Raw genomic sequence first — 72089 nt, 5'->3', positions numbered from 1 at the left:
GCTGCGCCGAGCGCACTCGTATTTATCTGGCCAAAGTGAGCGGATTTGATAAGGGAGGCTTGTCTCCAGATGAAAAATAGTCTCATCATGTTATTTTGGAGGAAACTTAATGCTTTTCTTATATGAGGTCGTATACTTCGTGATGGACACATACTCTTCCCATTATGGTAAAAACTGATTCTTAACATTCATTCATTCATCTTCTAACCGCTTCATCCTCTTGAGGGTCGCGGGGGGGCTGGAGCCTATCCCAGCTGACATCGGGCGAGAGGCAGGGTACACCCTGGACAGGTCGCCAGACTATCGCAGGGCTGACACATAGAGACAAACGACCATTCACGCTTACATTCACACCTACGGACAATTTAGAGTTATCAATTAACCTAGTCCCCAATCTGCATGTCTTTGGACTGTGGGAGGAAGCCGGAGTGCCCGGAGAGAACCCACGCTGACACAGGGAGAACATGCAAACTCCACACAGAAGGGCTCCCACGCCCGGGATCGAACCGGCAACCCTCTTGCTGTGAGGCGAGAGTGCTAACCACCACACCACTGTGCCGCCCCGAGTCTTAACATCTAATTAAAAATACAGATTAACATTAAATCAAAATACATTTATTATGCCGTGGTATCAACTAGGCTACTTCAAATACACACACTCTAGACTAACTCATAGTAGCAATATATAATGAAAAACAAAATGAAGAAGCACATATTCATGCAAACAAGTTGATTAATAATCCCCAATTATATCTTCATTCAAACTATAAAGTTGACTTCCTTATGGGAACTATTCTTAACTCAGCCACAAGATGGCAGTATGGCTCCATGTTAGACGAGAGGTTAACAGTTGAAATTGAAATTGAATTCTGCAACTTATCAATCTTTTGTTTTACAGGGTTGGTTACGACCAACAAAGAGGAACAAAATGAATAATCTCTCTTCCAACATACATTTCAATTTTATCACCCAGGAACATTTGGTAAGAGAGAGGATGGCGTGGTAAACGTAAAAGTAATCTATGTGAGCGAAAACTTCAGACTGTTCTCAACATAGTGAGCCAGATTTCTTTTTATGGTTAACAGCTCCAGGTATGCTATTGTTTACATTAGCTACATACTAACATCAACAAAACTTGTAATCTTGGTTGCTAATGTTGTAAACTTCCCCCCGATTTCATATTATATTCCTTCTGCAACATGTGTGGTTGTGTTTAAAAGCTGTTATTGGTGATTTTTTCGTGATTAAAAAGTGCTGTTTTTCTCCATTACCATTATTCCCTGGCTGTATCGATGATGCAGATGCAGAGATGCAGAAGACCCAGAAATACTGACCAATCAGAGCAGACTGGGCTTTTTCAGGAGGGGGGGCAAAAGACACAGATGCTAAAACTGAATGTTTCAGACAGAGGGTGAATATAGGTGTTCCACCACAGACAGTATGAGGAAAATACAATGTTTCTTCACCGTTAAAGGATGTAAACATGGTCTAGTAGTATAGTGTAGATGACCTGACCTGACTTCAGCCAGGACATGACTCTGACCAAATTTAGTTTTGGAGAAGCAAACTCATTTTGGTTAGGGGCCACATACAGCCCACTTTTAATCTCAAGTGGGCCGGACCAATGGAAGCTTTGCTTAATAACCTATAAATAATAACATCTTCAAATGTTTTGCCTTTCTTTTAGTGTAAAGATGAACAAGTACAATATGATTATAAGTGCAGTTCCACTCCAGTACATTAATGCTGCCATCACACAACAAACCAAAGTGGAAGGTACTGGGGAAGCAGGTTATCTCCTGCCTTATAAACCATTTACAAATCTAAAGTTTTGGCAGTTTTTACCTTAACAATAGTGTTCCACCAACATTGTTTTAAATGGATAGTGCACCCAAAAATGAAAATTCAGCCATTATCTACTCACCCATATGCCGAGGGAGGCTCAGATGAAGTTTTAGTCCTCACATCCCTTTGCGGAGATCCAAGGGGAGAGGGGGTAGCAACACAACTCCACCTAATGCAGGCTGGACGCCCCAGATTAAAACGTCCAAAAAAACACATAATTGAAACCACAACATATCTCCGTATGCCTCATTGTAGCCTGTAGCTCTAACTGCCTCTCTGTGGACCACGCTCATGTGTGTGCTTGCGCGAGACCCTGAGACATGGGCACCGCCATCATGTGTGTTCACGTGCTTGCTGTAATATTGGAGTATAATAGAACAAAAAAAGAGAGACAGAGAAAAAGTGGAATTATATGAGAGAGAGAGAGAGAGAGAGAGATGGCACAGGTCAGAGCAGCTCCATGAACTGCAAATACATTAGTTTATATTAGTTGTCAGCCGTGTCAACTTTTGAATTGCCAGGAGGGATGAAGTGTGTGTATGTGCACTTTCTATTTCATAATAGCCTTGTCGGCTGCAGGGGCCCAGCTATAATAACATACATCAAACCTGACATGGAATACATGCAAACAAATCACCGCCATGTGCAGCGGGGGATAACCACTGTCTGTTTACACACATACACACACAGGGCATGGGGACAGCCCTATCACATTTGGTGCAGTGGGCCCAATAGATCTCTGGGGTAGGCGGTGAAGGGGGCATGGCACTAACTCTGGTAACCTCCATCTTTATTATCAACTGCATCATGGGAGCAGCAGAGGGGAAGGAAATACTGATAGAAGAAACACACACACTGGTACACACAGCCTAGCTAACACTGAACAGATTCAACTTGGATATACTATATGAATGCCAAACACACACACACACACACACACACACACACACACACACACACACACACACACACACAACAATCGAGCTGATATTTAATCATTTGAAGGCTGTTCCTATAGCCTAGTGTCCAGGCGGCGCTCTGCTATTACAGCAAACAGGACAGATGCTCCAGTCATAAATCAATAGCCAAATATCAGCTTAGTGGGAGGAAGGGCAGACACACACCTACACACACACTCACACTCATGGATCTTCTTCACCTTGCACTGCCTACTGTATCTTTTATTAGGAGCAGATTATGTTATCTCTCAGCTGCATTTGCTCAGTGTCACAGTGTAAATAATACAACACTGTGGGTCTGTAGGAGTTTATGCATTAGGGGAAAAAAAGCCTGAATACTCACACATCTTTTATTGGCATGTCCACAAAATGGTGTTGTAAAAGAGGTCAAACCATCACTGTCAGGTCAAAACCTTGTATCTCCTTGTATCTCCATGCTCTCAAACTAGTCTCTATATACAGACTCTACATTCAGTGAATGTAAAGTCTGTAGGCAAACCCCGGAGATCTTGCCTTCGGAAGAAGAGCGGAAGAGCCCTGGTTTCCGGTTGTAGGCTGTTTGTAGTCCGCGTGATATTGATCAATTACGTTTGAGCCGGCTGCAGTTGCCAGGTTAAACGGTCCGTGCGGTGAACTAATGAGGTGGAACATAATTGGCGTCACTGCAAACTCTGAATCCATCGCAATGGTTCAGCATATTTACTTATATATAAACGGAAGTCGAAAACGGAAATTTGCCTCCTCGTCCAAATCAAACCGGAATGCCAAAAATATTCAGGGGTCTGCCTCCAGGGGCTGTATTGCCATCTGCCGGAAGTCAGACGCCGAATACAGCTCATGGGTTCTGAGAATGCTCTCAAACTAACTTGAAGGATTACATGTTCCTCAAGGAGTTAAGAGTATTTTCCATTCTGCGAGGCTTCTCATGAGACCCTTTTCAAATTTACTGGATAATATCATAAATGCACTGTCCTACAGCTAAAACAAGGTTTTGGAGATATGAGGTTTTCACCTGACAGCAGTGAAATGCTTGCCTGAAGAAGTCAGTGTACCTCTGTGTGGCTTCATAAAGTTTGAGCTCAGTTTTTCTCTTCAGTATTTCAAAGGTGATGTGGAAAATCTTTTGCGCTTTCTGATTTGGACTCGGCATCAAGATCAGAGCGTTCTGAGACGCGCTGTTGCCTCAGTCCATTTCAGCCTGTCTCTCTATGTTTTCCCTCTTCATCTCTCGTTGAAGAATATCCACGGTACGGAAGATGTACGCTTCAGTTTTGCATGGTGTGTGATGTAGGAGGCTGATAGCCTGCAGGAGGGCTGCTCAGGACACACATTCCAAACTTCTGTCAGTGTCTAAATGGGGAAGAAATTCAGATGCGGGCGCGGTGGGTTTTTAGAAGAGAAGGAGAAGTGATGACACAGGGAAATACTTCATATCACTAAATACAGACTATTTCTCTTTTTCTTTATCCATCTTCACAGTCTCCCAGGAAAACTGTCTGGTAGGGTAAAAATGCTAAAAGACCATTTTTAAATGCATACATGGAATGGAATGAAAAATATTCATACAATCCAATTCTTTTAAATCGAGTAGATCTCTACCTGTCTGTTCAACCTACATCTATAATAATTCTGTTTTATTACCACCTGGGTCTTATTTTCAGAGTTTTGGCCATCATTCCTATTGGTAAGAATAACACTGTATTCAGCAAGTTTTTTCTGAGATCTTTATGTTTTAAAACATCAGTTATTCTAACACTAAAAAGCCAGTTTACCCTTAGGGAGAGATTTGTCAAAGATTGTGAACATCCCAGCCATCACAGTTTGCATATCAACCTCCTGCTTTGACCCAACTTTGACTGGCAGTACTTTATGTAGTTGTCCACCAACATTTTTGTGTGATGTCTCTGGAATAAATACCGAGAATAGGGGTGTAACAGTACACAAAAATCTCGGTTCGGTACGTACCTCGGTACACAAGTCACGGTTCGTTTTTTTTCGGTACAGTAATGAAAAAAATAGACTATTAACTATTAAATATCTTTTACTTATTGGTAGCCTTATTAAAACATACCACCACAGCAGTTAACTCTTTTTACACAATTTTTTAATGAAAAAACAGTATATATAAAATCCTGCTTTTTCACATTGTTTGAATGAAAATAGAAATATAAAAGGGAAAAATAAAATCCTGCTGTTTTTTAACACATTTTTTGAATTAAAAATATAAATATAAATTTCTGCTTAAACAGTTTTACTCAATTAAAATAAAAAGTATAGTGCAGCTGGTCAGCTTTCAAGCCTGCTCAGATTCAGTTTTACTAGGAACTAGTAAACAAGTAAACAAAACATGCTTATATCTAAATTCAGATTCAGATTCAGAATACTTTATTAATCCCCGGGGGGAAATTGTTTTTGTTCCAATGCCCCGTGCAAAGTAGAAATAGAAATACAGCATGAGTGGAAACAAGAGATAAAGATGAAGATATAAATAAAATACTAAAATAGACAATGAAATAAATAAAGTAAAATATTAAAGTAGACATTAAAATAAAATAAAATAAAATATTAAAGTAGACATTAAAATAAAATAAAATAAGATAAAATATTAAAGTAGACAAAAAATAAAAATAAATAATAAAATAGTAAAGTAGACAATCTGAAATATATATAATATACAATGAAATGGTTGTAGCGTTATAAATGAAATGAGAATGAGAGAATGAAATAGCCAAATGAGTCCGATCATCAAAGGGAGGAGTTGTACAGTTTAATGGCCACAGGTAAGAATGACTTCCTGTGGCGCTCAGTGGTGCATTTAGGAGCAATCAGTCTCTGGCTGAAGGTGCTCCTCTGTTCAACCAGAGCGTTGTGGAGAGGGTGAGAGCCATGCTCAGGTATCGCCCGCACCTTCGACAGCATCCTCCTGTCCGACACTGCTGTCAAAGACTCCAGCTCCACCCCCACAACATCACCGGCCTTTCTGATCAGCTTGTTGAGTCTGTTGGCATCGGCTACTCTCAGTCTGCTGCCCCAGCACACCACCAATGACAGCAGAGTCATCAGAAAACTTCTGAAGATGGCAAGACTCTGTCTGGTAGCTGAAGTCCGTGGTGTAAAGGGTGAAGAGGAAAGGAGAGAGTACAGTCCCTTGTGAGGCCCCGGTGTTGCTGACCACTGTATCTGACACACAGTGCCGCAAACACACGTACTGTGGTCGGCCAGTGAGGTAATCCACAATCCAGGACACAAGGGGGGGATCCACCAGCATTGCCTTCAGCTTGTCACCCAGTAGAGCAGGCCTGATGGTATTGAAAGCACTGGAGAAGTCAAAGAACGTGACCCTCACAGCGCTCCCCAGCTTGTCCAGGTGGGCGTAGACGCGGTTCAGCAGGTAAATGAGGGCATCCTCAACTCCAATCCGGGGCTGGTAGGCGCACTGGAGGGGATCCAGGTGCGGCCTGACCATAGGCCTGAGCCGCTCCAGGACGAGTCTCTCCAGAGTCTTTATGATATGTGACGTCAGTGCCACCGGTCGGTAGTCCGAGAGACCGCTGGGTTGCGGCATCTTTGGCACTGGAACGAGGCATCTTCCATATCACAGGGACCCTCTGGAGGCTCAGGCTCATTTTGAAAGTGCAGCTTAAACAATTTTACTCAACCCCAATGGCGTTGGTTATTTCTTTAGCGCAATGGTCAGGGAAACGCTCTTTCTTTTTAAACGACGACGATATCGTAGTTTGCACCAGACTGCTTTTTCTAGTCGTGCCGGTTAACGTTCAAACTGGGGTGGTGTCACTTTTAGATGCGTTAGCATGTTAGACGTGTTTCCAAGTACATACCTGACTGCTGTTCTGCAGTGTCAGCACACTGCTTTTGTCTTGTCCACTTGTTTATTTCCATCTTCGTATTTTACCCTGAAATCAAAGTGTTCCCAAACGGAGGACTTAAGGTTTGCGGGTGGGTCTTCAGGTTCGTCAGGCTCACTTGCCATGTTGTCAAAATGCGAGAATGTGCTGCACAAAGTGAAAGCGGAGATTTATGGTCAGACTCGGTCCGTCACTCAATTATGTCCGTTGGGGAACTAGATATTTTAAATGGTTCGGCTCGCAAAAACGGAATTAAAACAAAACAAAATAAAATAAAATAATATCCTGCGCCCACTAATCTGGTACAGGGTTGTGCCGAACCGAAAGTCGCGTACCGTACCGCATTCGACACAAATACATGTATGTTACGGCCCTACCGAGAATGTATAAAATAATGGACATAGTCCCAGTGACGTCAATCATTGGTTTGTGGACTTTCGTTTTGAAGTCTCAGGCATTTTGGCCTTCACCATCTTGGATTTTTATCAGTTGACCATATCTGGACAAGAGGGTGGATGCTAGCTGCTAGCTTAGATAGCACGGCGTGTCTGCAACTTTGTTTAACTGTGACAATGCTAATGCAAATTTTTGCTAGTAAAAACAGATTTTGCTTGCCAGAAAAACTGAATATACAACTCCTTAGAGGATCCTTCAGTAACTCCAAATGCTTAACAAGACTTTTTTAGGTGACCATATTGTTACAATTAAATTTAATGAAGTAAAAACACACTGAAATACAGACAGCTACAGCTGTGCCTATACTCTGCAAATCTGGGGTTGCACCGTGGTTGCGTTACCTAACCATTGTTGTTGCCATGGTCAAGACTTGTCAAGGCGGCAGCTCTAGAGAAGTAAGCATTGGATCTGACTGAGAATCAGAGGGCACTATCTGCAGACAGCCTGTCACTCAATGTGGTACTTCACTTATATCACTTATTACTCAATCACTTATACATAACTTAATGACTTAACTTAATAACATTTCAACAGGTGTTACATAATAATTCAATCCCTACACAGTTGTCCTGTAAGGGGAAATTCGATAAAGAAAGCAAGACTGTTTTTTTGGACCAGGCTGTAAACATGTTTATTTCTGCTGTAAGATTGAGCCAGCCTCAAGTGGCCATTCTAAGAGCTGCAGGTTTCAGCACTTCTGTGTTGGCTATTTTTTTTTTTTTTTTTGCCTGGAGGTTGTGCTTTGATAAATAGCATACTACAACCACCTAAAAGCACATCACAGAGAGCAACCATAGTCAAAATAAAGGTAAGTTTACTATGGGGTTCTGGAGAGGACACCAGAGAAAAGGATGGCTGGTAAGACAGATGTTGAGAAAAAGTCAACAGCCCCTACTCCGCACACAGAGAAGGACATTGATACAGGAGGTGAGGGCATTGACAGTATCCAAGTCAGCAGGAAGGTCCTGAGCTGCCAGCTTGCCTTAACGATATTAGAAAGTCCATTTAGAATACATCAAAAAGAGAAGAAGCATTTCAGTTACTTTCTACCACTATGGTGCAAAACTTAAAGGAGTAGTCTACCGCCATCCTTACTCCTTGAGTCAGGTTAAATAGGCATAGAGCTGTCTCTCTACTGGCAGTTGAATGATTGAACACCTCCTGGAGCTCAGCAGAAAACAACTTCAACAAAGAGCAGATGAGAGATTGTTTCACCCACTCAGCGGTTCCACAGTCCTTGGCTCTGCCCCTGAGTAATCAGATGATGTGTGCCACCTGGGATCTTTCCATGGGGAAGGACAAGGGCTGGAGCTTGTAGAAGGACAATAAATGAACCTTGTAAAGAATTACACCAAGGAAAGTCCAAACAGTAAGTCTTGAGCTACTTTTTAAAGGCATCCACAGTTTCACAGATCTGAAGTCCAAAGGGAAGGAGCTCCAATGGTTATGAGCAACAACCTAAAAGACAAGTCCACTTTAGTTTCAAGTTTGGGGCAAGGGACAACCATAGAGCCAAAGTATCCAGATATGGTTGCTGCCATCTAGCACTGGTAACATCATTTGGCGCCAGAGTCTGTGTAGCACCGGTCTCTGCATTGTTCTCACCCATACACCCTTCCGACCAATCCCAAGCAGCGCCATTCATAGCAGTTCGCTCACATAGCTGTCAATCTGTCTTCCGTCCCCCATTTTTAAACATCAAATTACAAGGTATAACCAACTCTATCCGAAAAACAAACACTTAACATCAGTGTGATAAGGACTACCTGGACAAAGGCATGGATGCTTTCAGCTGCCTCTCTTTCAGCTTTGCTAATTTTGTACTAAATTTAGGCTCTCTGAAAGTCTTGGTGGTGCTTTTTGTGGTTGGTGTTGGATGGTGGTGGTGTGTTGCTGCAAGTCACTAATCAGGATAAGGAAATCAACCCACCAGTCTGCAAACTCTGCTTTTGCCAAATTCTAATTATTATTAATAATAATATATTAATCACCTTGTAAACCTAATTGTAATTGTTCAGAATGTAGAATATATACACACAGACATAAACATACACAGGACAACCAACAAAACCTTGTCCCCTTGTCCCCTTATCCCCGAACAAAACTTTATTCCTTTATTTCCTGGCCTGTATTTGTGGCACTGAGTGTTCATCAGAGACATTAAAAGTATTTAGACATAGACATGAAAAAGGATTAAAACATCTTGCCCCCCATTTAAAATTAACTTATTAGAAACAGCTAAGGACTTTAGCATATGTTAAAATGACTGTTTTGATGTAGTCTGTGTGATCTTTATTATTTTCTAGCAGGTGTGGTTGTGTCTTAAATGGTTGGAGCACCTGGTCAGCAGAGGGCGCTGTGTGTGTAAGGTATCAATGACTGACGCCTGCCACTAGTAGAGTGAGACGTCAAATCGTTGTTGTAGTGCAGAGAAACACAGATGCCAAAGGGCTGATATTGTGCTGTTTACTGTTCTGACAGGTAAGATGATCAGAAATCATAAACAGAAACACACATTAAAGTGATATGACAAGTGTTAAAGCCTTAGACTGTGACTGTGATGTGTAATAAGTTGTAACCTAACTTGAATGGAGATGAGCGTACAGAGTAATGGCTGTGTAAGTACCGAATGTGTCTGGGCTGCCAGATTTGTCCGGGGTCCCGCGCTAACTGATGACGTCACACTTTATGATTGGCTTTATGGCAGTCACAAATCCTGATTGGTTGTAGCCATGGTTGTGGCTGGAAGTTTGAGGAAATGGTTGTAATGTTAGAGAGTTTGAGGAGAGAAACAAAAATAATAAATCGAATGTTTTCTCTTCAGCTGTATGCTGAATGAAGTATTAAAACATTAACCTGACAAGCGGCAAACATTAACGAGATCGGCTCAGTTCAGATTAGCCTTCTTACGAGATCGGCTTGGTTCGGATTAGTTTTCTTTTAAGTTAGCATTAAGCTAACGGCTAGCGGCTAATAATAAAACGGCTTAAAAGAAGCTGTCTTTAAAAAGGGGAAATGTACAACAGTGAATTAAATACGATTAGTGAGGCTGGTTTGAAGTTAGCCCTTGCTAATGTGTGGTGTAAAACCCTTAACTGTGTATGGACGAGTGGAGGCTAATAATAAATACTAATGATTTAAAGACAGTAGCAGGCCTGGAATTAAGTCATTTTTAGGGCAAGGCCACTTTGACCTTTGATAAATACAAATTTATTGGGGCATCACGGCCAAAATGTGGGGCACCAAGGCCAAAACCAATGGCACAATAACAATGTGTGCTAATTACATTGAATGAAGACAAAACAATATATGTGATGAAAAACAGTACTGAGTTTAGTAAAACTGTAAACTGAACATTTGACTTTTCCAAAAAAAATGCTGTGCGATAAATGTTATTCAAATTAAATTAAAATGTGAACAATTCATAATATTCATTGTTATTGTTATGATAAAATAAAGTCTAAATGAACTAAAGAAGATCAAAATTAAAAGTTTCAGCACCATGCATTTGACAGGAGTATTCACCTAACATAGCCTACATATCTTGAATTATATAAGTATTTATATGTCTATGTATATTTTTACATAAATCCCCAATATTTAATTTGCCTTTAAAAAAATCCTCTTCCTTCATTTAATTTGACAATGTTTATTGTATTGTATTATATGTATTAATTCTCTACAGGATCTTGTATATTCTTTAATGTGTGTTCAATTTATTAAAAGAAAAAACAAAAACAAACAAACAAAAAAAAAACATTTCAGTGAACCCTGCAGCAAAGTGAACCCTCTTCCTCAGAGAGGATCTTTGCCTCCCAGTTTGTTCCTGGCGGCAGAGCAGAGTGAACGTCTTTCTATCAGAGGATCTTTGTCCCTTGAGAGCAGCCTTGCTGTTTGTTATGTTATTGTTATCGTCGGCAGCCCTGAGTACCTTGTAAAGCTTTAGCATAGTTAGTTAAAGGGCCAGTGTGTAATGTTTGGCATGGTTTATTGTCAATCTGAATCTGAATCTGAATATTCTACCCATTAATATGTTTATACAAGTGTATGATCGCTATAAAATAAAATTTGTTTGGTTTTCGTAGCCTTATAATTATGCTTTTATATATATGTAGCAAGGGCCTTGCTTTAGAGAGATCGCCATCTTGCGCCGCCATGTATGTACGGCAGACCGAGTGGACAATCCAGCCAGCCAGAGAATGCGTTTTGCGTGTATAAATAAACCAACGAAGACAGCGGAAGGAAGGAAGAAGGAGGAGGAAACAGCAGAGTGTTAGTAGTTCGTTGATAGAGAGTAGTGAAAAGTTTTTTTAGTTATAAAGTTTGCGAATGGACCACACTTACCACGCAACAGGAGAGAATGAACCCGAACCGTCATCTGCGAGGAAAAGAAGACGCAACTTCACTCCTTGTGATGCACTCTCTGCGGCGCTTTTCCTCCTGATGATATATCTCCCCAACAATGGCAGCAGTAGCACCGAATCCCATTCTGTGCATTCAGCCTCTCTTCTCACCTGCTCGGCATCAAACACATGGAGTTCCTCATCTGTATGCTCCGGCTCAAACAGGTATGGCTCTGGATCTGTGTCCGCTACAAGAAACTCTTCAAAATCGCGTTCAAAGTCGTCCATTGCAGCTACTATAGTCCGGAGATATTGCTAGGCTAAATAAACAGCTGAGCTCTGTTTACCGGCTACGCTGTCACTCAGTGTATGGGCTGGAGATTGGTGGAGCAGAGAGGGGAGGGGGGTCCCCACTCAGTATGGTAAACGAGTATGTGTGTAAAGTTATGAAGTGTGTCTGTTACGCTAGAAGAGTCAGAGTTTGGGACGGAGTGGAGTGTTACTGGAGTTTCTGGAGTGCTCAAATAAACGGGCCTTTTTCCCGAACGCTCCTCTGGTCTCCTGCTCGTGAGGGATTCATTACAATATCGTAACATGGTTTAGATTTCTAAATAAACATTCACCTCGTCGCTAGATAAACCTACTCCTGAAAAAGTCATGCGCAAGGCTTTTTGTCCCTACGAGGCCGCCGTCATTTACCCGATGGGAGGGGTGAGCGAGTGAGCCCTGCAATCTAGAATTTGACCACTGATGTCACTGTTTTCAACCCATTTTACACACTGGCCCTTTAACACATTTGTTATCAGCCCATGTGTTTAAATTAATAAATATTTGGTTTATTTGCACAACTTTGCCTCTCTGCCGTCTTTTATCACGCTTGCTAACACTTAGTTAACTTTACCAGCAGATCTGTATGAGGCACAAACTGAGGCTACAGTTAGCAGTGTGCTGATGCTTAGTGATATTTCTTAATCTTTTCTGTGAAACTAATGTGCATTTAATGAGAAAACTTTATTTTAAGGGCACAACGGCCAGTTCAAAACAGTGCATGCTACACTGGCCGTATGGGTAGGAGGGGCATTATGGCCACACTCTGGGGTATCCACGGCACTGGCCCTTTTACCGTGGTATAATTCCTGCCCTGCAGTAATACGTTAAAGGGTTAAAAAGTGAGACAGTTCATGTGGTAATAAACAGAGATTAAAATAAGTTCATGGAATATAAATACTTGTGGTTAAAAAGGTATTGATGACATGATTACCTAACTTTCATTTGAATGTTTTTGATGTGTTTGGATTTGTCCATAATATGTGTTTGAAAGACGCCTGCCACTAGTAGAGTGAGACGTCAGATCGTTGTTGTAGTGCAGAGAAACACAGACACCAAAGGACTGATATTGTGCTGTTTATTGTTCCTACAAGAATAAAAAAAAGTTAATATGCTAAACAAGGAATCGGCCACCGTGTCATTCTTATAAGTGTAACATATTCACTTTTGTATACACTGTTCTTGTTTAAGTGTTATGTGTTGTCTTGCAATTAAAGCACAAACAACACAAAAAAACCCTGGGGAATTCTTTCAAATTTCACACAACTTCCACCAGGGATGAACTGATGGGAATTTGTTGGTCAAGATCACTGTGACCTTGCATCCATCTCATTTTGTGAACACTGTATCTCAAGAAGGACTTGAGGGAATTTCCTCAAATTTGGCACACATGTCCACTTGGACTGATTAGAGTTTGGTGGTTGAAGGTCAAAGGTCAAGGTCACTGTGACCTCACAAAATATGTTTTTGGCTATAACTTAAGAATGAATATGCTAATTATGACAAAATTTCACACAAACATCTTACAGGATAAATTGATACAGTGATAATATTTTATATCCAAAAGGTCAAAGGTCAACTCCACTGTGACATCATTATGTTCTACAAAACAGCCATGATTTAGCTCTTAGTTACATTATTGAATTGCTGCTTCCATATTAGCCAGAGTGCAGTCTCAGATCTTCAAGCAAGGCTCTGCTCACTGTTCATAATTCATGGCTTAAAAATAAAACTGGTTTTGCAATCAGGGCTCCACAGCTCTGGAACTCCCTGCCTGAAGATCTGAGGCTGCAGCATTATTTCCAGCATGTCTTATCTTTGTAATGGTATTATTGTCTATCTGTCATATTAACTTTTGGTATTTTGGGGTGCCCTGATAGCTCACCAGTAGGGCATGTACCATTAAGGATGAATTGTAATTGTACCGGTAATTGTCTCATTTTATTACTAATTTATTTACTGCAGTCCTGAAATGTTTTTTGTTCCTGTTTTAACCACATACAACACTTTGTAACGTTCTTCTGAAAGGTGCTTTATAAATATGGTTTATTATCATTATTATTATCCTCTCAGGACTTGCAAGCTTTTACCCACAATGGTCTATGAGACATTTTTATTTTCAGTACAGGAGAACTCCCACATCCATTCTGCACCTCTGACACAAATAATCCTTCTTCAGTTGTACTGTTAGTAAAGTATGATGATATCTGGGTAAATATTCTGTATCATCTAAAGATCCCCCCTGCTCCCTTAGCATATTTGTTGGGCACCACTACAAATATGGAGTGGTAAAAATATGGACAAACATTCCACAAATCCTCAGCAAAGACACAATATCACTGGAGAAAAAAGACACATGTAGTATCAAATAAAATTGTCTCTCTGCCAGAGTGAATTTAAAGATACTATTCAAAATACTTGAGTGATTAAACACCTCAGGCAGTCTAGTCTTTGCTCTTTGAACTGGAGCACAGCCGGATATCCTCCCAGCTACACCTGTGCTCCGCTTATTGAGGGTAAAGACCATAAAATATATTAAAATCTATTCATTTTTCAACATTTACTTGTCAAGGAAACCATGACTGAGCTTCACTTTTTGAGTTTTCTAGCAGCACTTCACATTAACACACTTTTACACATTCACAAGTGTGACCTGTTCAGTAAAACCACAGACTTTCCTGCTGAGCACTGGGAGTTTACCTGTGCATCCACAGTCCAAAATTGGCAGCCAGAGAGCGGCTCTGCTGTAGCAGTTAAACGCGGGTTTGGACTGAAAATGTGTATTTAAACAATGCATGGTGCTGGGTTGGAGGGGTCGTGTTGTACTGGCCTTAAACATAAAAAACAGAGGCAGGGGCACTGTCAGGGATTTTGGGGCCCATGAAAAGATATCACAATGGGCCTGTGGCGGCCCCTCTGCTAGATTCCTCTGTTTGTGCTGTTTGCTTTGTCATTCCAGGGCAGCAGACTTGATGAGTGCAATCAATGTCATGGGACACACCTGGGCTTGGTGTGTTCCATGAACATAAGACAAACAATACCAATCAGATCTTGGCCGGCAGACCTCCTTACCATGCCTTTGCTTTGTGTTGTTTCCGTCTTCTTTATTTTTACAGCACGACAGCATATTTCCTATCCTACACTACTGACTCTACAGATTTCTCCTACCCATTTGGTGCAACTTGTTTGATTTATTGTCATTACTTTTAGTTAAGGAATCACTTTATTTGTTAATTTTACCTGTATGTCTCCCTCTTTTTGTCCACCCTAAGAGCCAGGCTGTGACAGACCCCACCACCACGGGCCATGCAAATCCTGCACAAATACTGCGACCACAACTCCAGAATCTAATCAACCCATTAAAAGCTTTAAATAACTCTACCTCTGCGACATTATACTTTTTACTTCAACTTTTTTATTTATTATTATCCCAAAGGAAATTCGATCTGCAGCAGCCATCACGACACAAGAAATACATAAAGGACAACATCAGAAGAAAATATAAAAAATAAGAACACAAAAATTCCCGATCTCAAGTGAAAACAGATATTTCTACCACACTAAACCAGAAACTGAAATGGCTTGAAAAGTGCACAGTAAATGCACCATCAAGTCATGCAAAGTAAAGAGTCATTCAGTGGCGATAGATAAAATACGTAGTAATAAATAATCAAGGTAAGATATAATCTTCAACTAATCAATTAGTCGTGGGGGGAAAAAAATCTGCACGTTATTTTTACTTCTGCGGTGGTGTGTCTGTGTCACTCTGCAGTTACACCTCCAAAACACTAGTCGGTAGTGGAGGACTGCTAACTGCTGTAAAGTTTAGTTCAAATCAAACTTTATTTATATACCTCTTCCTGAGGTTTCTACCGTTTTTTTTCCCATTAAAGGATTTTGCGAGCGTCCTAAGGACAGAGGGATGTCATATGCTGTAAAGCCCTGTGAGGCAAATTGTGATTTGTGATACTGGGCTTTATAAATAAAATTGACTGACTGATTGATTGATTGATTGATTGATTGAGTTGATTCAAAACACACATTAAATATGGCTTAATAGAGACAATTTCAAACACAAGTACGCAAATCAGCTTCACTATAAACTGCAGAACTGACAAACATTTGTCTTTATCCAGACACATTTCCCCCAACAATACAACATGCTAACGTTATTAGCACAAGTCTATGGTATTTTACATCGTATAAATTAGCCTAGCGTCTAGCAATCTTTTCCTCTTCTCATATAAAACCAGGGACAACAGCAACATCTAACAAAGGTAACGGTACATAATTTGGCTTTATTACAACTCATAACATTCACCGACAAAGCAACGGTTTTATACTAAACACGTTTTCCAAGCAAATACAACATGCTAATGTTATTAGCGCCAGTCTATGGCATTTTACATTGTATAGATTAGCCTAGCGACGAGCGGAGATTTCCTCTGCTCATATGAAGCCAGGATAAATCCCTAAGTATAAATCCCTGAAGGATAAATCACGCACACGACCAGTGTTGGGTAAGGATTACTTTAAAAGTAATCAAAGTACGTTACTGGGTTACTTTTTTTAAAAAAGTAACCAGTTACTTTACTGCGTTACTCCCTGAGTAAAGTAACTCAGTTACTTTAAAAGTACTTCCAACGTTACTTCCTGAGAAAAGTAACTCAAGCACTTTTAAAGTACTTTTGAGTATTCTACATTTATTATTGGGCAACGGACCACAGGGCGCTAAGCCTACATTTATTTTGTCTCCAAAATTAAAGTTATGGAGCACTTGCCCTTCACTGAGCTCCAATTCTCCCATCACAGCCGTCACTTTGACCAGTAGAAACACAGAACGATCTGCTGCCATAGACAACTGTATGACAACAACACCCCAGCATTTTTAATATTTCCTCTAGGGATGTTACCACACAGAGTAAAAGGGGGAAATGATGGTGTGAAACAGCAGAGGCACTTTGTCAACCCGCTGAGTTAACTGTCATTAGCATCAGGCCAGCAAACAATGGCACATCCTCACAGTCGGACATAAAGTAATAACATTAACAAATAGCGGCGGGGCTTTTACTCACCACAACTGCAGAGGCTCCCAGCTTCATTTGAAACAGACTACATTATAGACGGTCCGTTATTTATTAATCCCGCTGCGTGTTTATATACTTTTTATCCGCTCCGTTGTCTTTGTAAAGTTAACATATCGCACCGTCATTTCAAACCCAACACTTGTTTCAAATTAAAAGCCCCTTATAACCTTGGTTAGAGAATCCCTCCATTTTCTAAATAGGCTTTTATTCTGAAACATTTGTTAAAACTTCCTGTGAAAGATACAGTAGCTTGACAATTTACGTGTGACGCTTCAAATGTAGCTCCTGCCATCTGCTGACGCTTTTAGGTGACTACAACAACATGTCAGCTGGCACATGAACAGACACAAATAATAGTAAAAGTGATAAAAATAGGTCAAGAATAACGTGATGACATCACACACGCTGTGAAAGACGACCGGGGATAATTGGTGAGTACCAGCGTGTAGCATGTAACAGGCATAATGCAAGTCCTGAGTCTGACCTGTCTGTCAGCGAGTTCTACTCCACCTATTTAGACTCCACTGTAGACAACGGCAGCATTTCTCCGACCATGTAGCGAGCCACAAGCTCCGTGGCTTCTTTCAGACTGATAGGTTTAACGTTTTCTCCGTTATTAGAACCAAACGACAGCCGTTGCTGTTTCGGAGCTGAAGGACCAGCGTTCTAAAAGTAACGGAAGTAACTGATGTCTTGTTTGAAAATGTACCCAAGTATTTGATAACTCAAACAGCAAACTAACGCCTTAGGTTACTCGTTACTGCAAAAAGTAATCAAAGTACTGTTACTTACTTTGTAACGCGTTATACCCAACTCTGCACACGACTTAAAATGCTTTTTTAGTGGAGGCTTTAGTGTCTTCACAATTTATTGTTTCTTATCTGTGAAATACGTAAGGGATAATGTATAATGAGCTGGTGAATACTGGGAAAATAACTCCTGACAGGGGAATAGATAGATAGTTTCATAAAAAAAGTAAATACAAGCTTCGTTTCCACTTAGGGAAATGGTTTCAACTTTCAGAAACAGACAGGAGGTCTGCGTCACTGCGACACTGAGCGTGAGGGTGGGCGAGTTTAACTTTCTGTCAACAACAGGGGTGTTTTGACTTTTGTCACTCACACTACAGCATGAAACAAAACTTCAAAATAAAATCTGTGCTGTAAATTCACTGTACCCCTAAATAAAGTTGTTTTTTAACAAACTTGACATGTTCACCAAGTCTTTTGTGGCCCATTCAGAATGTACCCATGTCCCAGTTTTAGACTGTGACCTACCAGTTGGGAACCACTGATTTATATGATATATTCACAGTATTGTAAAGACTGTGTATAACGGTCTTTATACTGTATGGGCCAAAAATGCAGCCTTTTTTGGGACAAAAAAGGAAACGGAAAGACTTGTTTGTATTTTTATACATTTGAATATAAGCCAAACCCTATAAACAGTATTTTGATGGAAATGTTTTGACTTTATCACATCAGTGTATAATGGATGGTATGTCGGAGATACTCATGTTAGCTGTATGTAGGCCTATCATTTTGATGTAAAGAATTGGTTTTGCAAAGAGAGAACATAGTTGTGAGTGCAGTGTTTTGAATTTTTTGACACAGTGGTTAGCTCTTTTGGAAATTTGACAAAAAATTGGAAGTAACTGAAGCCCATACCAATGCCATCTTGACACCACTAAACTCTCCTGAAAAGCAGCAGTTTAATCAGAGTCCCTCCTTGGATCAGCACATCTCAGATACTGTAGCCTGACTGTGTTCTGTCTGTATGGTGCATCCTGTACGCTTTGTGTCAGCTGATAAAGATGTGATGCGTCGAGATGTGGTCAGTGTGTTATGCACTACAAGGATGTAGTTTCACTTCCAACCTTTCTGAGGAGTAGCCAAGAGAGCTCAAGTGGTCAAACAAGAAAGAAAGTTAAGAAAGAAACAGAAGGCTGAGCAATCAACCATAGAAAACCTGGCCAAAAGACAAGACACATGACAGATACAAATCTATATTCAGGAGCATTGGTGGCAATGTGTAATCATTTTTGGCATGTGCCTTACAAATGTAGGCTAGCACAGAGCTGTAATGCTTACCGTTTACCGTCTTTTTGAGGGGATTAGGGAAGCTTTACTTATGTGGTCTGTAAGAAAATGATGTATCTTTTTGTCTGGAAGGTGTGGTTCCTGTGGCGTGGTGATGAGAGAAAGGGGTTGCTCAAAAATGAGAGAAAGGTTGAGTCTGGGTCAGAGTTACAGCTGAAGCTCAGGTGTGTTTGTGTGCAAGAGCAAAGGTCCCTGCAGTCTGAGTGTGTCTGTGTCTGTGTCTGGAGGTGGTAGGGCTTGGTATTGGTGGGATGGGTGGAGGGAGGGTTGGTTGGTGTGTGAGGATGTAATGGGGAACATGGTGGAAGTTTTCCATCTGCTGGTTGAACATAATATAATCACATTTCCTACAGCTGGCAATTTTTTACCATTAAAACCACAGGTGACTAAAGTTTAAATGAAACCATTAGAAATTAATAGGGTTGCAGCAATATACCAGTTTCAAGGGACTGTGATATAAAGGTTGACAGTTATCATACAGTGTACATCCTACAACCCTACAAATCAGTCGTTCATTGGTAGTGGATATCAGTAATTTTACATGTTCAAGTTCCTAATGTAGAAGAACACGTAAAGCCTTCGGTCAGTCAGGTGAAATATACCACATCCTGAAACATAGTAGAAGGGCTATAATGCACTTGAAATTAAAAAAACGAGAAGAAACTCTTGATGCACGATATCAACAGTCATAAAACATTATAGATGTGACTTATAATTAATTATTACTGGCAAGTATCTTATGGATACTCTTGACTATAGGTTGACTGATAGGGTTTCTAATGCATTATGAATGCATATTCACCTATACACACTTCAACTGTAGTAAAGACTCATAGAATGTTATAGTCCATGCAGTATCATGGGTTATCAATGTATGTGTCACATAAAGTGAAGTACCTATTGATGCCTCTATAATAATATGTGTTTCATCATAATATTTCATTGTTGGTGCTAAGTGTGATGCATTTTCATGTATTTAAAAGAATCTGTGATGCATCATAAGTGATTAATGCCTACCATACCCTAGAATACCTTGAAAATACTTTTAAAAGACTAAACTCGGATACCCTCTCACATCTAAAGATAATATGTCATGAGTCAGAGAGTTTTTGCAAAGACTGGGGATCTTGCAGGGTCACTATTTGCAAGATTGTTAGCTTTAAACAGGAAAAAAAAAGTGTACAGACATTGTTCCAGCCTTCAAAATTGCATGCGAGTATGCTTTATACTTTAGCTAATTAGCTTTCTATTTCAAATAAGGATGCTTGTGAGCTAACATTAGTTACTGTAATGTTTGCAATAGCCCATGAGCTAACCATATATTTCAGCTGAAGATATCTTGCTTCACTTTTGTAAAAGAAAAGGAGAGGCAAAGGTGGATGCAAAAGCTCCTAAACAAAGCAGTCAGAACAGTTGGGACGACTTAGGACCAAGGGAGCTCTTGCAAGTGACAGGCAGAGAAAAAGAGCTTGAAGGAGACACTCAAGGGAAATACAAGCTTTGAAGGAAAAAAGCGAAAAATTGAGTAAAGAGTGAAACAGGCTTAGGAAGCAGAGATGGCGAGAGAAAAAAGGGGCCAAATCAGATGACAAACAAAAAAGAACAACAGTAGATTCTCCACCAGTTGAAACAGAGAAAATGGTATCGGGAAGCCATCTTAGGAACCTGAACATAAAAAGAACACTTCTTTTCCATAATGTTCCCTGCGAAGAGCTAAGAATGGGCCAGGATACTGTGCCATGAAGACGAACAATTGGTCCTGGGCAACTGCCGTTGTCCGGCAAGGTTCTAAGGAAGTATCAACTTCTCCGTGGTGTGCGCCAGTTTGGAGTCGGTTATAAGTCAATGACTGAAAAAAGACACCAGAGAAAAAGAAAACCTCTCTCCAGTGCATCAGCCAGACTGTTAAGGAATTCTTTAGGAGCTCATCTCACATGACCACTGATAAAACTGACATCATCACCAGAAACATGATAAAGCACCAGCGAATGATTCTGACTGACTACATGCTGAATCTCCACATTGAGTTCTGTAACAGGAACCCAACTCTGAAGCTCAGTTATTCTTCCTTCTGTGCACTGCAGCCTCCAAAGGCATCTAACAGAAACACGTATCGTTATCATGCAAATACCAACTTGATGCTTCAAGCTCTTGTGTCATCAGGTGTTGTAGAGTCAGCAAAACTGGAGGATAGTTTTCAGTTAGTTTGTTGCTCTCCAGCAAGTGAGACTTGTCTTTTTAGCACTTGTTTACGCTGCAAAAACCAAACACACAGTTGTGGCTCCAGAGCTGGGTGGAATCAATGTTGAATGGGAGCAGTGGGAGCTAGTTCAAGACTAAACAACTAGTGAGAGCCATTTCAACATGAGGCTTCAACCACACTCACAGAGTCTTTCAGAGTAGCTTTATCTGTATGAGGAGAAACTTAAAAGTGAGACAACAACACTGCCCTACAAAGGAAAAAGGCAGTAACTTCATTTTTTGTCAAAAATGAGTTATAATCATTTTTCTGCCATTAGAGACATCCTGTGGACAAATAACTTCTTTAAAATGTGTTGTATTTTGGAGAAAATAGAGGGCCATAATTACAATAAGTGCAAAAAGCCCTATAGAAACTAAGGTAAACACCAGTAACTTCAGTTACTGTATTATTCCATTGTTTTGTTGCACTGAATTTCAGTTACTGTACTTCTCCTTTGTTTTCCCTCACTTCAAAGAGAAGTTACTGTTTTACGTGCTTTGACATTTTCTGTGATTTCTGTGATCTTACACCCTGATTAGCCTAATACAATTAGGCTACTGATTTATTTTATCATGGCGCTGTCTCAAGGGAAAATGATGGTGGAGATGATGCTAAAACGCAAATTCTCCGACACAGGTAAGAACAATTATAAGCAAACACATTATATTCAATTCAGCAATCACAGTCATATTGAGGCAGTCAGCTAGCTAGCGCAAGTCAGCCTCCACAACATCTCTCATAGTGAACACTCTCAGATATAAAATTGTTTAGCCTAAACGTATCAATCCGAACACCGCCACTATAAGGTCAGACAAGGAGAGCAGCTTTTTAAATCTCCCCATGGGGCGGGATCAGAGATACTGGATGAAGCGAGATACCCAACTCAGCTCACTTCCTGATTCAGTGACGTCAGTGCCACGCCCCCGTAGGAGACTTGCGGCAGCTCTGAATGTATTGTCGTCAATGAGGAAAATGAACGTGATCACAATTTATGGTCAATTCTTTCGCCTTGTAGTCACTAAAGTAAATATTGGGTTCGTTTTCCACAAGCCACACATCTTCCCAATATTCTGACACTAGAGCTGCATTTTTCATCCGCACAGATCAAGAGAAAATGAACTTTGTTTGAGCCCTGTCTGTTTCAGAAAACAAGTTCTCGCGAGATCTTGTGATCTTGATAAACAGGCGGTAAAATCACAGTTAGCTTACGAACAGTTATTTACCGCCAGTAATAAATAAAAAATGCCCAAGCTTTGTGCAACAAGAGGCTGCAATAATAGGAAGAATGTATTTTCATTCCACCTGCTTCTCGATCCGCATACACAGACATCCACAGAGCCTCTGTTCAAATTTGATTAATCATCCAGCCCTACACTCAGGTAAACTTGGTTGCCCACAACTGTATCATCAGCATGTTGCCACTTTTGCATTCAAAATTAAATTACCACTTTTAATAATGCATAAATATTATTACCTTCAAATGCCCAGAAACAAATCAAAACCGTTGAAATAATTTGATTAGAAAAGTTACTTTGACACATCACAAGTGTACCTTAATGTAATAATATAATAATAAATGATGCGAATAAATAATATTGATAATAATTATGTAATAACAGAAGAATATGCTGTTTCATTGTATATCATCATCATCATCAGAGAAAAGGTTTTATCATATTATCATTATACTGCTTTTAAAAGCTACAATTACAAGATAAAACAGAAGTTACTGCCTTTTGCTTTGGTTTGAACCAGTATATTTTGGTAAGCTATGCAAAGGAAGATTACAGTAGCTGCCAAATAAGAGTCAAAGGTCAAATCAGAGATCAAGGTTAATATGTAGGAAGAATAACCACATAAAAACCTAAAAAAAAAAATGGCCACAAAGCCAATGGTCTGCCTGCAACTATGTTGGCTGGACAACAAGAAAACTTTAGTCATTTTTCTCAGTTCTTCACTCTGGCAAGTTACTGCCTTTTTCCTTTGTAGGGCAGAACACATGTGCGCCTGGTTCGCAATCAAGCAAATACATATAGAGATGCCATTAAAACCTGCAATAAAAACACAGTCATGCATGTTGATTTCTCAGAATCCTGGAAGTGTAAATATGCATCTGAGGTTCAGGCCTGCCGTTTTGACCAGAACTTACCTCAGTTACTGGGATGTATTACACCAAGGGTGAAAAGGCAGCACGTTTTTTCTGGAATCACCTCTGATCATGAGACTTTCTGAGATCCCAAGTTGTTGGAATTGGCACTCCAACATCATTGTATGGATGCTGAGTGTGAGGTTGTGCATCTTGACTGAATCATGTGAATGGTGTGTGACTTTTTACAATTAGAATATTAAAAATCGGGGAAATCTGTCTTGTGTCTGTGGCCCCCCATGTTTTTAAAATCAGGTAAAATTTGAAAATTCTCAAGCGTGCACCAGACATAAGATGGATGTCTGATGGTCCTCTGTGTGTGTGCGTGTGTGTGTGTGTGCGTGTGTGTGTGTGTGTGTGTGTGTAGGTGTGTGATGCTCTCAGATCTTGGCGGTGTCAGCACCAGAGGAGGGTAGAAGCTGACTGTGTGACAGGCTGTCAGAATCAAGTCATATCAAAAGTCATCAGGTTACATATCTCCTCCTCTGAAGGTGTGTACTGTACATTTATGTCAAACTACTTCAAACCCTGAAACTTTCACCTGACTGTTCAAAATGACATCAAATATACAGTATTACCACCCCCAGTGTAAAATAGTCCTTACACCGTGAGAATGTTGTTTTAATCAGAACCCAAAACCTTGATAATTAGTGTGTGGCATATTGAAGGCCAGTGTTTCCAGGTGATCTAAATATGCAAAATGATGATTTTGTGCTTGGAGTTTTGCAAAAATGTAATTCAAAATTTCTTTTTGGGTGAAAAGAATGGTGGTGTGCACAGGGTTGAGCAGTCTGGAGTCCTGTTGTTGAGCCATGACTTTCAAGTTGTCAAAATTGTGTGCATAGTTCCCTTTTTTGTGTGCACACCATGAAGAAAAACTATAAATAAAGACAAACAGTAGTATGTGATGGTTTATTATCTGTACAAAAATAGAAACAAAACAAACAGTCTTGAATAGACATATATTAGTTATAACCAGTGTTGTGCAAGTTAACTGAAAATCAGTAATTAGTGAGAGTTACTTCTCTGAAAAGTAACGTGAAAATCTGAAAATACAGTGTGAGAACTGGAAACTGTTAGCTGCCACTGCTAGCCTGGAAATCCAGACTCAAATCTAGAAAGACTTTGAGTCTGGCCCTCACCGATACAACCCTATCTACCCAAGGGGCGGCACTAACGGAGGCATATTAAATGCCGCCGCACACAATTGGATAGCAAGATGACCAATCAGAGCAAAAAACAAGGTGACGTATTCATTGCACTAAGCCCCATTTGTTTGCCGACCAGTGGGGCTAACTGATATATTATGCTTTTGCTGTATCCCATCAGCAAAACAGCAAAAATGTCCTTCCTGGAAGCAAAGGCTTCTAGGGCAGTCTTCTGTTCCTCTCTCAAGGAAAAAGATAAGTGTAGTTGGCTTAGCGTTTCTTCCAAAGCTAAATTGAATGAACGCGGTCCTTAGGCAGCTGCCATCTTGGCTGTTTACTTTTCGACTGCTATGCACAGCGCTGTTGTCATCATGTTACACCTGCCCAGAGCCTGCCTCTGTCAGATAGACTGATCTGATTGGTCCAATTTGCGATTCAGCGGCACTGCTCATCGGGGCCAGATTCCCTGCAGTGCATATTCGAATTTGCTGGGGGCGGGGCATCTGGATTTCCAGGTTATGCTGCTGCTGCAAGCTGGGGGAAAAATGTGGGAAAACACTGTGTGCTATAATCAGGTCAAAAAGGGGCTTAATTCCATTAATTGTGATTGCATTATTTCATATGAAAAAGTAATTAGCTACATTTGTAGTTACTACCAAAAGTAGTTGAATTCTGAAAAAGGTTACTTTGTAATGTGTTACTCCCAACACTGGTTGGTTGTACAAAAAACATAACCAAATAAACAAATAAAAATGTATATGAGAGACCAAAAAAAAAAAAAAAAAAAAGTCTTAAAGACTTGGAAATCATATTAATCCATGGCAGAATCTGTCTTGTCTCTGTCCTTTCTATTTGCTTATATTCTCCTTCTGTTCTTCCCTCTCCTCTCTCTCTCTCTCCATCTCTGCCTACATGAAGCTGACTGTGGACATGTTGTCATCGTTCACTCTGCTGGACTGATGATATCATTGCTGTCCATTCTGCAACAACACACAGAGGCCAAAAGCTTGTAGATGGTCCCTTTCTTCATGAAAACATACAGAGCTAAATCTGCAAGAGGGCTCAACTTAAAAAACGTAAAAGACAGGTTGGTGAGGATAGCTTCAGGGTCCTATTTCAGAAAGCAGGCTCAACAAACTCTGAGCCTAATCCCGATCTTCGGATTGACTGAGCCTGAGCTGGGAAACTTCCAGCTCAGGCTCCAGAACAGCTGATGACAATCAGTTCAATCAACTCTGAGTATGTTCAGCCTGAGGAGTGCGCGTTCACGGTGAGTTTATAAAGCCATCATCAATGGAGTGCAGATTACATGATTCTCAATGGCAGAAAGCGGAGTTAAAGGCAGAGCGACATACTTTACGCCAGCTGAATTAGACATACTGATGACTGCATATGTAGAATCAGAACACGATTCAGACATAAATCTAATATGGCAGCTGCAGCCAAACAGTGTCAGGTGGCTTGGGAAAAGATTGCAGAGCGTGTTAATAGGTAATGTGAAGTGATGTTTGTAATGTGATAAGTTAATGCGTGTCTAGTATACAGAAAAGATAGAAACATTTTTATACCTTAACACTGTTCATATATTTTAATATAATTTGTGACATCCTCTTATTCAGCTGTTACTTGTTGTTACTTCAATCTTGCAATATTGGGGTGAGGTTAATTGAACTGTTGAATGTCACTGTAGCCAACAGGAAGAAAGCTGAGGCCTGAAAAACAGGTGGTGGGCCATCATCAGCCCCTTTCACCCATGCAGAGGAGCTGGCACTTAGCCAAAATAGTGGGTGCCCTGTTGCTGAGGGCATCCCAGAGAGCTGCTCATCAGAGCCCATGATCCCTCAGGATACCAGTGCTTATATAAAGGGTATGTTCACCATTCATCCTCTTTGCCAGTACATAAGAAACTCTGGGTCCCTTTTTCCACTCTGCACAACTTGTGATACAGTTCTTAACCCTGATGTTGACATGTCATGTTTGTCATATTGCAACAGTTACTGCAGATGGAGTGATTACCCTCCTGGAGCCTGATGCCACTGCAGAGTTCCACGTGGTTGTAAGTAACTAAATATTGCACAGAGTTTGTGTGATGGTTTTGAGTAGCCTACATCTAACATTATTGTTCCTCTTGACCACAGGAGGATGACGAAGACACAGTGTCTGTAACCACTGCTGTGGGGGCTGATGGGCCTTCAGAGGTATACTGTACATCTTCAATATTATGTATGACAATTTCTGATTGCTCTGCCCCACATGAAAACCTGTATGGTCTTAAAACAGAGTGTTACTGGCAAATATAATGAGGAAGAGGAGGGCCCATCGACTTTCAGCGCACAGCTGAGCACAGTAAGCTGTTTTTCGCATTTATCATTGCCTTTGTGTCCCAATTAAGATTAAGTATTGGACTGTGGAAATGTCTCAGACTGAATAGTGTCTGTTTTTTGTCTCTCCATAGCTCTCTGTGAAGGATCTAGGGTTCACCTGCAAAGGCAAATCTAAAAATGTGACCTAGAAATGGACCACATAAAACCCCAAATGACCAAAACTAAACTTGAAGTCCAGATACTGGAACACCAGTTAAAAGGTGAGTTAGACCTGAAGATCGATGATGTTAGTTGCTGTTACTCTTACTGTTGGAAAATCAATGTAATATACAATTATATGTCATAATATTAAAGCATTTGTCTCTTTTTATTTGCAGGAAATAAAGAACACAAAAATAAATCACATCGACCAAAATGATTTCTGTCCTCAGTTTATTTGAAAGTAATAAAGAATGCTTCAAGAAATAGAACTGCACTGTCATCTGACAGGGGACTGGTGGGGGGTAACAAGGTGATAACTAAGAATAATGATTGCGAGACAGTGCGTCTCACACTGCTTGTCCATCCTGCCCATCAGTGGGATGGAAGAGATTGTCTTCCTTTTATGTGTCTGTACGGCAGGTTGTCGCTCTCCTCTCAATATAGTAATATTGTGGAGCACGTCACAGGCCACAATAATGTCACACGCCCTCACTGGCGTGACCCTGAGCCTACAAAGACAATGGAAGCGGGCCTTGAGAATGCCAGTGGACATCTCAATCCTTGCTCTGGTTCTGCATTGAGCCAGGTTGCAGCGTTGCTGTGGTCCAGGCTCAGGGTCAGGGTAAGGGATCATCAGAGAGGGCAGGCAGGCGTACCCTCTGTCTCCAAGCAGGATGCCATTAAACTGTCCTTTAATCATGAGTGGTGGAGATACAGGTTACAATTTTGACATTTTACTTCCACAATTATTGTAGGAGGGAGGGAGGATCAAAATTTAACTTACCCTGTGCAAATTTATGGCTCCATGTAGACTCACGTTAAATCCTTGAGTCATGGAAAGAGCCTGGCCAATTGGCTTCAACACTGGTGAAGATGTGGGCTGCATCACATATCTCATACCTTTAGTGCAGAATGATAACCATCACTACTTGCAGTACATCAAGCAAAAGGAAGCTTGCAGGGATTTCAAGAGATCATATCCACCTTATTTTTCACGGAAACACGGAGGCAAAGCAGAACGCAGCCAGCATCTGTTTTTTTGTGCGATACTTCCGGTCCGGCACTTTTGACCACTGTGTAAATGGGAATCGGCTTGTTGTTTACCTTGTTGAGTTTAGCTATATATATATATATATATATATATATATATATAGAAAGAAAGGAAAAAGATAGAAAAGCAGCGTACACCTCACAGTTGCGCACACGTTTGGCTGGCATGTAGAAGCACCGTCTGTGTGTCTGTGTGTCGAGGGTGCGAGCCGCAGCTTCAGCTGCTCAGGTAGAGAGGCTGTGTAGCCAGGTGTGTTTTTTCGCTGATTCGGTTCTGCAGGTTCTCTGCTGGTACGCTGGAGACGGGGATCAAGCAGTTTGTCTCACTCGGGATAGATTGTGCTTTTTTGGTTCATAGTTTTTGATTGACGTGCGATTTATTCGCGTTTAGAGGGAATTATTTTTACCGACAATTACCAGATAACGGAAACGTGGGCACAGTTATCTATATAAACTACACAGACTAACTAACTACCTAACTGATTGACTAACATAAACAATTAAAAATTGAAAAAAATTAGCTTGCACTGTTAGCTCCGGTAAGGGAAAGCATGAGGGAAAGCGGCTGACTGGAAGTCACACACAAAAACACGGAATTTGATCACTATTTACATAGTCTCCTTCATTCTTGGTTGGAGCAATGATGGGAATGTGAGTCCCATCAACACAGCAAATTACGCCGGGAAATCCTTAAATATATTCGAAGTACTCGTGAATAATTGCATCATGTATCCACATAGACTAATTTCTTATCAACAGTGACAAACCTGGAATTCCTTTTTTATAATCCATTCAGATTTATGCCTAAGGAAAACCACAAAAGCCTTGCAAAAATCTTTTCAGAGCCAGCATCACTTTCCTTACAGCCCGACAAACCATTGCCTTACTGATGTGTTCACTGTCCCCGATGTTAAAAAGAAAACTGCCATTGGCGAAGAATCAAAGGGCAAAGCATAAAATTTGCTATATTGCGATAATGCAAATCCACGATGTGTGATGTTTGATATATGTGTTTTGATACCTGTGAGCCAGTAGGTTTACTTCACGGAGTAAGTTGCCATAGTAACTGACTCAGGGTTTCGCTGAACTGGCTTTGTGAAACGGAAAACTCAGAGTTTCCCTCATCTCAGGCTCAACATACTCAGAGTTTTCACTTACCCTGCTTTCTGAAATAGGGCCCAGGTCTGTCTTCCATTTTTAGGGACTAGCTGATGCTGGGCAGGAAGAGCAGCATATAAATAAACAGCACCAGGACCAACATTCCTACAATTTGTCATTTTTCATCCAAGTGGACAGAGATGAAAGCAGACAGCGCTCTGAGGGTCCCACCCAGGAAGAATATGAACAGTGGGACAGGAACGATGAGGAGGATGGCAAAGATGGTTCATTTGGCCTCAAGATTATCCCAGAAAAAGAACAGGAAAAGATAGACAAGGGGAAGAACCCAGACCATGACACAGGCCTGACCAGAAATCTTGATTCCAAATACCTGGAAGACACAGCTTCAGAATTCTACAGAAATAAGATATTCAGACACAGAAGCAGCGCCACACATACTGGATAGACCTTTCCAGGGTGATGCACATCATGATGCACACACTGGCCACCAGACAACAGACATGACTGTAAGTAAATATATCAATTATTTTGCTATGCTCAGGCCGTGCCACCTCAGCAATCATGCAACAGAGCTGAATGAGGTCAGTTATGAGGAGGTTGATGATGCAGATTGGAATCACATGGTCATTTTTAACCTGCAAGAAAACATTGGCAGAAGAGAAGAAAGCTGGTGTAAACATGTTCTGAAGTCCAACTTCTCCCAAATATGTCAAGTCATATTACAAAAGTTACTATGATTCAATCTCTGGGGACCATAATAACTCTATGTCCCTGTCCATAGAGAATGGACAGGGACAACCTTCCCATACATAAGTGGCAGCAACCAAAACAAAAGGGCTTGCTGAGGGGAAATGACTGATCATTAACATGTAGAGGTAAAGGTAGTCCTCCCATAGTCAGTTATTCCTGTCCATATGCCATGCAGCTGCACATTTACACCAGAATGATACCTCTGGATGTGTACGATGAATTCATGGCAGCACTCAACAGGTAAAATGTAGTTAAATAAATATATTTAACCAGCAGCACTACAGAGTAAAAATAGAGAATAAACTCACCAAAATAGTTTAGTGTGAAAACAGGGGGCAGGCTGCTGGTTGCCATGACAACAAAGAGGTTTTTGGCAAAGAGAGAAAGGGCAGACAGGTTTTAGACTCTCATCAGAATCAGGCCGAAATCATTTTGAGGAATTGTTTTGTTTTTCACTGTGCACACACTCACACCTGAGCTCCTGTTTTACAGTACACTTAAAGGGATAATCCTCATTTTACCCATATTGGTCAGTCCACTTGTCATGCAGATTACTTGCAAGGGGTTTTATCACATCAGCGAAAATCACCATGATCAATGACTTTGATTTGATTTCCACTTTTTAGAAAAAAAAAAAGTGGTGGTCTGTTAATGGTCTGTGTGGAAATTAATAGTACCCAAGCTTTATCCAGCACTGAACAACAAATGTGATTAAAACTTATTCACATGTTATCAAGGATGAACCTTACTGAATATCACATTGGGATTAGTGGGTCGAGTACTGAAAATCTATAGAAGTGAAAATTACCATTTGAAAACTATGCAAATAAAAGTAAATAATAATAACAATAATAATAATAACAGCACTTGTTTGATGAGTTGGTCAGCTAATCACACAAACAAGGATAGCCCTTTACAATCAAGACATGAATTATCTCCCACTCTCTCTCCATCTCCTCCTCTCTTGGTTATCATAACATCAAAGACTTGGGTTTGAAAAAAATGCCAGCTTACCATATTTTCACTCACAATATGTGCAATTTAATTCAAGGCAGGAATTTCCCCAACAAAGCTATTAGGCCAGGTGACAGGTATCTTTTGACAGGGCCTGGAGAACAAGTGCAAATGACACTTAAATTTGATTTTAAGACACGAAAGTCACAGAGTGCTTCACTCAAATCACAGATCAATGAGGTGCATACTTCCCTCAAAAAACTTTTGGATTGTAAAGTGCAACATCTTGAGAGTCCATGTCCATCATATTGTAGGCCTTATTGTAGGGTTAAACTATAATCCTGTACCAGTGACTGTTAATGTCGAGCAGATGAGGCCAAGAGGTTAGGGGCCAGGTGTGACTAAAGTGGAGTTGCGGACCCAGCAGGATAAAGTGACTACATTACCTGACACTCTTTACTGTTGTTAAAGATTAAAGTGAGACCTTATTTTGTTAAAGAAAATTTGCATTTACTATACTAGGAAACTGTTATTACAGAGGTGACTCCCTGATTTGTTTGTCCTCTAGCCATTGTAACACTATATTGCAAATGTTTACAGAGCAACTGGGGAATATTGAGAGCAATCAAAGAGATTTGGATGCTTGGTATGATTGATCATGTGGCTACATCTATATAGCATTAAAGTTACAATGTGTAATTTACGTGGTTGTTTATTAGCAAATATCAACTATTGCTTTCATAAATATATATTTACTAAAGTGTAACACAATTCACATACAAATGGAAGCTTTCTCGTAGGCTTAGAATGATTTCTCTATATATACACAGGCAGGGCGCGGTCTGCTGGAGGCTGCCCTCTTGCGTCGCCATATTTGAATACAGTGGCCGAAAGAGATACACACGCTTCGCCTTTCGCGTTTACCTAGAACTTGTTGTCACTGGAGACAGAGAAGGTGAAGATCAATCCGGGGCGCTTCTGCGTGAACCTGCTTTGTACTTTTATGATTCTGTCGCACTTTAAATGGAGGACCACACAGATGTTTTGCCCCATAAGATGGAAACCACGCCACCAAATAAAAGAAAAAGATCAGATAAGCGAGGATAGGACAAAACACAAGTGAAAATCGGCATTGCTTATTCCAGGTGGAAAGAACTCCTGAAGGAGAAGGATTTCACAAGGGATGCGGAGGTTGCCTGCTTTCTGCTAGACAGGTAATTCAATATGATATTTTAAAATCATTTTGGCTTCATGTTTGCAACTACTTTTCCCTCTCATCTAAGTTCGAGTGACGGCTACGTTTATGTGCTAACGTTATCCTAACCTTGGCTAACGTTATCCCAGAGCTACAGCTAAATGGTTAGCCTAGCCTACAGCCTAATCTGTTGATTCCTCTCACGCTGCTGCGAAGGCTACCACCCTCTCCTCCTCCTCTTCCATCTGGGTAGCCGAGACACACCTCGCCTGGCCATTCCTGCACCGCCTCTACCCCCTTGCCCCCTTCCTCTCCCTGGTCTTCCTCCTCTCCCTCTTCCTCTTCCTCCTCTCCCTGTGTCCTGTGGAAGAACACTCTGGAAACGCATATATTATAATCATACGAACCTAAATTTGCCGCACTGTGCATGTGTTATTCTAGCATTACTGTGCTAATGTTTGCTCATGTTACCAAAACAATTAGAAATAAAACACTCCTAACATATATCTCACAGATAACCTATATCTCACTGGTAAGCTATAATATATCGTAACATGGTTTAGATTCCTAAATAAATATTCACCTCGTCGCTAGATACTCCTGAAAAACTTGAAAAACTCTGCTGTCTGCGCAAGGCTTTCTGTCCTATGAGGCCACCATCACTAACATGACAGGAGGGGTGAGCGAGTGAACGCCGCAATCTAGAATTTGACGGCTTATGTCACTGTTACTCACCATTTTTACACACTGAGGCTTTAAATATAGGTGTTAAGTTTTTAATGTGTAAGAACAAAGTTCGGAGGGAACATTTTAAAATAGAATTTAAGGAAAGGCAAACCAAATTGACAAAAGGTTACACACCCTAAGACACAATTTTGAAAAGAAGGTCTTTCTCTGCGTATAGACCAGTTACAAACTCATAACCTTCAACAATTTCAGAATGAAATTAACAGAGTGGGCCCCAAAAAGCCCAGGGAAGGTGAAACTAAAAACTGGTGAATGGAGTTCTAATTTAGGCATTGTATTACAAAGATGGGACAAGGATTTTGCAGATTTGTTCCCTGGTTGCAACAATTCGTTTAATAATATTTTTTAAAGGAAATAATGACTTTAAAAGAATCAATGGAGTCAGAAATGAAAGCTGATGCAAATAAAGGTAGTATGTTGCTAAATACAAATTTCTCTACAGAATAGGTGTAAAATGTAATACAGTCATTTCTGTGGAGCAAAGCCACAGAAAGAAGACGTAGCGAACATATGCACACGGGCATTTAATGAGAGAAGTTGTCATTCTCGTACAATGGTGGATTGGCCATCGGGACGTTCAGGACGAATCCCGATGGGCCGGTCACCAAGTGGGCTGGTGGGGCTGGCCCAGTGAGACTAGTGAATGTCAAGCTAGTTGCTAGCTGTCAGTACTGCAATGTGCGTCCCTCCAATGTTGTTTGTTTGCTGTGAGATGTTCAGAGGGAACATAGGTGTCAATCTTGTGTTTTGATGCTTGAAGGAGGAGATAAAAGCGGCCTCCTCCAATATAAAAGAGGCTCTCATTTTTCTTGTAATCTGATTGGCACACCCGCAGTCATCAATCATTACTCATGGCAGACCATGCTAGTGGATAAAGCCGGTAAAAAAAAGAAAGGGTGAAACTTAAATCTTTACAAGAAGAGGCAGCAAAGTGCGCCAAAATAACCAACCTGTTTGGCTGCTGCGTTTGGTTGACGGGCTGAGGCTGCTGGTGTTGCTAACGATGGAGATGGAGCTGCAGCCGACAGTGCCATTATAGCAGGAGTATTAACGTTAGCTAACATTTGTGAGTGTGTAATGTGCAAGTTTGGCTTTGGCAAATTGCATATTTCTTCTAGGTGTCTGTTTCAAGAGGCCAACTTGCCTACTAGGTATTGCAATACGTCATTATAATTTAAACCCGTACTAAAAGAAAATATGCGCTTGCTTTTTTCCTGTGGATGCATGCAATTAACGTTAGGTGGTTTTATGGAGACATCACCGTGTTTCTTGCTGAGATACTGCCACAAAAAGGTGGCTGTTTTTACAGAGACATTGCCGTGTTTCCCACTGAGATATTGCCACAAAACGCAGTTGTTTTTGGAAGAAACTGAAAGAAACTGGATACACTCCACTCTGAGTTGACTTGTGATAGTTTTGTAGTTCTTGTATTCATATCATTTCATTCAGGCTGAAGCGACTGGTATGTTTTATTTGCCTTCCCTGAATGCAGCTGTGAAAAGTACTGACAGACAGGAAGCTTGTTTCAAAAAATGTTAACACATAAGCCTCTACTGAGGAGAGTTTAGATGACTCGGGGCTCAAAGCAGGGACCTGCGGCTGCTGGATGTAAGTGCAGGGTGGGGGGTGCTGAGGAGGCTGACAGTCAAGGGTGAACCCCAGAAGTCCCTGTCCGTCCTCTAAATGTCCCTCCAGGTGGACAATGTGCAATTTTGGGTTCCACACTGCTGTTGTTTTATTATCTGTTGGAAACAGCCTGATTACTGCACAGGCCTTGAGGGAGAAATGACCTTTCCTGCAACACACACACACACACACACACACACACACACACACACACACACACAGAGCCCTCATTAGAAGGATAGACACAGTAGTCTGGAGGACAATAGAGAGAGGGATTGGGGGAGCACCTTTCCTTTCCTTGCTCTCTTTCTCTGTGGGACTACAGATTTAAGTCTCATCCCATGTTTGAGGGGAAATGTGGTCACTGAAGCAGAATGGCAAATGAAAAGTGGCTTTAGTCAGGTATGAAAATGCAACAGTGTAAAATAAATCAGTTGTAACAGGGCACCTGTATGCCACAAGGATAAAAAACACACCATGCTGAACTTCAAGCTTGGACAAATGCCTCTTCAAACACAGCAAATCTCCTCTCCAGAAAAAAAGGAACTGAATGAGGTCATCACTAAAACATGCATGGCCTTCGAAAAAAAAAAAAAACAATCGATGTGCCAGGCTCAGTGTTGTATTACTATTATCGTCGCAGCCAAAGATAAAATGATGATTGTCACGATTACTTTCCAGGGTTATAAAACCCTGTCTTATTGCATTAAACCTTACTGTGGATTCTTTTCATAATGGGCAGTGGTTAGCACTGTCGCCTCACAGTAGAAAGGTATTTGGTTTGAGCTTTCCTTTCTGTGTGAGGTTTGCATGATTGTGTGAATGTGGCAATGCACTCTACTGGTACAAATAAGAAATATGCCCCTGCAGAACCGGAAAGTTGCCATTTTAGATGTGCACATTGGCAAGTACCAGACCCTCAGTTTTATGTTTCGCAGCTGAAGAAATATGGGGCATTCTACCGAATATGTGCAAAGTTAGGCTGGAAATATTTTGAAATTTTGTATGTTTTATTTCCAAAACTTTGTCCCTATATAATTTGTACCATATGTAAAGGTCACATATCTAGTAAAATGACTGTAAATTTTTATATTGTATTTTCAGACTGTTTTGGAGTGAAATTTGTCACTACCAAAACATAAAGTATTATATTATACAAAAAATATATATATCAACCTGTTATGCTTGTTCCTTCCATTGTCTAAAGATTTTCATTTTACGCATTTTTACTGGATGTTTTCACAATTAAATCTATAAAAATTAATATTTTAACAAATTTTGAAGTTCAAATTATAGAATTCTTCAAAATCTAAATGCAGTCTTTCTTTGTACAATGCATAACGCTGATCAGATTGATTTCAGAGTTAATAATTGATGAAACAGAACATAAATGTAACCAATTACCATCATAATACTTTAGTTGATAACTCAATATACTTTATTTTTTACAAAACACCCAGTGTTTCAGTAGTAACTGCACTGTTTTGGTAGTGACTGTCCTGTTTCGGTAGTGACGATTATACTGTTTTTAAGGTTGCATCGTATTTCCTCAAATGTATGCCTTATGATGGGAAGAAAAGTAGAGTAGAGTAGAGTAGAGTAGAGCAAAGTAGAGCAGAGTAGAGCAAAATAGAGTAGAGTAGAGAAGAGTATAGTAGAGCAGAGTAGAGCAGAGTATAGTAGAGTAGAGCAGAGCAGAGTAGAGTAGAGAAGAGTAGATTAGAGTAGACCAGAGTAGAGTAGAGTCGAGTAGAGTATAGAAGAGCATAGTAGAGCAGGGTATAGAGTAGAGCAGAGCATAGGAGAGTAGAGCAGAGTATAGTAGAGCAGAGAAGAGCATAGTAGAGTAGAGCAGAGTAGAGAAGAGTATAGTAGAGCAGAGTAGAGTAGAGAAGAGCAGAATAGAGTTGAACAAAGTAGAGTAGAGCAGAGTATAGTAGAGTAGAGTAGAGCAGAGCAGATTAGAACAAAGTAGAGCAGAGTAGAAAAGAGTATAGACTAGAGCAGATTAGAGTAGAGCAGAGTATAGAGTAGAGCAGAGTATAGGGTAGAGCAGAGCATAGTAGAGTAGAGCAGAGTATAGAGTAGAGCAGAGCAGAGTAGAATAGAGCAGAGTATAGAGTAGAACAGAGTATAGGGTAGAGCAGAGCATAGTAGAGTAGAGCAGAGTATAGAGTAGAGCAGAGCAGAGTAGAATAGAGCAGAGTATAGAGTAGAGCAGAGCATAGTAGAGTAGAGCAGAGTATAGAGTAGAGTAGAGCAGAGCAGAGTAGAATAGAGCAGAGTATAGTAGAGCAGAGAAGAACATAGTCCAACAGCTGTTAGCCGCTGTCAGTGCCATGGCAGCTAGCAGGGTGCAGTTGAGTGGAAATTTATCAGAAGCAGGTGAGGGAGAGAAGCAAACTGACAAACTAAACAAAACTCACTCTACCTTCTAGGGCTGTAGTCAACCAAAGAAAATCTTGGTCGACTGAAGTCGTACATAATATTCAACTAATCGATTAGCCGTGGCGAAAAAAAAAAAATCTGTCACTCTGCAGTTACACCTCCAAAATGCTAATCGGCGGTAGAGGACTGTGTTAAGTGCTGTAAAGTTTAGTTGATTCAAAACACACACAAAATATGGCTTAATAGAGACCATTTCAAACACAAGTACGCAAATTGGCTTCACTAAAAATTGCAGAATTGACAGACAAACATTTGTCTTTATCTGGACACATTTCCCCCACCAATACAACATGCTAACGTTATTAGCACAAGTCTATGGCATTTTACATTGTATAAATTAGCCTAGCGTCTAGCGATCTTTTAGTCTTCTCATATAACATACAACTCACAAGATTCACCGATAAAACAACTGTCACGCTTTACACTGTATAATAGCCTAGCAGCTAGTGATCTTTCCTTTGTCTCATATAAAGCCAGGGACAACAGAAGCATTTAACAAAGGTAACAGCACTCAATTTGGCTCCATTACAACTCACATCACTCACTGACAAAACAAATGTCACACTAAACACGTTTTCCAAACAAATACAACATGCTAACATTATTAGCGCCAGCCTATGGCATTTTACATGGTATACATTAGTCTAGCAACGAGCAGAGATTTCCTCTGCTCATACGAAGCCACGATAAGTCCTGAAGTATAAATCCCTGAAGGATAGATCACACACAAGACTTAAAATGCTATTTTAGTGAAGGCTTTACTGTCTTCACAATTTATTGTTTCTTATCTGTGAAATACAAGTAAATATAAGCTTTGTTTCCACTGAGGGAAATGGTGTCAGTAGCTACACAGAAACTGACAGGAGGTCTGCATCACGGCAACGCTGAGTGTCAGGGTGGGCGAGTTCAACTTTCTGTCAACAACGGGGTGTTTTGAAAACACCCCCAGCGATTATTCGACCAATGAGAATTTGGTCTGACAAGAGCATATCAACCAAATAATTGAGCAGTCAACCAGGAGACTACAGCCCTACTATCTTCACCAACTGCATCACTGAAATAAAATCCTGGCTTCAAACCAACATCCATAAACTTAACTGTGACAAATCAGATCTCATCATTATCAGTCCCAAGTCTCTTATCAAATCCACCCATAACTTCTCCCTCTCCATTGATGGCTCCACGGCCCCCCCCCCCCCCCCCCCCCCATTTGTCCATACCCTTGGTTTCATCTTTGATCAAACCGTCTCCTTAAACGAACATATCGAACACACCACCAAAACAGCCTTCTTCCATCTCAGAAACATTGCCTGTCTCCATCCATCACTTTTCAACTGCAGAGACTCTCATTCACGCTTTCATCACTTCCAGACTTGACTACAGCAACAGTCTTCTCTAGGGTTCATCATCCAAAACACTCAAGAAACTACAATATATCCAGAACTCAGTTGCTCATCTTCTCGCACACTCCTGCACTCATGACCACATCACTCCTGTTCTTCATAAACTCCCCAGCATATCCACATCAAACTCCTCATCATCACCTATAAAGCTCACCCCAACCTGGCTGGCTCACCTACATGTCTGAGCTCCTCCACCAGCACACTCCCTCCTGCTCTCTCAGGTCTGCTGATGCCAACCTCCCTCAAAACACACCTCTTCAAAACTGCCTACAACCTTTAAAAAACTGTGTTCTTCTTTCTCTCTGCATTGTGTCCCTTCTTATGGATTATTTCGATTTTGTATTGTTGTTGTTATTGTTGTTCTTTGTAAAGTGTCTTTGAGTATCCAGAAAAGCACTATAAAAAAACCACAATGTATTATTATTATTATTATTATTATTATTTAACCTGATGTCAGCTGGAATCAGCTTCGGCCTAGGTATATACTGTATACCTATAGAAGAAGACAAAAAGTCCTTTAGCTATACCTTCTATGTAGGATTAGAAGGCATATAATGGATGGATTATTTTCTTCCCTGATAAGGTGTCAAACTCTGGTACACAACCTGATTTCCTGAAAGATAGTCAGTTGTCTTGGTGGTACCTGAAGCAACACAGCTAATGCATTTCCCTTAACACAGGTCTGGTTTTGGTCTCAACAGCCATTTAGGGAGGATGTCTTGTTGAATGACAGGTTGTTAGTTGGTGTCTTTCAACCTTGGCTAATATCTTTTCTTGTAGGCAACCCACCAATTATCAAAGTCTGTGTCCAGGTGCCGAGGGGTACTACTGTATATGGGAGCAAAAAAGAGGGAGCAGTGTGAAATCTAATAAATGTCGTCAAGTGATGTCACTTGAGTCAGCATCAGTTTGGTCTGAAGGCTACACGTTTAAAATGAAAATCTGGGGATGTGGTGTTAGAGAGAAGTCATCTTACCAGATTCTACCCTGTTGCTGTATGGAATCATAAAGATGATATCTGTGGTTCTGTTACATCAATTTTGATTCTTTTTTTTTTTTTTTAACAATAAACATATTAAGGCTTTCTATATATATATATATATATATATTAATATTAGTGATTCATGATATGATATGATATGATATGATATATGAAACAGTGGTACAGTGGTGTCAAGGTTTGGTATGTTTTTGGTACAGCAAAAAAGTAGAAAATGATAAATGATTAAAAACTAGCATTACTTGGGCTTTTGTGTTTTTGTACAAAGCAGGAATTACAGTCTGGCTGAAAGGGACTTATTTAAGTCTGAGTAAAACAAAATCAGTTATTTTTTTCTAAACACATTATACATGTTAAAAAAATTCTTCACAACATGTAAAAAGACTTGAAACTGTGTAGTACTGAATTGTGGAGTTAAACTGTTCAGCTGTTTTTCAGCATTTATGTATCCTACCATATAAAAACTACATTACCACTGACATCAAAGCGCATAGTATCAGTGTAGTTTCTTTCATCCATTGTGTGTGAGTGGCAAGTTTGCTTCGTCCCATGAGCTCTCTGAGTTCTTTCAGTCTGATAAATACATGAATAAACATCTCTGTTAAATGCAACAATCATATTAACATGAGCTAAACAGCCGTCACTTACAGACCTATCAGTCTTTCTGGCTGAATATGCTCACCTGCTCACTGCTATGGATGTGTGCTTTGTGCTAACGTTGGATGCTGACCGAGAGGCTATAGCCGTGCTGCCCTTGTGCCCTGGTTTGCAGGATTTGTGCTGTGCTGCTGCTGGTATGTGTTACTGGCTTAGCTGGTAAGAGAGCCTGTGGCTGCGCAGAGGCTTGTGCCTCAGGTCAGGCATCGTGTATGTTACTCTGCTACTGAGTTAGCTGAGTCTGTAGCTGTGCGGCAGCTACTTGTTTGGTTTGGTGTGTTTTTATCCACCACTCACTCTCACAATCACCTTCATAATTCACAGTGAAACCAAAGTGACTCCAAACACTAAAGCTGTAGGTTATCGGAGGAACTTCTATTTCTGATTTGGTAATGGAATTACTAACGGGCTTGTAACGAGGTAGCTTAGTATAGCTGTGTGTGTCACACTGGAGTAGAATGTTCTGGTTTGGGGATGGGAGGGGTAGACAGCATGTTGTCTGTTCAGTGGTACTGCAGGGCTCCAGACTGCGCCTAATTGGTCGCATTTTGCGACCTTTTTTGGAGGCCATGCGACATAGTTTTTTAACTAGGAGCACCAGCACGACTTACAAATCCACCCCCTCCCCCTTTTTCTTTCTTTTTTTTTATAATTGCATTTCATGGAGGAGCAGAAGCGAGTGAGCGAGTGAGTGAGTGTGTGTGTGTGTGTGCCTGTCATGTGTGTCTGGATGCGCACTGCGAGGCAGGGGGCGGGGGGCGCCAGTAACCATAGCAACGTGCAGCAGTTTTAGTACATGTGCACTGTGCGCGGGGTTAGACAGAGAGGGGTCACAGAGCCGGTGTCGAGTAGAAAGTGCTGTGTCGTTTGACCATAAAGTGACGCTATGAAACGAGCTATAGATTCGTTTTTCACAAGAAAAAATAATCCAGAAACTCCTGTCGGTCCTGTGCCAGTTTCCCAAACTTCCAACGATGATAGTTCAGAGGACAAGTCAGCAAGTGATGTCGCAGCACCGAAAAAGCCAAAGCCTTATAATTTCCGACAATAATGGCTCACTGAATTTACGTGGTTGAGATATTGTAAAGAAAAGAAAGTGATGTCCTGCATGTACTGCTCTCAGTGCAGTCCGAAATTTGCGGAGAAATTTCCACCACACACTTCAAACATGAAACGCTGGTTTAGCACAACAACAGCATCAGGCATAAATTATGCAGGGACAGATGCAATGATGGAGCAAAAGCGCCACTGCACACATCATTTAAGAGGCAGGCAAGTAAATAGGTCTGCTGAAGAGGTTGAAATGACAATGAAATTCATTAAATTCAAATGAAATCTTTGTTTACTTGTTTTGTTGTGGTCGTGCTGTATTGACAGTAAGTTACAAGTTACTGACCACATACTTAATGTTTACATTTGTTAATTTATTATTTGGTGCCTCTGTTGAAGAAAGGCCTTTAATTTACCGTAATGGTGTTTTCTTAAGCACTAGCCTACTGCACTTTATTACTGTTTCATTTGAAATAAAGCAGTACATTGCTTTTACTGTAAATTGTCTGTGTTTATTGCTAAATTATCAGTAACGCAGTTAATATAGACAAAATTATGAATATGTTGTGTCGATATAGATAGTGCTCCTAAATTTTGTGCTGGTGCTCCTAAAATTTTCAGTAAGGAGCACTGGTGCTCCTAGTGGAAAAAGTTAGTCTGGAGCCCTGCACTGACATTATATTATACAAAGTTTAAGTTGTATATTTTATTTTCCAAATGCAACAGGATAGTTTAACGTATCGCTCAGTTTTGTGTGTTGCTGCATCAGTAATGAACTGTTTATCATATAGGCTATTACTCTTTACTAGTTTTGGTGTATCAGGGTAATCCAGATGTTAGTACATAAAATATGAACCTCTTTTTGAACCACTGTTTGCAGGCTGGCCCACGTTTGCTCCATGAGGCCATGCAGAGCAGAACATGTGATGCTGGTATGTACCGATGATTAAATCACCATGGGGGTACATGCTTTGAACGTGTGACCGCATCACTGCTGGACTTATCTTGCCCTAAATTTCATCAGTATTTTTTAAACCTGTGTATTTTACCTGCTCAACAACCACAAGAAGTCTGACTTGTGAAGTGGAAAATAAATCAATCTTCCAATGCAACTGCAGTGAAAAGAAGACTGTAATAAGTTGTAAAGCTTTTGACCACAAGCCTTTCAGACCTGGCAACAACAACTCAACAAACCCCCGAAAACATGACAGGCTCTGAGACGTTGCAGTGCATATTCTGTTTTCTTTCTCAACTACTGACGAAAGGAAGAACACCACACACAAATAAGTAAGCACACATGTGCACACACAATCAGGTATGACTGACATTTGTGCTGAGTGAAGGTATGAGTTTAGAGTGCTCCTTTCCCCGTTTCTACAATCTCCACTTGCTCTTAATGTCTCTGTTTTGGCAGAATGATGTTTGAACTGCTCATACAATCATACATTCATTACTGCACCCATGGGTGGGACATGCATAGGCCATTGTAACCACCCATTCTACATCTTCTTCAGCAGCCTCTTCCCATTCTCAGGTTAACTACTACAGATGCTTTGACATGTTTCTTGGTCTGTGATATTGATGCCAAAGGCACCTTTTTAGTGTCTTTATGAGACACACTGAGCTTTCAGCTAACTCCAATGTAAACCCATCGGTGGCTATCCTTCACACTCAGAGCAACTGTAGGAATATGAAGAGCAAGAGAATCCATATCATGGGAGGGAGGGGAGAGGAGGTAGATTAGTCAAACAAAACAAGACTAACACCAAGGAAACTACAGTCTGTGTCCTGTGTGATCCGTAAAGTCAGTGTTGTTTTAACCTAATGTAAAATAGCTTGTGTAACTACATCCAGTGTGTAATCAAAAGTCACAGTTTTTTTTTAACTCAACATGATGTAATTTATGTTGATCATCGCTCACTGGCGTCACTCGTACATATTTACATCATGTTAAGTTTGTGTAATGTGTAAAATCACATGAACACTCCTCATAGATCTTTAAGTTTCATTTATTTCCATGCCAACATAACAAAAACAATATAGCAACAAAGAAAAGTAACCAAAAAGTAGTATGCAGACTCTCCTTTCACTACATGCCTCTTTGTGGTCCAGCAGTCCAAGTTTTTTCTAGGATGTGTGTGTCTTTTTGTTCTCTTTAAATTACGCAAATAAATTGAGAGCATATCTCGTGCAGTGTTAATAATAAATGAAACAGACATTGCGCTGGAAGGACAAGTCCAACATTTACTCAACACTGATGGGAGGAAGCAAAAGGAGGTAATACTAATGCTAAATGTTCACTGACTGAGGACCTTGAGAAGACATTATGTATACTTCCACATTGCACACTGACATTGAAACAGTCTGACGACTAAAAAAAGGATTTGATATGAAATGTGCCTTTAACATGGTGTATACTGTGTTGCCTAGCAGCAACGTCATCAAGCAGCGATTGTGATGATTTGAGTCTGTTGAGCGCACCCAACACTGGTCGGACGTATACTTATGTGCTCCTGCTTTTTCTTTTATCTCTCAACACAACAGTGATGGTTTTAAGTACGTGTGGCGACTATTTTGTTCATACATGAAAATCTAGTAGCCGTACAACTGGGCTTGGTAAGCTTGGAGTGTTTTTAAGTTGATGTAAAAATAAACGACGAGCATTTGTGAAATCCTGCACTCGTGTGGACGTGAGTTTCTGCCTGTCGTCTCACTCCAAAGAGCTACACGGACCCAAAACCATTACAACCTCACGCTGTGGGCACACAAACTGCAAAACTATCCATCAAAAAAGTTTTTGAGACGTGCCTTAGCTTGTAAGCCCAACTCGTATCATACCACTATGCCATTAATTGCAAATGACAAGCTAACATATAATTTTTAATTCAGTGTTACATTAGATAAATTCAGATTGACGTATTTTAACCCAGTTATTGTGCATTTACCTTTACTTGTGCATGTAAAGCCGGGTGGTTGTCCCGCAGGTGTTGTATCATGTTGCTCGTGTTTGATCCTTTGGCTGCGAGTTTTTGGGGCATGTTATACAAACTGGAAAGCCGTCGTCAACAATGACCCCTTGGTCATTTTGCGATAGCCAAAATGATCCCACACAGCTGACTTTATCTGTTTTTTTTTCGGGGGGGGGGGGTCTTCTTCATCCGTACTTCATCACTCGGAGACGCCGCTTTTGTAACTTTGTTTTCGTTCCATGCGAGTTGCGCTGACCTACTGTATATGGTTCCGCATCCCAGCATAATCTTTGGAGAATGACGGTGTTGAGGAATCTTTACGAATAAGTAACTGTGGTGTTTAAAATCGTGGTTAATAGTGAAATCAAGTAATCGTGACATCCCTAGTTACAATGTGTTTCAGCTATGTGTCACATAGATAAGCAAAAGTGTGCCCTGTTTGTCTTTGTCAGGCATCAAGGGTGACAAAGCATCAATCTTTGACAACCTGGGAATTCATGAAAATTGTCTTCACAGTGGCTGAGATGTCAACAGTAGTGTGTCTGCTGTCATGGGAGTTGCTAACTTTGCAGTTTGGCTGTGCAGGAAGTTGCAGTAAGGCCCAGGGGTGGCTCAGTACATGCATACACACACACAAACACGCACACACACACAAACACACACCCACACACACACACACACACACACACATATATGTGTATATATATATATATACACACACATATATATGTGTATATATATATATATATATATATACACAGGCAGCACTGTCAGTGTGTGTGTGTGTGTGTGTGTGTGTGTGTTGGAGTGTGAACCACTACCACACACACAAACACACACACCCACACACACACACACACACACACACACACACACTGACAGTGCTGCCTGTGAAGTGGAGGACCGGGCTGATCCCAGTGTCTGAGAAGGGCTCGCAATGTCAGATGATGCAAAGATGGAAATCTGAGAGAAATACCAGGAGAGCCCAGAGAGCCCTGTGGGAAGACTGAACGAGAAAGCTAGAAAACACATCTGCACTGAAACAATACAGCCAGAAACCACAACAGCATCACTGCATCTCCTCACACACCTTCTGTGCAACACTATAGAGATGGGGCATTTCGAAATTAAATACCGACAATATTACCAGTCATCATTAATGTTTGAGTATGAATTTTAAATTCTCATTTGATATATTCTTATATATATATATATATATATATATGTATATATATATATATATATATATATATATATATATATATATATACACAAACATTAGGGATGTCCTCTCCGATATTTGGATCGGTATCGGCCGCCGATATTAGTAAAAAACATGCATCGGCATCGGATTGGACTGCATGGGAAAAATGCCGATCCAAGAACTCTGATCCAGTTTTTCATGGACTCCGATCCAGGTTTTCCAGCCAGCCCAGTGCACCGCGATTCAAGCAGTCCATTCCAGTGATCCGCTCCAGCACTTACTATCAATCCACCAGGCCAGCATGCAGACACACAGGAAACAGCAGCACCAGGCTGGCACTGACCCTACTAAAATAACTGAGAAGGAAAGGCTGCATTGTTTGTTAAATGTCAACAATGTCTTGTGGTGTTAATCTATTTTTTATTTATTAGGGGGCCAAAGCACAAGTGTGTGGAGTCTTGCTGCTGTTTTAATTTCAATTTTAGACATTTTAAAGATTTCTTGTGTTGATTTATTTTCCCTGTTAACAATAAACGGGTCAGTTTCTCATACCAACTGTTGTGGATCATTCTAACTAACCCGATTAAGTAGTTGTTCTTGTTAGAGTAATATCGCTTGATCAAACCTTTTCTAACATGACTGACAACAAAATAAGTGAATATGTATAATACTCAAGGCTGTAATATTGGTATTGGATCGGAAGTGAAAAAGCTGGATCGGGACATCCCTATATATACATATATGTGTGTATATGGGCTATCAAACAATACATTTTTTAAATCAAATTGATCACTGGATGGGCGGCACGGTGGTGTGGTGGTTAGCACTGTCGCCTCACAGCAAGAGGTTGCCGGTTCGATCCCGGGTGTGGGAGCCCTTCTGTGTGGAGTTTGCATGTTCTCCCCGTGTCAGCGTGGGTTCTCTCCGGGCACTCTGGCTTCCTCCCACAGTCCAAAGACATGCAGATTGGGGACTAGGTTAATTGATAACTCTAAATTGTCCGTAGGTGTGAATGTGAGCGTGAATGGTTGTCTGTCTCTATGTGTCAGCCCTGCGATAGTCTGGCGACCTGTCCAGGGTGCACCCTGCCTCTCGCCCGATGTCAGCTGGGATAGGCTCCAGCCCCCCCCACGACCCTCAAGAGGATGAAGTGGTTAGAAGATGAATGAATGAATGAATAATCGCTGGATTTCAGTAAATTGTGATTGATCACATTTTTAATCATGTTTAAAAAATCTATTCTAGTCCATATTTACAAAGTGAAGCAATTCTTACCAGAGTGTCTTTATTGGGAAACAATATTAGGAATCAAAAAAAAAGAAATTTACTTTATGATCTTGCAGATTTATTTCTTATAATCAGTGCTGCAGTGCTACAACAGTGTGGTCGTGACACCATGACTTAGAGGTAAGAGACAGTGTTTGTTTGTTTGTTTGTTTGCTTGTTTACACTGTTCCTGTTGGGAAAGTACAGTTATTGGTGTCCAATGATCCCCAGTTAACAGCATTTGAACTTTTCAGGGGTTTCCGTTTTAGCCTGCTCTGATTCATACAGGTGCTGTATGTGTGAAACTATTGTTTCTCTGGCTGTTAGGCATATGACTGGTCACCACATGTAAACCTGAGGCAATGCTGGCCTGTGGCACAGGTAGTACACAGAATGCACAGAGTGCAGTCATCCATGGGGGGCGCCACGAATGGGGGAAGAAGAAAAAAAAATCTAAATTTTTATTATCTTTTGCTGTTTTTTACTAATATTATAATTACTATTATTTTAAAATTTTACATAAGGGTACAACAACGTAACTACATAGCAAAGCCTACTAAATAATAGAAAGGCCTTTTTTCTGGGTTCCTGCCACCCCCGGCCCCTCTCCCTATCTCATTACTCTTTACCTGAAGAGTTTTAGAAAACTAACAACACAATCTGCCACTTAAATCAATGTACTTTGTTGGGAATAGAATGATTTTATATGTTTTACTATCAGTTGTGTTTCACTATATAAATTTTAGATGTGTGAACAATGAGAATACTGAGATGATTTCAGCTGATCTGAATGTGTTTGCTTTGCAGAAGTGGAGAAGTACAGGAGAGGAAGAGACATGAAGTCTGAGGAGCACATACTGCAACGCTTAGATAATTAGTTTCATATATGGTAGTAAGAATAGAAAGTGATGTACAGATAGTAAGGTACAGCACGTGTAGGGAGTTGTGTTGTTCTCTTGTCTTTCTAAACAGGAACCACGCCCCCACTGTCAGCGGGAAGGAGTCAGATTAACACGAGGCAGGGGCGTGGTGTGGTGAAGGAGGAAGTGGAACTGCCAATGAGAAGAGGACAACGCCTTGCGTGCACAATGACACTCTGTTACGCTCAAATATACTGGGTCAGGGAAAGGACAGGAGGTCAGACTTCGTGAACTGACACACCTTTGTTGTTCGTCAGGGACGTGAAGTTGAGACCCAGAGCTCTGTAATTTTATTCCTTTACTGCTTAATAAACTACATTAACTGAGACCGAATATCTTCTCCTATTGCTTCATTAAAGAACACGCAGGACTGAGCTCACACATAGCACATTGGAGAGTAGGATGAGCCCCCCAGTCCATCAACTTTTAGACTGTGGATCAATTTTTGATGAATGTAGGGCTGTGGTTTCTTAATAACTGCAACAATAAAGATTTGTCTTGAATTCTTCTTCTGTTCAGATTCACACATTTAGAGGCATTTATCATACCAAACGGTGGTAAAAACATTTCTCAGACACAAATAAATAAACAAAAAATAATGAAAACAAGTTATCAAAACATAAGATTGTAACAATATCCAGGAGAGAAGAAAACTTTAAAATGGTAATTCAAAGGTAAGGAAGAATACCTCTATAAGCAGGTGTTCATAACTCTACATGGGCAAAACAGCCCTATCAGGCCAATGTACGTTTCATTTGTACATTACTGTTTAACGGTTACTTCGAAAATTAGCATTTCAACAAGGGTGTGGTTAATGCGTGGTTGAGTTTAGGCACAACAACAATTGGTTATGGTTAGGAAAAGCTCATATTTTAGCTTAAAATACCTGGCTTTCAGGGCACAATCAAGGCTGGAAACATAGTAAAAACGTTGACATGCACAGTTAAGTTGAGCTACAGCAATAGCTCCACCAGGCCATTTCATTGGACTACTGTCCTTGTCCCAGTATACAAGCAGGGGAGAGGAATCCATTTAATCACGTAAGTATGTCCAACTCTGTTACAGTGGGTGGTGATATACCCCCCTTCAGCTAGTTAGTATTGGACCTTGTTCTGGTTGACCTATTATGTCACAGACCAAACAATCAACAAACAAGGTATCTATGGTTAGATAGCAGAAAACTGGTACCATGGTGGAAAACTTTACAGCTCTGTACATTTTGTATGTGCTATAGGCTTTACTTTTTGTACAGATGAGATGCATGCTGAATGTAGATTTGCCATGTGGTTACTGGCTTAGTCTTTTTCCATTATGCATTTAATGCTATTTGTCTTCCGGGTCATAGCCTGGGGCGGAAACTCTGGAGCATGCGCAGAGCTCCTAGGCCAGTTTGGGTCCGATTGACTGTATACATGCAGGAGTAATTTGATTCCTAATCGCATTATCTGGGTGTGTTCGTCCTACAGAGAAATTCTATTTAGTCTGATTTCAGTCTGACTAATATGTTTACATGTATTTTAAAAGTCCAGTTTTAGTCAGACTAACACAATAAATCGATTTTCTCTAATGTCATGTAAACATACTGAGTGATGTCTCGCTAAAAATCAACAGCATTTGGTAGCACTATCCCTGGTAGAAACACAGAGACGGGTTGCTAAAAAAGTATTGCTTTTGTTGTTAGTTGGTCTCAAACAGTGGTCTGCAGCTTGGCAGGCATCTAGCCTAGATATCATGCCATTCTCCATCCCTTCCACCTTCCAATAGCAAAGTAATCTCAAACATACTATGTCACTTTAGCTGTGGTTTGCAGAAAAATACAATGCCAACAGTTTCCTCTGGAGGCTTGGATTTCCCAAACTGCTGAAAACTAAAATGCCCATTTATTTTAGGGAGGTTGATTATACTGTTATGTGGGACATTTGTAGTTTACGCCCACACAATTCTTGGTTCAGTTCATACCCTTTTTGTCCCATCATTTCCTTAGTCTTTACATAAAATATCAAACAAGTAAAGTCAAGATGGTGTGTAACCGTCAACCAAAGAATCAAAAGAACAAAATGTGCTTTTCACCCAGGGAAAATGTCACCCTGAGTTATGAAAGGCAAGAAAGATATTTAAAATGTTATTTTAGTTTAAATCATTCCACTTCAAAGCCTTAGTTCCTTCACCAAGTACTAATGGCACCCCCATTATTTCTTTTACCAGTCAGTCTTCTGTCTGTGTGCATGTAAGGAAGTATGTTTGTTTGCTGGTGTGTGACACTGTGTGTGTGTGTGTGTGTGTGTGTGTGTGTGTGTGTGTGTGCGTGTGGAGGTTTGTGTGTGTGTGTGGAGGTGTGTGCATGAGCTGAGTGTCACTGAGTACTCTGGAGACACCAAAAACCTTTCAAGGGCCCAGAGTGCTGCTGTTCAAAGGTCTCCATTACCTCCCTCTCTCTCTCTGTTTCCATCACATGATGTTTTTCATCTTCCAGCCTTTTCTTATTCGCTCTCTCTCCTGGGGTCTCTGTGCCCTTTCCCCTCCGTCTCTTGCCCATCAACAACACCGAGACCAAACAACAGCCGCCTCGGTCTCCCACAGGCTTGAACTTCAAGTACATCATAGCTCTGACAGGCCACAGTGAGCAAGCGGCCGCCGCTGCTGCTGCTGCTGCTGCTGCTGCTGCTGGGCATGGGGAGGAAGTGATTACACTAAGCAGGATTACTCTTATCTTGCTACAAACAAATGCAGAGGGTCACTCTTTAGACTGCTGTAACTCCAGTGTGATGGCATTCATTAATGTCCCTGATGATGTTTTTTTTAATGGTAGTGATGCTGTTGCCAGTGTGTCAGTATTGTCCTTTTATTGAAATGTAATCTGGTCCAGGAAGTCAGGAAGTATGGACACACTATTATCAGCTAGTGAGAGCTCTAAATTCAAATCCTGCTGGATGATATGAACGCTTGCACACAGACACACACACACACACACACACACAAGAATGACCTAACAGACAACGGTCATTCACTTGTCTTCACAGTCCAGCTGTGTGTGTGGGACGGTTGACAGGAAGCTTCTGTCCCTCCAATCAGTAAAGGCAGCAGATCAGAGGAACCCTCCAACACAAACCTCACAAGTCAACTCACATTTCCCCTATCATTCCTTCCTCCTGTCCTTCTCTCCCTCCTACACACTCTCTGTTTCCTTTTGCCTTTTTTCGCTCCCTTCTCCCTAACTCTCCTCTCCTTCTCTCCCTCCTGCAGCCAAAAATGTGTTTATCTCTGAGTGACTTAAAAAAAACAAAAAACAAAACAAAACAGGCTGGAATCACAGCAGCGTTGACGACTAGAATCTGTCAAACCCTGGTATGATACGCCATTTTACCCCACTTGAAAGAGACGCTGTTTATCGAGGGTGGTGACGGAGGGAGATAGTGAGGGGCTGAGTGAAGAACAAGAGAACAGAGGAGTTTAGGGAGGGAGAGGACAAAACAGAAAAAACCATGGTGTAAAAAAAGAAAACTTTTCTCAATCAACATGTTTTTTGGAGTGATTTGGAAACTAGGACAGAGCAGGAATCATCCCAAACAGTTACCCACCCACTCAGGCTGCTGTCCACCCATCATCTTGCTACCGATCCAACCAGAGGTACTCAACAAACCAGTGGCAGTCCTTTTTTAAAGACTAATATGAAGGTGTGGGAGAGTAACTACACAACACTGAACCCCAAGTTGCTCCCAATGGGCAGGCAAGCAAATATCAAATAAATCTCTTTATCCACCTTATTCCTAGCCCCCATGATACCTTGCATGAATTATGGGCACAACTTCATGCACTGAACCAGAACCGTTGTTTTGCAATGACAGTTGTTAGCTAACAGTACTTATCCTCTCTCCAGGAACAATTGGGAATAAAATGTGGAATAAACCTCCCGTGACACCTCAGACGGGATAATGTGATCATATCTCTGCCATCTCTGACAGCCATGTCAAATCAGTGGTTGTTTACCTTTTTAATCAAGCACGTTAGCAATTAGCTTGCCTTGCTACATTAATATATTGTTAAATTTAACAGAGCCAGAGCAAATTTATAGTAAACATCTACTCCTTCTAAAAGATGATTTATGATTTCTTACACATCACCAACGGTCACTAACACATTCAGTGAATATTTAACATCATTCTGTATTAATTTAAGCTAATGCTCCGCTCGTCTGCTTTAATGACGTGGTTACCACATCTTCATAACTGCTGATATTTTAAATCTGAGTTCCTCTGAGTGATACACAATTCCGAATTTAGCAGCAGACTAAAGTGAAATAAAGTACTAATAAAATAACTAATGTAGCACCTGACCCATGTAGCTAGGTGGTTAATCACTGAATAACCCGTGTGGCAGTACTGTGAGCGGGGCCCTGGGTACATTTATTTATGGCGGTCCATATTAACCTGTTCACACAATAAAATTTCCAACTTACGAACAGCTCAATTATTAATTTGAAATATTTGGCGGTGCCTCCACTTAGTAGGACTAAATGATTTTAATCACTAGTTTTAACCCACTAAGAATTATTTATGTTTTTTAAATCACTACTCCCTTTTTTTACTCAAAACACACCTTAATGAAATGTAAACAACACACACACACAATACCTTAAGTGCAAATCACGAATTTAGTCAAGGAAAACCAATATTTAAATCAGTTATAAATTAAACAAATATGAAATTATACAAGACTTAAATGTGTTCCTTTTTCTGTTCTTTTCTCAACAGTTGTGACCTTTTGTTTATCTTATTTTTCAGTTACACCTAAAAGGCTCACACTCACCCACATTAACACTCACTCTGCAACCCAAATAATTAGTGTAATGTCCTTTAAACAAAACAAAAAAAAACGTTGCAGGCCTGATTAGTTGCTTGGGAGCGGTGAGACCTAAAACAAGTGGTCGTTTCACTTGCTAGGCAAGCTGTAAAATAAAATGCGCGTGCACTGTGTTTCTGTTACTCACAAATCCTGATGTGAAACTTGGTAAAGGGGGGAAAACCTGGCGCAGTATGACGAGAGGGAGACGAGGAGCGACCGGCAGGCTGCCAACAACAGTCCTGGTACAGAGATGTCCGGGCGAAAGATGATGTCTAGTCTTCTCAAACGACAGAGGAGAGTTCAAGGAGTTTTTCCTGGTCCTCAGTCTAACGAATGTACATGACAGTTTTTCTCAGTCACATATCTCACACCGAAACTCATGTCGAGCTTCCAACTAATAAACATTTACACATATCAGCACACAGTAACATTAGCGGCTACTACAGTGAGACATGAGCTAGTTTAGCTACCCTGCTAACTCGCTAATCGCGATTAGCATCAATATTTTACATGCTACATATTGATGAAACAATACACAGATTACACAGAGGTTATTTATCTTCTGCAGTTGCAATATGTCCCTTACACTTCGTTAAACTCTGCATCCACCAACGTAAAATCTCCAGCAACGTAATTTTACACAGTGTCTTTTGTTTTCATCTGACGTGCCCATGGCTGTAATCCATGGGGTCTCCTCTACATCCTGCCCCTCTACCTATCAGATAGGCTGACGAGTGAATAACAACCAATACAATTAACAACATGACATGACTGACAACCTGATGCTCTCAGAAACTAGGTTGTGAGCTGAACACCTTTCTCTTCTGTTGGGAATCAACATATATTTACCTCACATGGTGGCACCAAATATGTTGGGGTCAACACACTAGGCTTCACACGGAGGCACCAAAAATAGGCCCGTTTCCACTGAAGAAGTTCCTGGTACAATTTGGGGGGCAGGAACTACTACAGGAACGTCCTCTCGTTCGGCCCTCTCAACTGCCGTGTCTCCACTGAGTGGAGTACGAGGAATGTTCCTGTAAAGTTACGGGCTGCCTCTGGATGTGACGTAATCGCTGCGCGACCATTTTGACCGGGCGATGTAGGGACACCGTTAGCCGATAGCGGTGTCTGTAATAACTCAGTAAATGGCCCGTGAAAAAATATTTTTTCCAGCGGATGTCTCTTAGTTACAACATGATTGAGCTAACTGGAGTAGTTTCATGTCGTATCCGACAACGGGAGGCTTTTAACAGATGACATCCTGATGTTAGCTTTGCTGCTGCTGTTAGCTGATGCTTTCTAGACATTGTAATTTCCCAGAACTGAATAAATACCACACATATCAACACACTGATTTTGTTGCTTTCTGTTGACGTCACATCCCTCCTTGAGTATAAACAATCAGCACCAAGTAATCCCCAAGCCCCATCCAGGAGTCCTTCGGGGTCGTTCTGAGTACCTACCCCGAGGCAGGGACTTGTTTAGCCCCTGTAAAAGTTCCGGAACTCTGTCCTTCGGGGGTGGTTCCTGCGGTGGAGACACGCACCAACGGCCCCGGGCCCGTAAAATTACCCCGAAGTTCCTGCGGTGGAAACAGGCCATATGTTGGGGTTAAATTGGCTATCGGAAATAATTAATAATTATTATTATTAATTAATAATTATGTTAAATAATGTGACTTAATTAACATTAAATCACCTTGTGGGGCACCATTCCCGTAAAGGGAAAAATGATAGCCAGTTAAAGATATCAGTCTCATAAAATACGATAGACTATTAATTTGGAGTTTGATTAATAATTAAATTAATGACAACAACCAAAATTAACGGTAATGCTTGAAGGATTTTGGAGTTCTTGATGCAGCAGAGGTTGACTATTCATTCACTCTTGTGCAACATTAAACAGACAGCAGGTATGATTCCAAAGAATTATATTTATTCACAAACTAGCAATGCAAACCAAAACACACAAATTCTAACTAACTATTGTTGTGCTCGGACCTTTTGATGAGTTGTAATCCTTTGTGCGTGGGTGGAAAGTACTTCACACAACAAGGAATCTTCGTTTGTAGACTTTACTGGACTTCAGCCGGTAAGTACAGAACATACATCTCAATGGCACGCTTTTTAGGTTGGGTTGTGGCCTCTAGCTCGGGCACAGAACAGCAAGCTAGGCTGTCCATGCAGTGAGCCGTGAGCACCGTTCAACATCCAACAACAAACTGAAAACATGGTAATCTCGTTACGTTCTTATGCACGCTCACGTGACTCTAGCTAACCAATCAACATGCTATATTTAGCAACACATAACACATCTTATGACAGGATAACAGAGGGTCAAACTTAACGTTTGTGATCTACCTTACACTATATACAAGCTTGGTGTGTGTATGTGTGTGTGTGTGTGTGAGAGAGAGAGAGAAAGGAGAAAGACAAAGGCGGGTGTATTGATCAAGTAGCCGTTTAGCCTACAAACAAAATGGCTGACAACAGAGAACTACCAAAATGGCCAAATCTAGACTGCTTCAGTTTCCGGGGGAGAAGTCTGTCTGACCCTGTGGTCAGGACAAAGACAAAGGAAAAGAAGCGGGAACTTTGAGATGCCTGTTTGGGTGTAGCTCTGTTGAAAGCCTATTTGTTAATGAGTCTATGTGAAAGTGATTTGTGTTGCAAACGGTCTGCATTAGTGCAGAGATTGTTTAGTTGTGTGCAAGAATCTGTTTGTGAACAGTATTAGCAAACTAAACACTTAGCTTTGGCGAAGCCAACTAATCAATGACGTAACTGCCAACAATCACAACAATAACTCAATGAACAGCATCAAATCACATACAACAAGTTAAACAGTCTTGCTTAGCCTGTAAAGCTGTGATAAGCTATGCCCAGTTGTTACATTACTGATCCTTGAATGGATGGAGGAAAGAGTCACTCGGTGGCGCAATGCTTTGTTAGCCGGCAGAAGAAGGCTGGGAAGGTGGTTCCAGGTGCAGTCTTTGTTGGGTCCTTTGTTCCAAAAGTGAAGCTGGTCGCTCAGGGTTTCGCAGAGTTAGACGCTGGGTGCTAACTCACTTAGTTCCTTGTTGCTGAAAAGCTGGTTGTAAACCTTGTGTTCGCAACTCTACCTTTCTGTTTCAGGTCAGAGAGTCTGTGATCAGTTGTCCTCCTTTTAGTGGTTTGGGCTATGGAGCAGGGGTTTGGGCCTCTGCTGTCCCAGGCCCAGCTGGAAAAAGGGGTGCAGCTGCTACAGTAGCTGGAGCAAGAAGAGCACTGCTCCACGGTTGGAACAGAGAAGAGAAAGGTCTGTGGAAGGGAGCAAAGATCTACAGATGCCTGTGACATCAGAGTCTCATGTCACTGTAAAAGGTCTTGTCCAATCAAGTTTTGGGACTTGAGTCTCACTGAGGTGTGAGGTGAGACCTCCTGTGGAGAGGGGTGCCACTTAGCTCTCTTTGCAAGAGCATGCAGAGGAAAAAGCCTTGAAATCAGTGATGATTTTACCAAATGATGAATCATCTGTGGTCCTGTGAATCCCAACACTTCTGTACATCATAAACAAACTATTTAAATGTCAATGAACTTTTGCTGCATTCTATTGGTAGCCGGAACTGGGAATGATACGGTTTCCGGTCCGGAAAGGTACAAAAGAACACCCGTTTTACCTGGAGGTCTAGTCATCAAACTCGGGCAAGGTCCAGGTAGACCGAGTCGGTAGAATTGATGTCACGACGAAGATGGCTGCGCACACAGTGAATGGTAAACAAAGTTATTTGTCCTCAATTTGTCCTCGTATATGCTGTTTAATTAAGCGTTTGTGTTGTAAAAATCATACAAGTACTTTGCAATGGCATTTCTGTTTCCACTGTTGATTTGTGTTGGAAAAAAAGTCTGTGCAAGCCCGTTGTAGACTAAAGTCGTTTGAACCAACAAAGTCTCCATTGCTCAGCAACCACGCAAACAAAAACAAACTTACGGCGCACAGCCATGTTTTCCGGACTGTTGCAATGAAACGCTTTCAGATCAGACGTGTCATACAGTCATATAAATCCGACAAGGAATGACCGGCCTGGATTGCCAAACGAATGCGGCATTTATACACCCACAGACAAAGATTTATTGATCTGCCTATAGCATTGTTGTTTTTAATTCACTTATGAACTGTAATTAAGACTCTTTAACCTAACTTATTTTAATGAAATGTCTTTTAAACATTTTTCCACATATGAAATACTTCTATTTTAAACAGTTTTTAAATCATATTTATTAGTCTAAAATTAAATGTTGTACAATGGGCTACACTAACTTTAGGCATTCATTTTATGACATGAAAGAAGTACGGCAAATAAGTAAAAGACTCTCTGCCTGGATAATTAAACACAGAATTCAAGGTGTGCTGCTGAGTTTATTTTATAATGGGCAGTTTTCTAATGTAGGTTGAGAATGCAGTCAGACAGGGAAAGACGAGGTGTAATGTACTGATGTTGAGTGATAGACTTGTCATTCTAGGTGTCAGTTCTCTTCAGCAAATTCTGATTTAATACTTCTCAGCTCTACAAATTAATTTGGTTATATTATTTCTTAAATGTCATTAAAGGGAAATTTCGGTTTATTTCAACCCGTCTCCTATCGTCCTAAATTTGTTTCAAGTGACTAGTGACATAGAAATAATAGTTAGCATGTTAGCTGTTAGCCTAGATACAGCCGTAGCATCAGACCTGCTAAGACGTAAGTGAACGGGCATACCTTCAAGTGCAAAGTTAGTCCACTAAACAAGTTTTTTTTCCACAAAGACCGCCTTACATGTTAGGATAAATGTCAGAGAACATATAGAAAATGACATGTAAACGTTTTGTCTTACCTTACCGGTGTGCTGCCATGTTTGTTGACCATCTAGCTCTGCTTTCCAAAGCAGTTTAGTGTATGCAGTAGAGTAGGGTGTGCCTTTCATTTTTCAATACGGGACAATCCGGTATTATACAGGTCCCCTGTGTAGGCAGGCAATGGAAACTGTACTGTTGGTTCCAGGAACAATCCCTTTTTGTTCTGGCACACTATTGTAGAAGCCACAAATATAACTTAGTCTGGTTGTGGTGGTAGTAGCTAATGTTACAGATGTGGACAACAGGGCAAAAGGTACCAGAGCCCCTCAAGGACATTTTAGAGCATGCTATTTCATCTAACTCTGCATGGACCCCGAGTGACTAGCTTCCTTGGATCTGCACCTTCGGAACAAGGACACAAGACTGCTTCTGGAGCCACAGCTCTTTCCAGCCTTCCTCTGCTAACAAAGCAGCACACCACAAAGCAACTCTTTCTTCCATCCATCCAAGGATCGGTAATGTAACAACTGGGCATAGCTTTATCACAGCTGTACAGGCTAAGCATGACTGTTTATCTTGTTGAATGTGATTTAATGCTGTTTACTGAGTCATTGTAACTGTTTGCAGTTAGGTCATTGATTAGTTGGCTTCGCCAAAGCTAAGTGTTTAGTTTGCTAATGCTGTTCACAGACAGATTCTTGCACACAACTAAACAATCTGTGCACTAATGCAGACCGTTTGCAACAGAAATCACATTCACATAGACTCATTAACAAATAGGCTTTCAACAGAGCTACACCTAAAGAGGCATCTCAAAGTACAGCTTCTCTTCCTTCTTCTTTGTCCTGACCACACGGTCAGAAAAATACCTCCCCCGATATGAAGCCAGCTTTGATTCAGCCATCTTGTAGTTCTCTGTTGTCAGCCGTTTTGTTTTGTAGGCCAAACGGCCCTTTGATTACCACACCTGCCTTTGTCTTTCTCTCTCTCAAATGTTTCACCTTCTGTTCCTGAGATATGACGTTGAATAATGGCCAGTAAAAGTGTTTTATGCAGAACATTATGATGTTAAAGTAAAGCTGACATTTGACCTTTTGGATATCAAATGTTATTACTCTATTATTTCATCATTTATCATTATTCTTGTCTTGTCATAATCGGCATACAAATTCTTGAATTATGTCCAAAAACATATTTTGCGAGTTCACGTGGACCTTGACCTTTAACCACAAAATTCGAATCAGTTTATTGTTAGGTCCAGTGTACATTTGTGTAAAATTTTTAAAAATCCCTTGAGGTATTCTTGAAATATCATGTTCACAAGAATGAGACAGACTAGGTCATAGTGACCTTGACCTTTGAGCACCAAAATCTAATCAGTTCATTATCAAGTCCAAGTGAACTAGCAAACTTACTTGTCAGCATAGCCAACCTAATTAGCAAGGTAACACGCTAACCCTGCAGTAGCTTAGAAGGTTTTTGTTAAGTGTTAATGAGGCTTACTTGTTCGATTGTACTAACTTACTTACTGTACTTACTGTATTTAGCTCTAAAGAAGCACAGGAGCAGCACACTGATGATGTCAGGGGGCTGTGATTACTGTAGTTGATTGCAATGTTGGTCCAGGACCATGACGTAGGTTAATTATTGAACATGTCCCACATGGCAAAGTCACGTCGTGCTTCTTAACACATAGGCATGATATTGATATTGATCTCATTATCTAATATTCCAGAAAGAATATCTCTGTGACGCAACATCAAGACATTGTTATAACATCCATTTGTGTGGTGAATTTTGGTTAAACATTAAAAATCTGTGGACTGAGGTGCTTTCTGTGCTCTGTTATTGAGAATTGGTTTGGGGATATAATTTATTCTTAACAAATCAGCTCACAAAGTAGCTCATGTCAGCAGTATCCACTGTCACAAGCCATGAGGAAGTATGCTGCATGGGCTCATCAGAGTAAAAAAGAAATTATGATCTTTGAGCTAAAGAAATGACCACAGGATAATTCAGATCAAAAGAATTCCCTTAGGAGAGGACAGATGCACTCAAAAGCAACAGCAATCCTTTAACAGACATTAGACATCTGGAACAAGGCAAAAGTGTTGGTTCAAGCATTGGATGCAATGATGAGTTTGCTGTGATGTGAGGCAAAAATATAAAATTTGTCCTGAGGGTGATAGGCGCAGATTAAGTATAATAAAGTATAAGTATAATAAACAAAATCTATGTGAAAGTGTGATAACCTGGGGGGGTGTGAAGGACCAGGACACAGACCCAGAGCTGAGCAACGAACACAGGTTTATTTTGTGAGGGAATGGTAGGTTGGAAGGGAAGGAGAAGGCTCGAGGCGAGGAGCAGGAAGCGAGGAGGGGATCCAGGCAACGAGGCAGTGGAGGAACCCGGGGAAGGCAGAGGAGCAGAGGTGTGGGGAGAATGGTGATGGCAGGTGGAGGGTAGCGGTGAGGGGAGCCAGGGCTGGAGCAGATCCGGGGAGGCAGCAGCTGAGCAGGAGCTAGATGATTCCTGGGACATGAGAAACACAAGGTAAGCACAAGGAAGCACGAGGAATAAAAACTGAAATCCACACAAACTGGAAGTCGGCCTGACGAGAGTTACCGCATGGTGAACTGTAACGATCTGGCGGACAGTCTGCTGTCACAGACCGGCTTGAGCTGAGAAACATGGAAGATAGGATGCACTCTGAGAGAAGCAGGGAGTTTCAGTTTAACAGCTGCAGGATTCACGACATGAGAGACTTCAAAGGGGCCAAAGTAACGGGGGGACAGCTTCTTAGATTCAGTTTTAAGAGGAATATTCCTAGAGGATAACCAAACTCCCTGACCTGGGCGATACATGGGGGCAGGAGCACGGTGTCGGTCAGCCAAACGACGGTTTCTTTCAGTGGAGCGGAGCAGGGCAGAGCGAGCACTCCTCCAGATCCTACAGCAGCAGCGGAGATGATGCTGCACTGATGGGACAGCGATCTCCCCCTCCTGAGCTGGGAACAAGGGGGGAAGATATCTGAGGGCACACTCAAACGGTGTCATACCTGTTGCTGCACTGGAGAGGGAATTGTGTGCATATTCTATCCAAACCAGATGAGAACACCAGGAAGCAGGATTCTGGGCTGTCACACACCGCAGGGCTGCTTCCAGGTCCTGGTCCAGGTCTGAGGATGGAAACTGGAGGACAAACTGACTGATGCGCCCAAGGCCAAACAAAAAGCCTGAAAAGGCCCGATCTTAAACGATGTCCGAGGGGATGCCATGGAGTCTGAACACATGATGCACCAGGAGGTCTGCTATTTCCTGGGCCGAGGGAAGCTTCTGGAGTGCAACAAAATGAACAGACTTAGAAAAATGGTCAACGATGGTGAGTATAGTGGTATTACCTTGGGATGGGGGTAGCCCAGTGACGAAGTCCACAGTAATGTGAGACCAGGAGCGACGGGGAACCGGTAGAGGGCAGAGGAGACCAGCAGGTGGTTGGTGAGAGGCTTTCCCGTGGGCACACACCTGACAGGCAGCGACAAAGGCTTGTGTGTCCACATCCATGGTGGGCCACCAGAAGTGGCGCTGAAGGAGTTGGAGGGTTCTGGTATAACCCGGATGGCAGGCGATGCAGGAGCTGTGTCCCCACTGCAGGACCTGAGACCTCACCGAGTCCGGGACAAAAAGTCTGTCAGGGGGGGCCATTGCCGGGGTCCGGCTGATCGCGCTGAGCCTGCCTTATGCTGGTCTTGATCTCTCAAGTGACCGCCCCCACCACACAGGAGGGAGGCACAATGGTGTCAGGGCTCGAGGGGGACTCTTGGAGGGAGAATTGTCTGGACAGTGCATCTGGTTTGATGTTTTTGGAGCCGGGGCGGTACGTGATGGTGAAGTTGAAACGGTTGAAGAACAATACTCACCGGGCTTGGCAGGAGTTTAGGCGCTTGGCTGTCTGGATGTAAGCGAGATTCTTGTGATCAGTCCATACCAGGAAAGGGCGATCCACCCCCTCGAGCCAGTGCCTCTACTCCTCCAGAGCCAGCTTAACCGCCAGCAACTCCCGGTTCCCTACATCGTAATTGAGCTCCATCGGCGTGAGCAGGGAAGGCATCTGTGACGCGGTCGGTGTTGACAGGGGGTTTTTATGCATGTGTTAATATATTTTGCTGCATGTTTTACTTGTTTTAAGTTGCTGTGTTTGGGTTTTTAGTAGAGATTTATTGGCTTGTGTTTTTAGTGGGAGATTCTTTTTTTTGCATGCAGTGTTTTTTGTCCGATTGCCCCTGAACACAACAGACACTGACCAAAACCAGAGAAGCAATCAGCAGATGGGCAACAGGTGCAGCACGCTGGATGAAAAGGAAATAAAAGCAGAAGCACTCAGCAGAGCAGAGGAGCCAGGGACACAAGCCGGGGACACGAGCCGGAGACATGAGCGAAGGAGTGGCCACGTGCAGCCATCAGCGACCGACGTAGCCTGGACCACGGAGACGCCAGAGCCTGAAGCGCAGCAACCTGTACCCGTTTGGCGAGGATAATCCAGCCTGGGTCAGTAGTTTGACTGCCGCCCGGGAAGATCGTGAGTACCTTTCAACTTTGTTGTGGCGGTTACTGGAAGGCCGGCTGCGGGGTCAGGCAAGGGGTGTAATCTGGGCTTGTTGTGTGTGTGCCCGATACTGGTTCTGGTCTCCTCATCTTTCCCAGGACGACCGGAGCAGCAGAGGAGGCGCTGCGGGAGAGGAGCATCGGGAGTTGATCTGGGCTAGGAACGAGTTGACGTCTGAGCGGCGGCTGCTGGCGTTCCCACGTGTAAGTGACTCTGGGGCAGAGGGTTATTGCATGGACTTTGATGGACTTGTTTTAGGCATCATCTATTTTATTTTGTAAAACATTGCTTTTATTGTAATAAACCCACCAATATTTACCCTTGGCTTGTTTTTTTAACTCTGCTCACCCCTGGTTACAAAGAACCTGTAAGCCTTTTAAGAGTTCCAGAGCTCTATAAATCTCTAGGTGGCGTTGTCGGTTTTTATACTATTTCTTTAAATACTTAAATTATTTTTAAAATTAATTTAAGTCATTTTTTTAAATTGTTCTTAATTGGCAGTTGTTTTAATAGCTTTTTTAAAAAAGTCTAAATTAACTTTAGGCCACGCAACACATCCACCTCCAGAATAAAGTGCAGAGAGGAATCAGGCTGAGTGAGGACAGGGGCCAAAGTGAAGCGCTCCTTGAGGTGATGGAATGCAGCATCAGCCTGAGGGGACCAGGAGAACGGGACCTTGGAGGAGGTGAGTCGGGTTAAAGGGGCCATGATGGTGCTGTAGTTCTTGATGAACTTCCGGTAAAAGTTGGCGAAACCGAGGAATCTCTGAAGTTGCTTGACTGAAGCTGGAACCGGGCCACTCTGCCACAGCTTTAATCTTTCCGGGTTCGCCTCCACCTGCCCTCTCTTGATGATGTGTCCCAGGAGTGTATCAGAAGCAGAGTGAAACTCACATTTCTCCGCTTTCACATACAGCTGATTTTCCAGGAGCCGTTGAAGCACCAGCCGGACATGTGTGATGTGCTCCTCCAAGGTGCGGGAGAAGATCAGGATATCGTCTAAATAGACAACCACAAAAGGGCTCAGGAAATCCCTCAACACATCATTTACCAGTGCTTGGAAGACGGCTGGCGCATTGGTTAGACCAAAGGGCATGACAAGATACTCAAAGTGGCCGAGGGGGGTGTTGAAAGCCGTCTTCCATTCATCTCCATCTCGGATGCGGACCAGGTGGTAGGCGTTTCTGAGATCGAGTTTGGTGAATATGGTGGCTCCATGGAGGGGTTCAAAGGCAGAGGAAATGAGGGAAAGGGGGTCCTTGTTCTTGACGGTGATTTGGTTGAGGCCACGGAAGTCTATGCAGGGGCGAAGGGTCTTGTCTTTCTTGGACACGAAGAAAAAGACAGCTCCGGGGGGGGGGGTGTTAAACCTGCTGCCAGGGACTCAGCAATGTATTTTTCCATTGCCTTTCTCTCAGGGCGAGAGAGGTTGTACAGGCAACCAGAGGGGAATGGGGCTCCAGGAACCAGATCAATGGCACAATCATAGGGGTGATGTGGTGGCAATGAGAGGGTGCTGGTTTTACAAAAAAAACTGGCATGGTCATGGTAAATGGCTGGAATGAGGGACAGATCAGGGGGTTTACTCAGGGGTGGAGTGACACTGCCCTCCGTGGGGGGTTGAGCTGATTGCAAGCACACACTGTGACAATAGCTGCTCCAGTTAATAATTTTTCCTGCTGCCCAATCAATGTGTGGATTATGGTGAACTAGCCAGGGATGACCAAGAACAATAGGAGCAGAGGGTGAATGCAATAATTTGAAAGAAATGAACTCACAATGATTACCGGACAGGATTAACTGGAGTGGGGTGGTTTGGTGAGTGAAGCGGGCTAGCAACTTGCCATCCAGTGCTTTGACGATGATGGGAGTTTCCAGGAGCTCAGTGGGGAAACCAGCTTGACGCACCACTGCCTCGTCAATAAAGTTGTCCTCGGCACCGGAGTCGACCAGGGTAAAAGGGGGCAGAGGCACAGAAGAAAAACACAGGGAGGCTTGGATGGAAAATCGCTTGGGAATGGATGGAGAGGAGTGTGTTAGACTCATCCGCCGCTCCTCAACAGCTGGTGAGCCTAGGCTTTTGGGCGCTGGGGACAGGACGCGATGAAGTGGCCCTTCTGACCACAGTACAGACACTCCTTGGAAGACATGCGCCTGAGCCGCTCCTCCGGGGTCAGACGGGTGCGGCCGAGCTGCACTGGTTCAGGCTCAGGAGCGGGTCTGTAGAGAGTGGGAGGTGGCAGGCGAGGGGAAAAGGGTTCTGGCGGCTGGGAGACTGAATGATGGGAAGCGGGGGAAGCAGAAGGGCGAGATACTGAGGGCTGACCACTCCTTTCTTTCCTACGCCCCCTGAGCCAATTATCTAGTGTGACAGAGGACCAGGACAGGTTTATTTTGTGAGGGAATGGTAGGTTGGAAGGAAAGGAGGAGGCTTGGGGTGAGGAGTGGGAAGGGAGGAGGGGATCCAGGGGCCCAGGGAAGGCAGAGGAGCAGAGGCGTGGGAGGAATGGTGATGGCAGGTGGAGGGTAGCGGTGAGGGGAGCCGGGGCTGGAGCGGATCCGGGGAGGCAGCCGCTGAGCAGGAGCTGGATGATTCCTGGGACACGAGAAAACACAAGGTAAGCACAAGGAAGCATGAGGAATACACACTGAAATCCACACAAACTGGAAGTCAACCTGACGAGAGTTACCACATGGTGAACTGTAACGATCTGGCGGAGAATGACAGGAGAGCCGGAGTATTAGAGCTGAGTGGTGATGAGGTGATGAGCTCCAGGTGTGCGTCCTGCAGCCACTGCCTGTGCCAGGGACCCGCCCCTAGGAGAGAGTGAGACACACAAGGGAGGGAGTGGAAAAACACAGACTCTCCAGGTGAGGATATGACAGAAAGACTGTACAAAAGGAATTTTTGAGGCTAAAACTTAAGAAGTTTAACCATTTTCTCTGGTGATGGTGACAAAAACAAAGAGATTTCAAAGGACATAGACACACACACACGCACGCACGCACACACACACGTGCACACACACGCACACATACATAAGTTAATTAACACCACACAAATAGAGATCAGAGGCGTATTGAATATGCAGCAATGTTTCTGTTTCATCTGTCACCCGCTGCTTTCAACTAACTGTATCACAATGTAAAAATCTGGTAACTTCAAAAAAGGGCTTAACTTAGATCCAGTTTTTCCTTGTCTTCAGTGTATTATTTTCATATATTTATGAAGACCAGGAGGTGTCCTCAAATTAAAAATTTTCTAGGATCAATCAGTCAATCAAGCAATCAATCAATTTACTTGTCACATGAAATTATATTAAATACAGTTTTAGTGAAATGTAATCCTGTCAGTTCCTTCAATATTTGCATTAAAACAGTCTGTAATCATGAGTATATTTTGGGCTGATAATGTGACCTACTATGCTGTGCTTCACAGTTGGAGAAGTAATAACTTGTGCAGCATCCTTGTGCACTCAGTATGGGAAGTTATTCAACTGTATACCATAGCCTGCAATTCAGTAGGCACTGTCATCATACAGTCTGCATACATCAAACTTGATGTTGTACCCAGGTTTATTAGATCCATGTCATACAATGTAGCTTTCACTAAACTTATAATATTGCTAAAATCTCACAGTCTATAGGAGGCTTTAGGCGGGATCTTCATTAAGGACCCTTATGGATTGAGGATAGATGCTCTTCCTTAGCCTCTGAGTGCTAAGGCTGCGTAGTTCCTTACCTGCTTCCTCCCGAAGTCCACTATCATCTCCTTTTTTTTTGTTGAAATTTAGGAGTAGACTATAGTCCTGACGTCAGCAGATCAAGTCTCTTACTTTTCTTACAAAAAGTACTGTACCCAAATTTGTACAGGTATTGTTAAAGGCTGCAATCATGTAACCAGTGCACTGGCAAGAGTACATAAGGAAGCAGTCCTGAGCGGTCATGTAAGGAGGTGGGTTGGGACAGTGGATGGGTCACAAAAATGCAGACCTTCCCCTGGGACTTTACCCTGGAGGGGTTCCACATGTGTTTTCAGAACCATGTGAACTTTAACATACGTCCTCACCATGATTTTTTCCTAAACCTAACCACAGTAAATTTATTAGCCTAAACCTAACCTCTGTAAGTTTATGTTCATTACATACTGTATGTTAAGGACCTAACATCATTTGTGGGGTGCTAATTCTTCATACGAGCTGCTGTGTGTGCATTTCTGTAGGATATCGTATGAACTGTTCTGTGGAGATATGTTGCCCTCAAGTGGGTTTTTCATTGTAACCTGTGACCAGCCCCCCTCCCCCCAACTGTATGGTCAGCAAACTTGAAGATGTTTTTTGGATTTCACCACATGGGTGAACAATGGAGTGGTTTGTATGTTAGACCAAAAGCCTGATCAAAGGGATGCTCCCAAAACCCCATCAGGCCTTGCAAAACGCACCTTGGTGCAAAATGTTTTTGTTTGTTTGTTTTATTAAGATTAGCCTTTGCATAGCAGCAGCTATTCTTCCTGGGGCCTTCATGATTCTTCCATTGACAATAAAAAACATACATACAGTAAACATCACTAAAACAATAACAAGACAGATACACATGCACAAATACACTACAACAACAACAACAACAACAACAATAACAATAACAACAACAACAAAAAATGTACAGTACATGCTCCATACTGAATCATCTTATTACAGGAATGACCTGGCCACAAAAAACAATTAATTAACAATTAATCTTGTCTTGTGAAAAGTGCTTCAGAAAATATTAAGTTAATTACTAAAGTTCCTTGATAAATAGTATACTCTAAGCTTGATTTTGAAACGATCAACATTTTTCAGTTTTGTAATATAGTTGGGGAGTGAATTCCACTCTTTCATTGCCCTATACATTACCGTACGCTGCACAGGCATATTGGATTTAGACAAAGTAAAGCACCCACTAGCAGCATGTCTCGTAGAATAACTATGTGTCTCTGAACTAAAAGATAACTTCTTGTAAAACACAAATGACGTCTTTGTTGTGATAATATTTCTCATTAAAACCATCAACAAGTACAGTAGTCTATTCTTTACATCAAGGAAGGATAGACAATCATGCATCTTTGTAACATTTGTCCAAAACCCACAGGAAAGAGCCACACGTGCTGTTTTATTCTGAACCAGTTACAGTTTTCTGATATTATCTGATAATGCATTGGACCAAACCACAGAACAATAATCTAAATGGGAAAGAAATAAAGCTTGAATTATTTGTTTGATAGTTTGTTGTGTTAAATATTTTGTGCATCTTCTGATCACAGACAGAATGTTACCCATTTTCATCACTACTCTCTGTATTTGTTTGTCCCATGATAATTTATTATTAATGATAACTCCCAGCAATTTACTTTCATTTACCTGTTTAATTAATACATTGTTTATATTAAGATCAAGACTTGAACTTGAGCGCAAAGAGTGGTTTGTTCCAATCACCATATTAGTTGTTTTAGACACATTTAAGATAAATTTATTACTATTGATCCACTCCAACACCAATTTCATTTCCTGACTTAAATTTGTATTTAAATCATCAGTTGTTGTTTCTCCTCAATAAATGGTTGAATCATCAGCATACATAGACATATGAGCTTTTTCTAATACAAGAGGAACGTCATTTGTAAAAATAGAGTACAAAAGAGGCCCAAGGCAACTTCCTTGAGGCAGTGAATGTGATTTTAATTCAAATCCTGATCTCCTATTGGATGACATCCAACGCAGCCAAGGGGAGTTCCAGTGACGCAGCCCTGACATCACTAATACAAGCTTCACAACTTACCACCATTCCAACAACAGCAGGTACTCTGTTTTAAATGACATTTTTTGCTTTTTCTCCACCTTGCTTGCTGATAAACAGATATTTTGTGTTCACTGTACCACCTCCTAAAAAAAGGGTGTTATGGTGAAAACGAAACAGTCTTTGCCTGCAGAAGGATGAAACAGACATTTTCTTAAAGATTTTAAGGATAACTGCTATGTCCTGTTCCCTCATGCAATTATCAGCTGTTGTTAAGAATTTTGATTTTAAATAAAGTCTCAGCTTATAGAATATGAAAATTGTAGCCCAAAGCTCAGATGATAAATACAGTTTTCAAATTTGTAAAGACATGATGACAAGCAGCAAACACTTGTCAACTGCACTCTTGTCCTTCTCAGTACCTCTCTTCTTCCCTCTCACCATGTCTCTGTGAAATTATGAATGACAGACTAAACATTATAGTAACAGGGCAAGGTCAGGGACAGTGGGGTTTTGTCTAATTTTAAATAAACCTCTTAAAACCCACTGAGCTAGCTTTGCATGGCAAATTCTAATGTTTTATATAAAAACTTTGGTAAATATGGACATGCTACACATTGGTAGCTCAGTTAGATTCTCTGCTGGCACCAGATTCAGGCAGTGAAGATTAAATAAAGGGACCCGCATGTAATATTTTTAGATCTTGCAAATGCATTTGGTTCAGTACCACATAGCCTCATCTGGAGTGCATTTGACTATTTCAAAGTGCCACAGGTAGTTGTGAACTTAGGGAAAGCATATTTTCAGGATATTAGGTTGTGTCTAAGTACGACAGGTTTCACAACAGGTTGGCAAAAGCTAGAAATAGGTATTATGGCAGGGTGTACAATTTCTCCATTAGCATTTACTATTGCGGTGGAAGTGATCATCAGGGCTTCCAAGTGGGTGGTAGGTAGGGAGAGACGGCAGAACGGGTGCATCTTCCACCATTTAGGGCTTACATGGATGACATGACACTGGTGACCACAACAATGCCATGTACAAAGAGGCTACTAGAGAAGGTAACGTAAGAACCTCAAGTGGGCCAGCATGAAGATCAAGCCTGGTAAGTCTAGAAGCATCTCAATACATAGAGGGAAGTTAAGTGATAGGAAGTTTGTCATAGATGATGAGGGAAATCCCAACAATTAGGGAAAAGTCAGTAAAGAGCTTAGGTAGGTGGTACAATGTGGAGTTGAATGATGAGGAACAGGTGGTGAAATTTATAAAAGATGCGGCTGAAGGATTGGATAGAATAGATAAATCAGAACTTCCAGGAAAGCTGAAGTTGTGGTGTTTGCAGTTTGAGCTATATCCTAGGTAATGTGGCCACTGTCAATTTATGAAATTCCTATATCCATTGTGAAGAGAATGGAAAGGTCAGTTAGCTCCTATATTAGGAAGTGGTTGGGCGCTCTTAGGTATCTAAGTAGTGTTGCATTGTATGGAAAAGGGATACTTCAGCTGCCAGTATCTAGTTTAACAGAGGACTTTAAATGTACCAAGGTCAGGACAGAGCTATTGTTATCTCAGAGTAAGGACGTGGTAGTTAGGAATGTGGTTTCAAATTCAACCAAGGGGACAAAATGGAAGCCAAGATCGGCAATTCAGGAGGCAGAGGCAGCTCTTAGGCATGCAGAGATTGTAGGTAATGTTCAGTTCTGTCGGGGAGGCCTGGGGATTTGCTCAGGCAAACTGGTATGGAATAAAGCAGGTCTCAAAGATAAAAGAAAGATGGTTGTGGAACAGATATGTAGAGAGGAGGAGATATTAAGGGGTGCAAAGGTAGTGGCCCAGGTTAGGCAGGGACAGTGGTTGAATTGGGAAAGTGTAGAGAAGAGGAAGCTTAGATGGAGGGACCTGTGGAACATGGAGGACAATCGTATTAGATTCCTGGTAGGGGCTACATACGATGTGTTACCAACCCCCCAGAACCTAAAACTGTGGGTAAATGGGGACCCATCATGCCCATTGTGTTCATGTACCGCAACCTTAAAGCATATTTTGTCAGGCTGTAAAGCTAGCTTGTCACAAGGCCGGTATACATGGCAACATAACCAGGTGTTGAAAAGTTTCGTTGCAGGCATTGAATGGAAATGAAGACAGGGAAATTCAGAAGGTTTTAAGAATAGGAGTTTAGCAATTCAGTTTGTCCGTGAGGGGGAGAAATACAGAAGTGATATGTTAGTAAGGAGGCAAGGGTGTGGCCACCTAGAAGGTGCTCATGATTGGGAAATGCAAATAGATTTAGGGGGAAAGCTTGTTGTTTCCCAGGAAATAGTTTGTACAAATCAGATGCCTTACATAGTGTTGTGGTCAGTGAGTCAACGGATAGTTTATTTCATTGAGCTGACAGTTCCTTGGAAAGACTCAGTGGAAGAAGCCTATGAAAGAAAAAAAGCTTAGGTATGCAGACTTAGGAGCAGAAGCTGAGCAGCGATGATGGAAGACTAGGATTTGTCCAGTGGAAGTGGGGTGTAGGGGATTCATAGTAAGATCAGCTGTCTTGCTCCTGAGGGAGTGCGGGGACAGAGTTTGAGGATGACAGTGATGGAAATGTCAGATGAAGCAGCTAGATCTAGTCAGTGGATTTGGATGAGAAGGAATGTCAGTTGGGGGCCAGCAGGGGGACCTACTAAGCAGGTAACATAACTCCTTTAGTTCAGATGGAGAGATCCATCAATCAGTCCTCTCAGGAGAAAATCCAGGAAGAGGAAGGTTATTTAAGTGTGGGAGTGGCCTATTTGAGTCCCTTTTGTTTGAGACCACGCTGCATGGTCCTTCAACTTTAGCTTATATTGGAGTTATGATATGGAGCATGTGAAATAGAGTATGGTGATTGTGCTAGGAAAGTTATTATCGACACAGTCACTACCTGGAGCTTGCATAAACGGAGCCACCGCAGCTTTGCCACCTTTGTTGAAGGTGGCAGTGCTGTTTGGGCTGAGAAAGCCATGTGTAAGTAAGGTAAAGGAGGTTGTTCGGTAGGTGTGGGGAGCAGTGAGAGCTGGCACTAGGGGAGTGTCTCTGGGACACCAGAGATCACTGTCTAGCCTCCTGGAGGTGTCGTGGGACAAACTAGACAAAACACTGGTGAAAGGAGGTTCCCACCCGATGACCCCAAAGACGTGTTAGTTATCACTGCTCACTGGTCTGTATAGTTAAGCCTTGCCATAATATCTTATCATAGGGCTTAGGAGGTTATTCACTGAGTGCTGATCCTTTCTCTAGAGCACAAATTTCTTGTGTTTTTTTTTTGCTCAACAATTAAATCATTAAGTTCAATTTACAGAAACTATGTGTACCAAAGTATAATTTATTGAAATTTATCTGGCATGGTACACAAGAGAGAAAAACAAAAGTGATTGCTCTCTACCTTTGAAGTGGTCAAAAAGTCCTAACAGTGTCTGTCCATTTCTCGATTAGGCCTATTTATATTCCTTTAGTCCATAAGGGTCCACTAATCGAAAAGGGTTTTCATAAAATGAATCTAGTCATGAATATTGTCATGTAAAGTCCATTGCTAACTGCATGCTAACTTTGTTTATCAACTTTGTTTTGGACCATAGTTCTTGCGACATTACTACTTTCTTGTCCTCCTGCAGTGTTGCTGGGTATACTTGTTCTTGTTACCTTGCTGGCTACAAGTTAAAAGTGTCTCAAAGCTTTTCTGTAAACTTTCTAAACTTTGAAGGCCTCTTCTCCAAATCATCGCTTGATGGCAGTTATTATGTAATGTGATGTACTTTGTTTAATATCATATATATATTATATATAATAATGATATTATTATATATCATATTTATATAACATGAAGTAAAAAACATTACTGATATCATTAGCAGGCTTATCTCCCAACAGTGTACAGTATATATGTATAAAATTCAAAACAGTGTTTTGTTTTGGCCTAACAGTCTTCAACATGTCAGCTTGTTGACTAACATTCTCATTTTACAGCTAAATAGTACACTAAAATATGTTTCTATAAACATCTGAGGCAAGAAACAGGCAATGCAGTAACAGAGTCTTTATTAATATTTGGCCACAGTTCGTGAGCAGTGATTGACATGATTGAGTTATAGACTCCTCAGCGCTGACTGATTGTTTTATTCACATGAGGTAAGGCCATTAGAGGTGCTATTAGGCAAAAGGAGTATGATTTTTTTTCCACACATGATCTGCCTCATTAATGCTGTGTGAATATAGTGACAGTTTCAGCAAATATGACAAAAAGTTATTTTTACCAAAGTTACCAACTACAGCTTTCAGTGGTGTCTGTGCCTATTTCACCCATGTGGTAACAGCTGTTCGTGTCACCATGCATAAAAGCCTCCTCAGCTGTGTGGAAATGAGCTTAGCCGTGAAGAGAGTAACAACACATGCTTCTCACAGCTTGCTTTCTTCTGTATGTGAGTGAATATTAAACTTTTATTCACCATCAGTATTAATGTTCTGGTATTTAACTGTAGGTTGTTTTGGAACAGCTGTCTCCAACTGGACTGGACATGCAACTTGGCATCATAGATCTGGTATATTATTAATATAATTGGTTTTGATATATGAATGAGAGTCCAATATCTGACTTCCTATCAGGCTAAGACTTAATCTG

The sequence above is a fragment of the Epinephelus fuscoguttatus genome, linkage group LG9, assembly GCF_011397635.1.
Source record: "Epinephelus fuscoguttatus linkage group LG9, E.fuscoguttatus.final_Chr_v1".
NCBI lineage: Eukaryota > Metazoa > Chordata > Actinopteri > Perciformes > Serranidae > Epinephelus > Epinephelus fuscoguttatus.
This window is presented reverse-complemented; position numbering follows the sequence as displayed.